Source organism: Achroia grisella, unplaced genomic scaffold, assembly GCF_030625045.1.
Source record: "Achroia grisella isolate CSIRO2021 unplaced genomic scaffold, CSIRO_AGI_Agris_v1 utg784, whole genome shotgun sequence".
NCBI classification, from domain to species: Eukaryota; Metazoa; Arthropoda; class Insecta; order Lepidoptera; family Pyralidae; genus Achroia; species Achroia grisella.
The window spans coordinates 2,955,343-3,015,459 of NW_026713024.1; the positions used below are offsets into that span (position 1 = coordinate 2,955,343).

At 33.4% G+C, this 60,117-nt stretch overlaps 4 protein-coding genes and 1 long non-coding RNA gene across 5 annotated transcripts; all 5 read left to right on the forward strand.

The window, feature by feature from the left end:
- Positions 1-3,025: 3,025 nt before the first annotated feature.
- LOC131851487 (beta-1,3-glucan-binding protein-like) lies at positions 3,026-13,131 on the forward strand. The gene is made up of 8 exons (XM_059201993.1): positions 3,026-3,197; positions 8,272-8,496; positions 9,001-9,260; positions 10,184-10,317; positions 10,727-10,893; positions 11,351-11,575; positions 12,078-12,220; positions 12,870-13,131. The coding sequence occupies exons 1-8, from the start codon at positions 3,065-3,067 to the stop codon at positions 13,050-13,052; spliced, it is 1,470 nt and encodes a 489-aa protein (XP_059057976.1). The 5' UTR covers positions 3,026-3,064; the 3' UTR covers positions 13,053-13,131.
- Positions 13,132-24,813: 11,682 nt separating this feature from the next.
- LOC131851486 (beta-1,3-glucan-binding protein 1) lies at positions 24,814-37,558 on the forward strand. The gene is made up of 9 exons (XM_059201991.1): positions 24,814-25,044; positions 27,432-27,656; positions 28,297-28,568; positions 29,467-29,597; positions 33,405-33,571; positions 33,920-34,064; positions 35,533-35,612; positions 36,683-36,828; positions 37,369-37,558. The coding sequence occupies exons 1-9, from the start codon at positions 24,912-24,914 to the stop codon at positions 37,555-37,557; spliced, it is 1,488 nt and encodes a 495-aa protein (XP_059057974.1). The 5' UTR covers positions 24,814-24,911; the 3' UTR covers position 37,558.
- LOC131851491 (uncharacterized) lies at positions 30,120-31,269 on the forward strand. The gene is made up of 3 exons (XR_009357890.1): positions 30,120-30,323; positions 30,777-30,903; positions 31,233-31,269. It is a non-coding gene; the product is annotated as an uncharacterized LOC131851491 (long non-coding RNA).
- Positions 37,559-39,639: 2,081 nt separating the features above from the next.
- LOC131851489 (beta-1,3-glucan-binding protein-like) lies at positions 39,640-47,759 on the forward strand. The gene is made up of 9 exons (XM_059201995.1): positions 39,640-39,790; positions 40,721-40,954; positions 41,805-41,959; positions 43,251-43,402; positions 43,973-44,124; positions 45,145-45,269; positions 45,780-45,903; positions 46,490-46,638; positions 47,553-47,759. The coding sequence occupies exons 1-9, from the start codon at positions 39,640-39,642 to the stop codon at positions 47,751-47,753; spliced, it is 1,443 nt and encodes a 480-aa protein (XP_059057978.1). The 3' UTR covers positions 47,754-47,759.
- Positions 47,760-50,848: 3,089 nt separating this feature from the next.
- LOC131851488 (beta-1,3-glucan-binding protein-like) lies at positions 50,849-59,754 on the forward strand. The gene is made up of 9 exons (XM_059201994.1): positions 50,849-50,990; positions 51,871-52,104; positions 54,468-54,655; positions 55,682-55,833; positions 56,410-56,564; positions 57,035-57,159; positions 57,998-58,121; positions 58,579-58,727; positions 59,324-59,754. The coding sequence occupies exons 1-9, from the start codon at positions 50,849-50,851 to the stop codon at positions 59,522-59,524; spliced, it is 1,470 nt and encodes a 489-aa protein (XP_059057977.1). The 3' UTR covers positions 59,525-59,754.
- Positions 59,755-60,117: the final 363 nt, after the last annotated feature.

Sequence of the window (60,117 nt, forward strand, 5' to 3'; positions counted from 1 at the left end):
GCAGATGAAAATTTTAAGCCATCCTCTCTGTTGAAATTGGGATGTTTTTTAATTTCAATCGCCTCCCGGACCATTCGTGGGTAATAGTGGCGATCAGTAGAGAGGACCTTAAGCACATGTAGTTCAATCCAGTGATTTGTTCCAGCGTTCAGTAGATGATCGCAGCGGTTAAATATCGACAATCGACATTAAAAACCACACAAATCAGCGATTGCCAACCTAGTCGAAACGTCGACAGAGATAAAAACCTTTATTTCCCATAAAATTATTCGTGTTAAGACCCGGTTAATAATTTAAATAATGTACATTAAACACGAAAGTTTAAAAGTACTAAGTACTACGTACTATACTATACTTAGAATATTGCGCCGCGTGCTTGCAATGGCGTCCCATTTGTTCGCCATCCCTGTTTTACAATGTTAATTTATGTTATTGGTTATTGTAATAAATTAATTTGCAACTGTATCTGATATGAAAATATCTGTATATTAATAATAAATTATATGGTAAGTTTCAAAAACGTGTTTTGTTTTTATTTATCCCAATCCTGCGTTTAAATACATCATATGTAAATGTTACCTATATTTATATGGGTAAAAAAAGGCCAAGGTATGTCTCTATTGACCCATTAAACTTAAAAACCCTAGGAAGGCAACATGCTGTCTTATCATATGAAAACATTAGCTTCACGACTTATCCTAAAAGGGATGACCTCGGTGGTCTAGTGGTTGTCACACCGCTTTACTTCCGATGGTCGCGGGTTCGATTCCTCGCACGGGACAAACATTTGTAACATGATATGATTGTTTTTTATCGGCCTGGGCGTTCTCAATGTATGTATTGAAAAAAAATATCTATGTATTTATATCAATTATACAGTACCCATAACACAATTTCTGTTTGGTTTGGGACTAGATGGCGCTGTGTGAATTGTACTGACATATCATTATTATTACTAGCTGACCCGCGCCACTTTGTCTGCATCACACTTATTATTATATATCGCCCAATTTACGTAATATCTTTTAAATGATAGACTATGTTATTCTGATATATAAGCTATATTACTGTACATAGTAAGTACAGGTTACATAAAAATTCGTTCAGTAGTTTCTGAAAGAGTAACAAACATCCATCCATACTCACAAAAAGATAAATTGACTTTTTTTATGTCGATCAGATTTCATATAATAATTTAATATAACACCATGTGTTAATCTTGTATTAAAAAAAAATAGTCTACGATCGGAATTAAGCCAAATAAATTGGTATACGGATTAAGGAATGAACCGATTAGCATATAGATTGGGATTGGGATTGCGAACTCATTGCTAAATCTACTGATCCCAGACTATCTCCAATAAAATTGCATTGTATTTTAATTACATAATAGCAATTTTCTTACAATCCTTATAAGGATAAGGATTGTAAGAAAGGTAAGGTTAGTAAGGACTAATATTATAAATGGGAAAGTAGTTACATGTACAGACATTTTAGCAAAGACTTCCTTATCCTTACTAAAATGTCTCTCTGTCAAAACTACTGAACCGATTTAAATGAAAGTTGGTACCCAGATAGTTTAGACCCTGAGAAAGGACATATCCTAATTTTTAATGCGAAAAGGACGGACAGAAGAGATGTAAGGTCTTATGGAAGTATAGTTATTTTTAGGTTGTTGATATTTAATCAATATGACATAAATAATAATAATAATCTCAGGACAATTCACACAGCGCCATCTAGTCCCAAGTTAAGCTAGCTAAAGCTTGTGTTATGGGTACTAGATAACTGATACAGATATATAGATAATTTTTTTTTTCGTAAATACATACATATTATACAAGAGAAAACACCCAGACTGATACAAACAATTATACTCATGAATACAAATGTTTGTGCCGTGCGAGGAATCGAACCCGCGACCATCGGACGTAAAGCGGTGTGCTAGACCGCTAGACCACCGAGGTCGTCAGTAAATATAACAATCAAAGTAATAAGACGAAAATATACGAATCTGGTGGGGTCGTATTGGTTTGTACCATGTGCCGTGGAGACGTTGGGCCCATGGAGCCTGGAAGCCAAATTGTTTTTAACATATATTTCAGCGTGGCTCATTGAGGTTACCTGTGATCAGAGAACTGGTAGCTACTTTGCTCAAAGGCTAAGTATGGCCATTCAAAGAGGCAACGCTGCTAGTATCTTGGGTACGCTGCCTCGATATGCCGCGTTGGATTACAATGATTGTTTTTTGTAATTGTTTGTATTGAATTATGATTATAGATAAATAAAGTAAATTAATTGAAAAAAAAAACAATTAAAATTTGTAAAAAAAAATATCCTAGGGATGAAATAAAATAAGTTGTGGGTGGTGCTAGTACAATATGTACAAATATGGTACTTCTTCTTCTTTTTCTCATTCGCTTCGTTCTTGTCAGAACGATCGTGGTCTTTATGTAGTGGGATGTGAGGCTGATGTCATCCGTCGCACGACAGCTCGCCATTTGTCTCTACTGTCTGCCATTCTGGTACACTCGTGGAGTGGACCGCCTATTGCTTCTTTAATGTGGTCGGTCCATCGCATGGGTGATCGTCCACGGGGTCTAGTCCGGTACTTACACAACTGTAATATTTCTGAATCAGTTTGTACCTGATTGTCATTTGCGTGTGTCTGATCAGTTTCTTGTTCATAGTAATAATCTTATTAAAATCATAAAGTTTGTTAGTATAGACGTATAGATGGATGCATGTTTGTTACTCTTTCACGCAAAAACTACTAAATGGATTTTAATGTTACTTTACAATAATATAGCTTATACATCAAAATAAAACATAGGCTATAAATTTCACACCTATTGCACAGCTAGTAAACTATAAATCTGTGATAATTGTGTCGCAGAAATTTTTATATATTATCAATGACAATTATATTGGTTGTCATTACGAAAACCCAAACAGAATTACATTACGGATTTCTTACTTCGATTTTCCTGCTTCTCAAAAGATGCGCAAACGCAATCTAATTGAGTCCGCAGTCGGCCGGCGAACGTTGTCGAGATAGAACGTGATGGCACATAAATTGCTTTATTTTGTTGTGTTAATGGCCTGGTGCCATGCACAACCGCGAGCAGCTCAATATGTGGTGCCAGCAGCTAAACTTGAAGCCATATACCCTAAAGGTCTGAGGGTCTCCGTTCCAGGTAAATAAATTTCGCATTTTTCTCTTAACAATAATAATAAGTGTGACCCGTAATTCTAAATTACGATATCGAATAATTTCGAGGATTAAAAGAAGTAAAAAAATAATAATAAATGTTAAAGAAGACCTTTACAAAGTTTCTTATATGAAGGTTATAAATGTTGATAGAGTATTAAGCAACTATACAATAATATAAATGATTTTCGATTTGATTTGATTTGATTAAAACATTGCCCTATTTCGTGTTGTTTACTATGAAATAAGTAATTAACTACGTAATTTTTTTTATAACTGGAATGTCAACATTCAAGTACCTTCCCAATAAATCAACTTTGACGGCCTCAGTGATTTAGGGATTTTGCACGCCGCTTTAATTCCGATTTCTCGTATGAAATTGTAAAGAGCGGTGTAGAATGATTAATGAATTTGTATCTAATAGAATTACAATTGTTTTAGAACAACTTCTACCGCCTACTTCTTAGTCATTCAATCAATTCAATCCGTGAATTTGCATTCTAAATATCGGGGTATATTCATAATATAAACTTTTATTAAAACTATTAAGACATTTTGTATTATATTCAATCAAAATATAATAATTATGTGATTAATTACCGTTCTGTTTGGACCGTGCAGATAGAGAGACCATAACTCACTTTGTAATAATATAGATAAAAGTAATAAATTATATATAATGAGTCGATTAACTAACGTAAATATCAAATATAAGGAAAAGTCACTCATAACTTAACTATACATGAACTCATAATAATATAAAACATCAAATAAAACATTTTTTTATGTTGGTAGTTTATATATACTACTTAACTATCAACACGCCCCATCTTCGCTTAGGTGTACATGTATTACATATATAAAATTTCCTCTTAAATCACTCTATCTATTACTAAAAACTGTAATCAAATCCGTTTCTTAGTTTATAAGATCTAAGCGAACAGACAGCGGAAGCGACTGTCATCTCATGCTATATATATAAATATTAGAAATGGCAAACCAGATGATGGCTACATTTAAAGTAATAACATATATGTATACGAAATTATTTTGTCCTTTTTCCGACTCGCTCTCCTGCGATAATAAACACAGTAAACAAAAAAATTAAGAAAATCTAAATAGATTTATATGTATATAAGTAAAAAATAGACTTCCCAAAATAACACTTAATTCGATAAAATATAATAAATAAACTTCATAAACGTAACTTAAAATTCTTACATAGGTAATATATATTTTTTTTTCCCTGAAAATGTTCACTAAAAGAACTGATTACAGGCAGGCAATAAAAATAAGCATCTGGACCGCATATATACCTTATCAGGGATTAGGGTCAGTTACTTTTTTATTATATAAAACCCCATTATATATGTGACAAGATAACCCGGTCGCCGTGGAATAAATTTCCTACGTCATATAAATCCTGTAAAATGACCACAAAAGGAGAGTACTTATACTTAACAGATTATTTAGTAAGTACATATTTTTTCTTTTGTGTATTTATTTTGTATCTTTTCCTGTGTAACTTCCATATCCTACTAATATTATAAAAGCGAAAGTGAGTATGGATGGATAGATGTTTGTTGCTCTTTTACACAAAAACTACTGAACGGATTTTGATGAAACTTTACAGTAATATAGTTTATACACCAGAATAACACTTATGCTATAATTTATAAAGATATTATGTAAATTGTGCGAAATATGATGATAAACGTCAAGTACAAGTAAGTGTAAGCGCAGATAAGGTTGCGTGTGTCAGCTAGTATGTCATAGATGTATGTATGACAGATTACATACATATAATGTAAAGTAATGTAATGTAATACGGATACAAATAAATAAATAAAAAGAGATGGATGGACTGTGTGAAAGATGATATGGTAAGAAAGGAAGTAAATAACGCGATGACTGCGAAGGGATGAATGGACGAGAAAAACATATTACGCCGACCCCAAATAAATGGGATAAGGAAGAAGCAGATGATGAATGTAATGTAATACGGACTCTATTCATTTAGCTTCTCATCTGAGGCGGTGTGTGTGCATATAGAGAAAGATTAGATACATATAAAATTACTTATCCCAACTTTGGCTCCACTTTCTCAGCAATGTCGTATGTAGATGGCCAAAAAAATACATAACGACTGTAATATATATATATATATATACTATACTATTATATATGTATGTATTATACTTACAAACATTGCTAAATAAAATAATAGTCAACACCATACAAAAATCGGTGCTTTCGAAGTATGCTAAGAAACATGCAAATGAAAACAGAAATTTTGCATTTTATATAAATATGCATTCTACTCTATGGATTTGGAAAATTAGATGCAGGAGACAATTTACGGTAACTGCTGATTTGTGAATTATAATACAATTTCATGCTTGGTTGCAATAATATAGTTATTTAGGGTTCAACACATTTACCAGACGTATATTAGTCAAATATATATGACAGCATCAGTGGTTTTGCGGTTTAACACATCGCCTTACTTTAGATGGTCGCGAGTTCCATTCCTCGCACGATAATATTTGTATTAATGGAAATGAATTTAATATTTCGTATCCTGAGATATTAAATATTATTATCATCCTACAAATAAAAGCAAATTGAAACTTTTCAAACCATCTGTTTTACAAAAAAGCAATCGCATTATCTATCATGACGATGACTTAATAATGGTTGATGATTTGATTTAATTTCACAAGAATTCATTGAATTTAAATAAAAGCAACATATTGATTTATTTATTTATTTCTCCTCACAAACATAATGACAACAATACATGTAGTATTTTTTATAGTAAAATACTTAAATTTATTATTTTAATCGATTTGCTGTGAGGAGCTGGTGTCTGAGATAGGCATAACCTGTAAAATATAATAGTAACAAAGAGAAAATGCTGTTGTATATAAAATTGCAAAAAAATTCATGCAAATGGAAAGCAAAAAAAGGTATTTTCTGTTAGCAAAGATGACATAACCGCGTTTGATATCCAGTTATGTATGTATCATCTAATTGCCAAGAGACAAAACAAATCGTTTCCTTAACTAATCAGTATTACTCAAGACTGGTTTCTCGATTACGGCTTCCTTAAGCAATGTAATTATTATATTTTACCTTGATGACTATTCACGTGACAGAGTCAGACTAGAATGTGTAACTACTCTTTTTCACCCCAAATCGTCATTGAAAGCGACTAAGACTAAGAAACAAATCGTCAAATAAGGTAAATAGATATTATTTAAAAGAGCAACACGCAAGTTTCTTGCTCATTCTTCTTGTGATGAGACAGGTTTCCGAATGAGCGGTAGATTGAAAAAAATGTGATGACTGTTCAAAAGTGCTTCATTTAGTATAGTGCTTGATTTTCTATTCTATTCTATAATCACAAAGTCATATATATAACAGAAAAAAGACTCAAAATAAACCCTACACTTTGGTAATAGACTTAATCCATCTCTTATGATAAAAAACTCCAATTTAGCAGAAAACTAGAATAACTAGTTCTGACGACGTCGTTGTATTGTCGTGGGAATCTAATAAAAACCGTCTAAAAAAATGGGAAATCAAATCAAAAAATTGCATGAGAATTTTAGTTTTAATTCCCCATTTTTAGACGGTTTTTATTAGATTCCCTTAATCCTAGGTGCAACCTTTGTATGGGTGTTTGGGTTAAAGGATGGATAAAAGTCAAGTATAAATATCCCTGTGATTGAATCGTATTTTAATCATAGAATCCATATCGAGTTATAGTTCATATATAATAGAACTTAGTCCTCAAGAATGGAAACGTGTGAATATTTATTTATTTATTTAATAAATAAAATAAAATATATACTTAGTAAATAAATTAACACTAAAATAATCTGTCACACAAATAAATATTTATACGTTCTTATTCATAAGGACTAAGTTCTGTGTAAAAATCATAATAGACTCTCTTATGTAAGATAATAAAACCGTATATTGTGTCATTTCAAGTCGTCTGCATAAAATAACATTCAAAATGCTTTGAATTTCATGGTTATTTTGTACAATATATATTTAAGTTACGTGCTCAGAATGACGACAAAATTCGTTGACAGAATTTGCAATAATAACAAATAAAGTAACCAGATATTTAGTCCCGAAATATCTTTGGTTCAATGACATAACATTAAGTTTTTCACCGGGCACTTCTTAAATTAGTTACAGTAACATCAGATTCTTAAGAGCCAATGAACCTAATGCCGCAGTAAAAATTTCACGGTCCGCTCTTCAAGTCAAAGACCAGTAAGTACTGTGGAACAGGTTCAAAAAACCTGTTCACGGTTCATCTAAATAATTATTTACATCTTCAAGATATTCGTTTTTTGTTTACAACTGACAACTGAAGCTAATAGCTTTGTGAAACTATGTAGCAATTGAATGATTGATAGATAATAAAGTATTACCGTTATTGAAACGCAAACACATTATTAAAAAACAATGCGAATGACACTGCTTTAAATAGTGCTATCAACAACTGAAGACTATTTGTTGCATCTGCTTGTGCTTCTAATGACTTTTATGATTCTATAGCATATTCTTCGTGTGAATAAGGCCTCGAGGCTGGACCATATTAGTAAAAAGAGGATTACTATACTGGGTAGGTCTTGTGGCTTGAACCTAGATATTCGTAATCTTGATGGTAATACTGGGAACCCTAATTAGATGTATTTTAATTCTAACTTAAATTTATTACTTTCTGGAACCATCTTGGAGAGTTTGACTTGATCAACTATATTGCATTGTTCTAAAAATATCAATTGTTAACAATCACTTGCAGAATTTAATACAAACATGCAGTGTTGTCTATAGTAAGGTAGAGAGCCTACCGCCATCTTTATGATTAATTTAATTTGTAAATATTTTTATAGGAGTCAGTCAGTCAAAAAAATAAGTTGAAAAACGAAGTTTTTCATTATCAACTATGTAGTCTTGCTCTCATTACCTATGGGGTCAATATTATTAATTTCAGTATTAAAAGAATGATATTAAGAATTAGTCTTCCTGTGTTTCAGATGACGGCTTCTCTCTTTTTGCTTTTCACGGCAAGCTCAATGAAGAAATGGAAGGTTTAGAAGCTGGGCACTGGGCAAGAGATATTACAAAAGCCAAGGAGGGCAGGTGGACCTTCAGAGATCGAAATGCCCAATTGAAATTGGGAGACAAGATTTACTTCTGGACTTACGTCATAAAGGATGGCTTAGGATACAGACAGGACAATGGTGAATGGACAGTCACAGGTAAATAACTTAAAATAAGATAAAAACATAATGTACAAGTCAGTAATTTGGTATTTATGAGTAGGTATCTATAATTAGCGTTTTCCTCTCAAAAACCAGATTTTTAGGAATATATAATATTTTTCCTTATATTACCATATTAATTTGAGAAGTTTTTTTTACATATCATATACTATTACGAAGGATTTACCTTATAATCTGCAATACTGGTATAAAAAAGCTGAAAATTATGTTTGTAGTCGTTAATCTCTAGAACAGTCAGATTTGAAAAAAAAATTCTACTACTGAACCGATCATTTATGTCATCCTGCGTGATCTTTGTAATTAGATGTTTCTTTTTAATAAAACAGCTGGTGTACCCTATGGCATGGTTAATTCCTTATTAAGATTTGTAATTCAAATTCAATTCTTTAAATTTTGGTACTAGTGAAGAATGTAAATGTTTCCATCATTAATAAAAAGATAAAACTTGCCATTATAACTCCGCTTCTAATGTTCTTCCAGAGTTTGTCGACGAGGAAGGTAAACCCGTGGATCCAAGTCTGGCACCTGAACCAGCACCAACTCCACAGAAACCCCAAGAACCAAATAGGCCATCGCCTCCTGCACCTAGACCTGATCCACCATGTCAAATATCTAAAACTACCGTTCAAGGCAGGAATGCGGTTTGCGCTGGAAGTTTGATCTTCAGTGAGGACTTTGACAAACAAGGATTACAAAACTTGGTTAACTGGGAGGCCGAAATCAAGTTTCCTGAAGAACCGGTTAGCAATTTCTATAGCTTTATTATTGTTGTTGACCTTTGTGTAGTAACTGACCAGTAGTTTGTTTTCACACTCAACTCAAGAGCTTCATTACCATTTTTCTCGCTTGAATCTACATGGTTTATGTTATATATCTGATTTTAGTTATTATTTAATAATAATATTACTACATATCATATAGTATTATTATTATTATCTACAAATATAAATGAAATTGGAGTGTCTGTTTGTAATATTGAAATAACCGATTTTTACTAAATGCATATGAATATAATACGGTTCATACAAAATAACATTTTTTACAATTTTTATCTGTCTGTCTGTTTGTTACGGCTAATCTCTGATATGGCTGGATCGATTTTGCCGGAATTTTTTTTTGGCAGGTAGCTGATGTAATAAGAAGTAGCTTAGACTACCTTTATTTTAGAAAAATAAAGTTAAATTCAAAAAATAAAGTTGAATATAATAATAACTTTAGTTAACTATGAAGTAAGATAGAGAAAATAATGATAATCCAGGACAATTAATACCTCGGTATCTATTCCTATTAATATTAATTAATCAAGCAATATGACAGCCTAGTAGACTCGTAGTCTAGCGGATTAGCACCTAGCATTATTGGTCTTTCTTTGTATATTATCCAAATGGTTCGTGTAATACTACACACGGTGCTGCTCGCCAGTTCTCTTACTTGAACTCGGCTTTGACAGGCTCCCGCGTGTCTAGGTCCATTCTATATCAGTTGTATAATCCAAACTATGCTTATCTTGTATCACAGCCATTCTGGTAGTCAGTACCGAGGACGGGCTATGCCAAGTCTCTCGTTACTTTATTTTGTACGTAGTTTTATTATGTTTATTTTGTTATGAGTAAAATCATAACAGTCGTCGTGAATTTGCTATTTATTTTATTTTATTTTCCAGGATTATCCGTTCAACGTGTACATGGCAGATGAAACGTTAGCCTTAAATGATGGAAACCTTGTCATCAGTCCCAAACTACTGGAATCACATTTCCACCAGGGTATCCTGTCCGAGAGTCTCGATCTGACTAATAGGTGAGGAAAGCACTACCAACAGTAATTTTTTGCATTATTTTATCCAACAACACTACATGTATTTGTTTCCATCTATATTAGTGAGTAGAAATAAATAAAACATCATTATTATTATTCAAAATAACAATATGTTATCAGACGTTGTTTTGCCATATATATTGAAGTTCTAATATCACTATTAAAAATAGGGGCTGATGGTAGAAGGTTGAAAATTTAGGTTTGTATGTATTTTTAATTCCGAAACATATACAAGCTCATTTGAAAAGAATAAGACCTGAGTTTCTTGTTAGTTCTTCTTAACTCGAAAGCTGAACTGACGGTGGATTTTACATATCATAGTCTGTAATAGACCTATATGAATATTCTGGTTTGATTTGATTTGAAATCATTGATGATTGTTATTGTTCAGGTGTACAGGACCTATCGACACATCACAATGTAAACGCCAATCGTTGGGTGCCCAAATTCTACCTCCGGTCATGACTGGAAAGATTACCACCAAGAATAAATTCAATTTTATATTTGGAAAAATTGAAGTGCGCGCCAAGTTACCTGCTGGAAATTGGTTGATACCTGGTAAGTTTTATTTAAAACTTGTGTAATTATTTAATTAATTTTTATTTTGTTCCATTCCGCTACCATTTACGCATTTCTGAGACTAAAAATATTAGAAGCATTACAACGATTTATATAATTTTGTTTAATTATACCATTTGCATGTGCGGAAATTCAATTCTTTGCTTAATAGCAATAAAACGGATTTCCACAAAATAACATCATATCTACCTTTCAACCGTTTTCTGTTTTTATGTTAACTGGCCATGCCATAATGCCATATCTTTTTTAAGCATTTTGGCCAATGTACACATATGTAAACCTACAGTCAAATTAAAAATGTAAATGAGCGTTGATAATACAGTATAATAAATAAGAAACAAATAATTTTAAACGTACAATGAATAATAATAACAAAATGATCTTTATAAATCATCAAATCACAAATCATTCAGAGTACTTGGATTACTGTTTTCAGAAATAAACCTCGAACCTCGCGAAGATGCTTACGGCTCCCGTCGCTATGAGTCTGGTCTGATGAGAGTAGCTTTCGCTAAAGGAAACGCGATCTTCGCCAAGAAACTGTATGGTGGACCAGTACTATCAGACTCTGAACCGTTTAGGACCCTGTTATTGAAGGAAAAGATCGGCATCGACAACTGGAACAGAGACTATCATAATTACACGTTAATTTGGAAGCCAGGTAAGGAGTTAATAAACATGTCATGTTTTTGTTTGATATTAAGATTTCTTTCAGCAATAAGGCCGCCTTATTATAATTATACACATGTTCTATAATATAGTAAATTTGCCAGAAAAAAAATTCAAATGTGTCATAAAATATTTTCTTTGTAAAAAAGCTTATTATAAAATTAAAGAATTTATAAGTGATAATAATGTTTTTGTAGAAAATATCTAACTTAAAATTCATAGCGCTGACAATGTTATCTGATTGAACAGAGATTAAGTGCGTAGCGATTTCTATGTTGATTGTCGCATACCTAATCCTTGTTGTTAATTAAATATAAATAAATCAATATTTATTTAAAAGAACAACACACAAGTTTCTTGCTTATTCTTCTTGTGATGAATCTACATTCCGAATAAGCGGTAGAATAAAAAAACTTGACTATTCAAAAGTGCTTATATTAAGTTTATTTGAATAAATGATTTTCTATTCTATTCTATTCTATTCTTGATTGCAGACGGCATCGAGGTTTTAGTAGACAATGAGAGGTATGGAACCATTAATGCTGGTGAGGGTTTCTACTCCAGTGCTCGGGAACACGCGGTGCCGCATGCTGCAACCTGGCTCAGAGGCACCGTGATGGCACCACTCGATAAACTGGTAATAATAAATACCTGTGTGAATTGTCCTAGGTTACAGGTCCTTACAAAGTAAGCGAGGCGGGACAAATAGAAAAGTTAGAGGTACTTGGACATTAAACATATCTTTTTAACTGGTAACCAGAGAGAATGTGAACTGTCGATGTTGTGGTAAACGCAATACTTGATATGTCCACATTTATAATAATAGAAATAATAATAACCGAGGGCAATTTACAGAGCGTCCCAAGCAAATCTGAGCTTGTATTGTGGGTACTAGACAACTGAAATACTTAGATATTTTTTGTAAATACATAATATACATAGAAAACACTCAGACCAATATAATAATCGTACTCATAAATGCAAAAGTTTTGCATCGTGAGAGGAATCGAGCCTGCGACCATTGGAAGTAACGCGGTGTGCTAAATCACTAGACCAATGAGGCTGAATTGAATTGAATTAGAATTTTTGACAGGACGACGCTACAGTTGTCCCACAGATTAGTATTGCTTGTTATCGGTGTTTCTATTACCGGAGATTTAGTCAGAATTAAGAAAATATACACAAAAGTTTTTGGGTTAGCCAGATTTGCACTTAGGTTTTGTTCTATATCGGTTTGTAAAACACTAAGCACTTTAATAAGTTTTAATTAATCTGTTTTTTTTTAGTTCTATGTTTCCCTGGGTCTTCGAGTTGGAGGTGTCAATGACTTCGCTGACGTCACAGACAAGCCGTGGAGGAACCGAGCGATCAAGGCTGTGCTGAACTTCTGGAATGACAAAGACAATTGGTACCCAACCTGGTACGACTCAAACCTGAAGGTGGACTACGTTAGGGTTTATGCTCTGTGATAATGGTACTGAAAATATACTTTATGACACATAGAATTAAGTTTATAATAAAACAATGCATTTTCTATATTATTGTAAATGCGTTTCGCGTTTTGCGTTCGAATTTCGAAAATAATAATGGCGGACTTATACGATGACTAAATTTCTTTTCGCGGCAATTTATCAACATGTGTGGGATTTTGTATGGCATTTGTATCTTTAACTCAATAAACACAAGGTCCAAATCTTCTAGTGCTCTGAGTTAAAACATTTTATTATAGTTTTAATTCGTGAAACTATTACGCATTTAGCATTTCTAAAAATGCTTCTTTACAAAGTATAGACAACATCTCTTCACTTAGATCATTTAAACTACGCAACGGATTTTAATGCATTTTTAGCAATAGATAGAGTGATTGAATAGAAAGGTTTACATGTAAAATACATGTACACCCGTGCGAAGCCGGGCTAGTAGCTAGTATATTATAAAATACACTAATATTATGAGTATTCTAGATATTTAAAACTGCACATTCTAACGTCTCTTGTTCAGAATTGAATTCAGGACTAGACCGGCTGTAATAGCGGCAAAACAGTACAGTTTATTGTCACCGTATAATCCCGCTATATTTTTCAAACAAGGTGATAAATACTCTTTGGACATAAACTATTTCATTGATTTTATAAGACTGTAATTATAAAGGTTCATTTGCAACGAATTTTATTTGTAGACCCTAAGTTTAATTGTAGGTCTAATAAAATAGAAAAAGAGAAAGGTAACAAAACTGATAACCAAATAATCAATGCCTGTAGTCTCTCCCACATCCGAAATGATTAGATAGACGGCCTCGGTGGTCTAGTGATTTAGTACATGGCCATACTTCCGATAGTCGCGGGTTCAATTAACATACAATACAAACATTGACTTGGGTGTTATCTTTGTATGTACTAAAATACATAATAATAAAATCTTTACATTATGTATTTCTACATACAATAAGAAAAACAGTAAATAGAAAATTAATAAGAAAAGTCGGTCTTATCGCTATAAGCAATTTCTTACATATGTTTAAGCTTTTGTATCAGTTGTTTCGTATCCACAGAAGAATGAAAGAAGTTCTTCTTCATTTAGTTCTAGATGGCTCTGCGCACTGCTCGGGTTATAATAAAAATAACTCTAACGAACTTTATGTGCCAATCAAAAGGCGGCCATATCGCTTAAAGCGATCTCTTACGGACTAACTTCTATTAACTTATCATGATTAAAAAGTTCATGCAGCCTTTGGGTGTGTAAATTGTAACTGTACATTCGATTCCGTGATGATTTAGTTATTAGTTTTGTTATATTTTGACAACATACAGAGTAACCACACGTTAGTGGTAAATAAATGACTGACAATAATAATAGTATACCAAATTAATTATAATGTAATAACATGTTTAAAGCACTTCAAATATCTCAAAACAAGCGTCTTAAATGTACATAAACTTGCGTACATTTTTGACTTCACGTATTAGTTGTTTAAAATAAATGTAAAACTTGTTACTTAATGTGCTCAAATTATGTATAGTAATTAATAATATTTCACTTTTAGTTAGTTAAATAAGTTCAGTTATGTCATCAGTTCTCGATGATCCGGCTCGAAGGACCATATGAATAACGGACACAAAAAATACCACTACCGATAATATCACTTTCTTGTTTACTAGTCTTATGATATGAGACTATATAATAGTATATACTACTATATATAAGTAATTTTACAAAATAAAAATCTATTCTTAACAATACATATTATGGCATCAAATTTATATAATTAACTAGCTGTACTCACGACTTCGTCCGCGTGGAATTTAACTTTCTTTTTCTAAAATAAAAGTAACCTAGTTACTACTTACTACTTATTACATCAGCTACCTGCCAAAAAAAGTCCCGTCAAAATCGGTCCAGCCATTTCAGACCGACAGACAGACAGACAAATATTGTAAAAAATGTTATTTTGGTGTACCGTATTTATATTCATATGTGTGTAATAGAAAACGATTTCAACGAATTCAATATTACAAACAGATACTCCAATTTTGTTTATATGTATAGATAAATTTTTAAATTTCTAATTTCGAATCTTTATATAAATAAAAAGTGAAATATTGTTAGAACACTCATTATGAAGGTTTTATATTCATATTGACTAGTTTATTTAAGTAACTAAAGTTCTAAGTTGTACTTGTACACATTTTTTGACCTCGATATTGCAAGTTGTACACTTATTTAAAGAATAATACTAAATTCCATACGAATATCAAATATTATTAATTTAACATGCTCAAAATAAATGTATAACTTGAATCTTAAATTATTCATGATATATGTAAGTACAACTTAATATTTTAGTTTTGTAAACAATTTGTCTACGACTTGTCTACGAAACTAAATTTTAATGAGATTCTTAAGAAGTGAACAATTAGTTATTTAAGTTACGTTCCTTAAAAACTTGTTTATGTAACTAAAATAACTGTAAGGAAACAACTTTGTATTCGAGATGTTTCCAAATGTAATAATTATGTAGTTATAATTAAACATGTTAGTTGCTCAACATTGTACTGCAGTAAAATTTTATAGGATCGATTTTTTTAATGTGATAATAATAAACTTTTTAAATCATAATATTTAATTTATTTATAATCATAAGATTTTGTTTAAGTTGTCCAATATCCTTAACTGAACCTTAAACTACTTGGAGATGATAACATAATTACAAAAACAATATTATATATATATATAAAATATATTTTTTGTGGTATTTGATTTCCCACCGCTGCCCATCAACCGCTTTCTGTTCTTACCTAATGGTTAGCTGGTAGAGATGGATGCCATATGGCATTAAGCTCACCAAATTGTACAATTTTTAAAAGTGCAATAAAGAATAAATAAAATAAATAAATAAATTTGAGGATGTTGTAGCTTGATGTAAAATAATCGTTTTGTACTACGTGCATATGAATATAAATACGGTACATACACTAAAATATCATTTTTTACAATTTTTGTCTGTCTGTCTGTCTGTCTGTTTGTTTGTTCCGGCTAATCTCTGAAATCGATGGACCGATTTTTATTGTACTTCTTTTGCAGGTAGCTGATGTAATAAGGAGTAACTTGTACTACGTTTATTTTAGAAAAATAAAGTTTGTTCCGACTATGTATATATATATACTCGTATTATACTGGCGACCCGTCCCGGTATTGGGCGGATGCATTACAGAACAACTTGTTATGCTATGTTTAGCATAACAAGTTGTTCTATACTATAACACGGATGTTATAAATCTTTCTCTTGAATCACTCTGTCTACTACTATGTAATATTATGTTATCTGTGCTATTACTGAACAGTGTATTAAAATCCGTTTTGTAATTTAAAAGTTAAGCCAACAGACAGCAGCGAAGACTTGTTTTATACTATGTAACTAACCACCCGCCCCGCTGTACCCGGACGTCGTCCAGGTGGAATTTACTTTATTTTTCTAAAATAAAAGTAGCTTAAGTTACTACTTATTACATCAGCTACCTGCCAATAAAAGTCCCGTTAAAATCGGTCCAGCCATTTCAGAGATTAGCCGAAACAAACAGCCAGACAGACAAAAATTGTAAACAATGTTATTTTAGTGTATGTACCGTATTTATAATCATATGCAGGTAGTAAAAAACGGTTATTTCAATATTACAAACATACACTCCAATTTTATTTATATGTATAGATATATATAATATTATACATATAAACCTTTTCCTCTTGAATCACCCGATCTATTACTGAAAACTGGATAAAATAAGTTTCGTAGTTTAAAAGATAGAAGCGACCAGACAGCGCCGACGATCGTTTTGTACTATGTACCTACGTACCTACTTATCTCATAAGTATAGATAATGGAAATGGTCTCTTAATGTAACATACTATAACACGACCTGAGAAACTCCTTCACTTCTCATTATAATCACGTCGTGTCTTTGTCTTTCTGGAATTGTCACATTAAATACCACATAAGTGGTTATCACACACATAATATACTCAACGTGAACCCGGTTTAGACCCATTCTGTGGTAATGAATAAATTGAGCTGGAGTATAGAGATGGAGCTAAATGGGGCTAATAACAAACAAAATGCAAGGGCATTTTTTTTTTTCGGAAAACGACTTTAAATCTAGCACATCTAAGTCGCTTTCCCAAAATGCTTTTTTTGTTAATGCAGTGTCTTCATCAGGCAGGAATTGGCATTCAGTCTCTTATTTTACTTACGGTCCTGCTATCTTTTTCAGAAAAGATACCTGCAAAGGTATTAGAAAAAAGTGCTGCCCATAAGCACCCGCAACACCAGAGAAATTGCAAGTTCGTTGCCGTCCTTATAAGAAGGCATAAGAATAATAATAATATGATTGTTTAAATATACATAATATATTTAAATACTCATATATAATACAATCATAATCATGAATAATCAAGGAATCAAACCCGTGACCACGAGAAGTATTTAATAATCACATCAATAGCTGGTACGTGATGATGCGGCTCGAATGATAGATGGTAGGTTTGATGGCTTCAGCAGATTACAGGGTTGTCGAAATGATAGAATTTGTAAGCAAATATATCTTAAATGTAATGGTTAAATACTGTGATAACTATAAATTTGGTGGAGTGTACAAAATGTACATTATATCGATCGGTTGATATTTTAAGTCTGTACGGTACGTTGCGTATTTAAATTGGATGGGTGTGCGCTCCAATCAGAACGCTCCCTTTGTGTTGCGTTTTGTTGCTGCTTGTACGCGACAATAGCCATATATAAAAACAAATTAACATAATAAGCCTCTGTAATATATAATCCCATCAAAAACATAAATGTGAAATGATAGCCGAGTTTAATATTATGATATATGCCTTGATTGTTGACTTCTACGACAAAAGAGATGAGATCTAAATGGGTGCCAAGTTCAATGGTCTGTCCTGAAATGTATTTATAACAATATAAAATATCATTTCTTCTTATAACTTAGGATAATATACTGTAGCCTAAGGTCTAACTTGGCCAGTTCTCATATACCAATTATTACTTTCGATTGCTAGTTACTATTAATATTAAAATAGGAACCGACAAGTAACATGTTTAGAACTTGCGAAGGCTACAGTATATTTCGTATATGAAAACTAGCCAAGTTAGACCATTGAACTTGGCACCCATTTAGATATCATCTCTTTTGTCGTAGAAGTCAACAATCAAGGCATATATCATAATATTAAACTCGGCTATCATTTCACATTTATGTTTTTGATGGGATATCATTACTTTTTGTACATAAATTATACTAGGTACATATTTATAACTAAATTAATACCAAATTATTTTTGATAAATTACTGTATTTTCGTATATTTACGGGGTATAATTGTCTTTTTTTTGTGTTATTTTCTATATTTTCTTGTAACTTTTAAATGTTGAAGTCCAAAGCCAATTCAGTATCAGGAATTTTTGGGCAAATCGGGGCGGTATAACGTCCACAGATGGTTGTACTCTACAATAGAGCTCTCGTGACTTGGATCTAAATTGTTAAGACGTACCCCATCTAAGGTTTTAACTCTGGAGAGTCCAATGTAAACCTGCCCTTTATTAAATATGGAGGAGCCTATGTTGAGAAGAGGACTGCCAAAACTAAGGCCTTGTGATTTGTGGATAGTAATAGCATATGTTAAGCAAATACGGAATTGTTCTCTTTCAACATATACATTATTTAATATCTGAAACTTCGTATTGACACGTTATAGTTCGTAAAGACGATTATGTAACAAATTGTTATCTATTGAATTCTCAAGAAAACAATTTGTTACCAATGAGTTCTCATTCTCGAGTTAACTATACATTCCTACTTATAACTATACTAAAATTGTTATTAATTTTTGGTTTAAACTATTGTCTATACCATACGTATTTACTAAAATAATGTAATAATAATATAACCACAAATATATAAGTATAATTTAAGAAAGCTATAAATTTCGTAGCATAAATCGCAACCTTATAGGTTAGATATCGAGAAACAAAACATTGAGACATATGAGGGCGGCTGCCATTCGCTCGGACAGGTTCGCGTCAACGTTTTATCGCACCGCTCCCACACGGCGCCGCCGCGGCGCCCTATACCGAAATGTCTATTATTTAATAATTATTTATAAAAATAATGATTTTACACTATCGATGTGCGCTAAATATTGAAATAATAATTAATACCAAATCTCAGTTAATAACATAATAAATACGAAATTCGACTATACTCCTAGTTATAAGTACGAGTATATTTTAGACAGAATCTAAATTATAGCAACTAGTGTTTATCGCTCAATGCAATATTTGAAGTTTGCTAGTTATCGACACTGATGTGAAGGGGTCAACGTAAATTGGTAATGATCGACGTTTTCATACAATATTACTTTCCGTCCAGTACAAGATGAAATTTTTCGCCAGGGATTAATGTCAATTGGTGGCTATCGACTTTTTCATAGAATTTTAGTATTCGTCCAGTATAAGTTGAAATATAATCAATTAAAGTGAAAAATTGTAGTAAAATGATAACAATTTACCAGTTTCAGATTTTTTCCTTTATATTCACCTAATTACCTATCTGCATGCCAAATTTGAACTTCCTAGGTCATCTGGAAGTGGGTTATAATTTTGATCTATAGTTGATCAGTGATAAAAATGACGATTTTTGGACATTAATATCTAAATAACCGTTTGAGATATGTTTATGAAATTTGGAACACATATTTATCTCGCAAGTCTCAATATATGAACCAAATTTGACAGGTTTGTGTGATAGAGTTTTTGAGTTATGAGGGGGTCAAAAGTGGCTCCAAATGGTTCGTGTAAATATACACACGGTGCTGCAAGCCAGTTTACTTGAAACTCGGCTTGACACGCTACCGCGTGTCTAGATATTATGTCAACTGTGCTCTGTAATCAACGGCAGATCCATGGGGAGGGGGAGGGGGGTCATGGGGGTCATGATACATGATGTCAACGTTACCCGGGACAGCTAACATATAAACGAATTGACAGTATTCGTAAAATCTTTTAAGAGATAGCTGGATAGAATATACTTTATTTGCAACATACAGTAAAGAAGAAGCACAAAAACCTTTGCAATAAGGTGGCCTTATTGTTAAAAGCAATATTTTCAAGGCAACCTTAGGGAAACGGATTGAAATATCGAACAGGTAGGTAAAATGACATGAACAGGAGAAAACTAAAAGGTAACAAATATATAATGATGATGAAATAAATATTATATGAATTAAAATTTATGTTCATAATAATAATCATATATCAAACTAGATACACTCACATAAACTACATACATATTATAAACACATACATAATTAATTACTTTTAATTACTTTAAATAAAAATAAACAATAAAAATTTTAAAGTACGATGACCTACAACCCAAACAAGATATCGGGGAATACCGTACCACTACATTACAATAATTATTTACAATTTATCCTTAACAGTAATACTACTCATGATAAGTTAAATAATTACTAAATATATCTAACTATCCAATCTGAGAAAACAGACGTGAAGGTATTGTACATATAGACAGATAAATATCAATCTAGTAACAAATAGTTTGAAGACGAAAAGTTACAGTGTTTGAAAATTTGTAGAATTCGAAAAGATATCGCTGAATCTAAATTACATATGGATGTGTTTATAAGGACAGAGGAAGGCCGAAAAAGAAATGGATGGCTGTGTGAACGATGATTTGGTTAGAAATGGAGTAAATAACAAGATGACTGCGAACAGTGATGAATGGAAGAGAAAAACATTACGCCGACGCCAAATAAATGGGGTAAGGTAGAAGCCGATGATTGTGATGATGAAGATCACTGAATCTAAGTAGGTATTTATATAGTTGAGTTATATTTATTTATTCTTATGAGTAACTTAAACAATGTAATATCTCGTTATGGAAGTAAACGTGTACAAAGTGAAATATATAAGATGTAATTTTTATAGCATAGGGCACATATGAGCTTGCAGCTCACCTGATGGTAAGTGATTACCGCCGCCCATGAGCACTCTCAATAACAGGGGAAATGCAAGTTGCTGGCCTTTTAACAAGGAGTAAGCTCTTTTCTTGAAGGTTTCTATATTGTATCGTTAGGAATTAACATTGCTAGAACGTACTCAAATTCAAAATATCTTTATTCATGTAGGTCTATTACAGACTTTTATGATATGTCAAATCTACCGTCAGTTCGGAATGATTTCGAGATGAGAAGAACTCAGCTCGTATTTTTTTTTTAAATGTTGTACATATTTACAATAATACAGATTCATTTAAATTCAAATTTGGGAGAATAGAGTGACTACCAGCATATGCTATTGAAAAAAAAAAGAAACAATAAATCTAATCAATGTTTGCAACCTGAACAGAACAAGCACCACCCCTTCACGAGTATGACGGATGAGCCACTTTAGCTAGCGATGAGCTACTTTTATTAATAGTAATGACTATAATGTACCATGTGAGAAGCCATAAATAAAAAGTTCTAAAAAAACTCACGGTGGAGGACTGTCATTCATCCAGATGATTAGGATGGTATTTTAGTTTGTGGTGAATAGTACGATATTGAAATTTAGCACTTGATATTAATCCGAACAGTTCCTCAGAACACTCTCTGTGATATATGCAGTGGAAAATGTGACGCAAAGTTTCGCTGTAAAGCCAATGAGTCGAGCTATAACAAAGACAATGGTCGCTGAAAAATGTTTTACTATCTATTAATAAAATCAAATCAAAATATCTTTATTCATATGTCTGCTATATACTGTTATGGTATGTTTATTAATTATATCGTTAGTAGATATGTTGATGACCTATGAGATTAGTGGTATAATTAGCCTTTTAACATATTGCCATATGGTATCGAATCCGTAACAATCGGAAGGCGATTGTCACGGATTCGATTCCGAACAAATAATTATATTTTTCACTATGACTGGTTGCAGTACTTTGAATGATTTTTTATTTCCTTTTATTATATTTAATTTACAGTCAGGAACTAGATGTCGAACATTTGTTGTATTAAAAGTTACTTATAATAATTATAATAATAACAATCTCAGGACAATTAACACAGCGTCATCTAGATCCAAGTTAACCTAGCTAAAGCTTATATTATGGGTACTAGATAACTGATACAAATACATAGATATATTTTTTTTCATAAATACATACATATTACACATAAAAAACACCGATACAAACAATCATACTCATGAATATAAATGTTTAAGCCGTGCGAGGAATCGAACCCGCGACCATCAGAACTAAGGCGATGTGCTAAACCGCTAGACCACCGAGGCAGTCGCTGCTATGAGTCTATATTGTTTTATGCCTTTTTTTAATTAAAAGAAATACATATGCTAAAGAGATATGTACATCAAACCATATTAAGATTTTATATCACTTCTTTCGTTTCAACGGCAACTAAATATAGTTTCCCCAGAACGTTGCGACCACTTTTGCGCATTCTGCACCTCTTAGATCTTCCTTTGTGCAGGATATTGGGCACAAAGGACCTGTCAATAGATCAATAGGTCAATTTCATATCATTGTATGACAATAACAAAGATAAACATATTATGTTGATAATCAAATGTGGCTGGTTGTAAGAGCATCGAATCTATAATTAGTCATGATTGTTGATGATATAATCTTAATATTGATATAATCATCACTATCTAACCGCAAACCACAGACTCCCATAACCATTACCTACATTGAGGAAATATCAATTATAAAAATAACAAATACTGACAGTAAATAATAATTTTACTTATTTAATGTCAGCATTTATTATATTTTCCATTCAAACAATAAAGTTAGATTATTAGAAATAGATAGAAATAGAAATAATCTTTATACAAACAACCTTAACACAAGCACTTTTTATTCGATTCTACCACTTTCGGAACGCAGACTCATCACAAGAAGAGTGAGTAAGAAACTTGAGTATTGCTTTTTGAAAAAAAATATTGTCTTAGCTAAATTTTATACATAATAACAAGGAGGAGGTATGCGACAATCAACAAAAATATTATTTGAACATATAATGCTTTATGCAATCCGATAATACTGTCAACACTATGAATTAGGTAATTTAAAATTAAGTAAGTAAAATTAAGTAATTTATTTTCTATAAAAATGTTATGATTTACAAATTCTTCAATTTTACCATAATTCTTACTAATATAATATTATATTATCTGTGCTAATATTATAAATACCAAAGTCACTGTCTGTCTATAGCGCTTTCACGCCAAAACTACTAAATCGATTTAAATGAAATTTGGTACACAGATAAGTTAGATCTGAAAAGATTGTAAGGAAATTTCGTAATTATAAAAGCTAGAACAGCTTAGAAAATAAGTTTCAAGTTAGAAGCTTAAAGCTTATTTTTTAAGCTGTGGCAAATATGACATTCAAAGTTAGATAAAATTTTACCCTTAGGGGGTAAATTCCAGCATACGTGATGAAAGTTGGTATAGAAATTCGTCATATCTAAATACTAACTAATGCATGTTTATTTGTAAAATGATTAGCCTAAACAATTAAACATGCTATCCAATGTTCACTATTCTACGTGGACGTAGTCGCTGGCACAGCTAGTATTTCATAAACTTACAAGGTATGCGACACACTAGGGAGTCCCACTGGCCAGCTGAGACAAGAACGTGGGGACAATTCGTGACGGAACTTGTGGAAGGCCCCTTATGGTTTTTACGTGCAGGTACTTTTTCCATACTACCTATTAGAATATGTTTGTGAAGTCATTATCCTATTATTACTTGAAGACGTCTTCTATTACCACACAATTATCAACTGTCTGAAGATGTTTTGATATTACCATACTATTACCAACTATTAAAAATTGGTTTTAGATAGTTTGAGTGTATGATATAATTATTCTTCTTACAATTTAATGGCAACTAAATGTTTTTACCCCACAAAGTTGCGAAGTTTTGCTATTACCAACTATTAAAAATAGGATCTCGATACTTTGAATGTATGATATGATTATTCTTTTTTGGATTCAATGGCAACTAAATCATTTTATCCCAAAGAATAGCAACGTCTTTAGCGCATTCGATTTTTTAAGTATATTTTTGTATAGGATGATGGGCACAAAAGTTAGGAGAATATATGGGCCGTAGTCTGGGATGGTGCTCCGCAGTTGTAGTTTAAAAGTGACACCTACTTCACCAAGTTGTACCTTCAGCAACCCACCTGGGATCACAGTCTATTAAAGAATTTCCAAGTGGACGCATCACCAGTCCATCATCAGGTACTATTATTATAAAGAGAAAATATTTCTTTTCTACCAATATGAAAATTTTGTTACCCATTCCAAATTAATTCTTGAAGAAAAGAAGCATAATATAAATTGATAAAGCAATTCCCCTGGTGTTGCAGGTGCTCATAGGTATAATCATTTACCACCAGGTGAACCGCAAACTCATTTTTCCCTATGCTATTAAAAAATTCACTTAAGTGATATTTCTAATTAAAATAGACTGAATCCACTCGGGCTATAACTGGCCATCTATAAAAAAACTGATTGTTATAGGATATTGGCTGTAATGCTTACGTCATGCTACAACTAAAAAATAAACATAATCAAGCAAAAAAACTGGTTAATTGCTAACATATACCAAGAACTCGTCAGTGTTGATTCGCAGTGGAGTGCAAAAGGTCGACTCGACGGTCTTCGCTTATCATCACCTGTTTCATTAATTCCTAATACGTTAGACAGTGATGAATGTATATTAGTAAAATGTATAGACAATTTGTGTTATTGTTTTTAATTTGTTTTACTTGTGGCCAGTGTTATGAAGTACCGCCAGCGAAGTTGGAAGCGATTTGGCCGAAAGGATTAAGGGTTTCAGTGCCAGGTACATTATAGTTTTTCTTTAGAAAATATATTAATTGTATTATATACTGACCCGCAACTTTGTCCGCTTTTTTCTAAATATATATGGCACAAAGATAACAAACTGACAGTCATACACAATGTTCAATTTAATTAATATAGACCAATGAACTTATTGCTAGTAATATACCATATCAAGTTGATCTTCACACGGTTTCCCTTGGAAACCATTATGAGTAAGTCCGGGTGAATTTGTCACGATGGGCTAACTAACCTAAACACACTCACCTTATCATCTTCCACTGATGCACCGACAACGTAAACCGTTAGCGCAAGCGCGCTCATCATACCATTGTCATGACACAAAAAAAATGTATAGACTTAATAACAAAACAAAATATTATTCACGCAGGCATATGTTACAAATACATATGATAAGTCAAACGTACCGTCAGATCAGAAAGGATATTCGATCTATTAAGAACTTAGAAGAAATTCTGCTCATACCCTTTCTAACCCTCGAATAGTTTAACGTATTTATGAGTCTGTGACAACGTTGCTCCTAAATGAATGGACAAATTGTCATTTCTTAAAATTTGAAGCAATAATTATTAAATGAAAAATCTATAAATATTCTATAATTCTAATTCTATCTGAAAAATATAGTTATTTTTTTTTTTACTTTTATTAATATTTAATACGATTTCCTTACAAAGTTGTAATATTCCAACGTAATATCTAAACTAATTATTCAATGGTTATTACAGGGCTATCTACGGTCATTAGATAAGTGCTCATAGGTATTATTAATAGATCCCAATGACTATACGTGTATGTATGGCTGACTCAATATAAAAATATATAAACATGATCACACTAATCAATTTGGGATTAGAACTGCTCAAGTTCTAGATTTCTGACACACTTGAAAATCTACTGGTAGCTAAGTAGAGTCTAAGCAACTCACTTTATTAGAAATTTTGTAATAAATGTCATGTAAGTGTAATCTAGACGAAGTTGCGCGGGCCAGCTAGTCTATACATATAAATAAAATTGGAGCGTCTGTTTGTAATATTGAAATAACCGTTTTTTACTACATGCATATATATATGCATGAATATAAATACGGTACATACACCAAACTAACATTTTTTTACAATTTTTGGCTGTCTGTCTGTCTGTTTATTCCGGCTAATCTCTGATTTTGACAGGACTTTTATTAGCAGGTAGCTGATGTAAGAGTAACTTAGGCTACTTTATTTTATAAAAATAAAGATAAATTCCATGCGGATGAAGTCTCGGGTACAGCTAGTACATAAATAATAATACAAAGAGTATGTACATAATAATCATTTTCACAGAAAAAAGGAATTAAATAAAGAACTAAAAGAAACGGTAAAGCTATACAATTAGATCTTATTTTGATGACTCAACAAGTAATTGTGTTTTCCTTTTAAAACTTTAGTTCTCGGTACTGGGTACTTTATTTAATGAAACTTGTGTTTACATAACATTGTACAGTAATGGATCTATATTTATTTGCTATTACTCTTCGTCTATTGATTATTGACCATTCGTACACAAAAAAAACTCTATACCGTCACGTACTAATGATACTATACCTTCACACCCGTAATCTGTTGGAGCATAGCTTAAAAGATAACTTCAGCAACAAAATATATTTCAGCCATTCATTTTTTGCCTATATGTTATTCTGATGTACAGGCTATATTCATCAAAATCCGTTCAATATTTTTTGCGTGAAAGAGTAATAAAACATCCATCCCTACTCACATATTTCGCGTTTATAATAGTAATAAAATATGTATATATACTAGGACCTTGAATAAGTTCTCTCTGTTTTTTACAATCTAAAGACAATGCAATAAAATTTCTATCAAAACTACTTTATTTGTCACAAAATTAGACATTTCAGAACCAATAAAAAATTACTGTGCTTCCATTATATTTAACTACCATACATTAAAATTAAAGGTTAGATACAGTACTTTCTAGCAAAAGTGTTACCATTCAAAATTTTATACATAGAGTACCATCTGTGAAAAAAAAGCGAGAACTTATTCAAGGCACTAATATACTAGCCGAGCCGCGGAACGTCATCTGCATCTCATCCCACTTACTTGATATTTATCATTATATTTCGCCCAATTTACATAATATCCATTTAAATTATAACCTATATGTTATTCTAATGTATAAGCTATATTACTGTCAAGTTTCATCAAAATCTGTTCAGTACTTTTTCGTGAAAAAGCAACAGACATCCATCCATACTCACAAACTTTCGCATTTATAATATTAATAAGATATGCACTATACCATTAAGCCACGACGTTTTATAGAAATTTCTAACATAAATTTTACAATTTTGAAATTATACCTCAACAGATGATGGCTATTCTCTCTTCGCGTTTCACGGGAAGCTCAATGAGGAAATGGAAGGTCTGGAAGCAGGACACTGGTCCAGAGATATCACCAAAGCGAAGGGAGGCAGGTGGACTTTCAACGACAAGCAGGCCAGGCTGAAAATTGGAGACAAAATATACTTTTGGACTTATGTATTAAAGAATGGTCTAGGCTACAGGCAGGATAATGGGGAATGGACGGTAACAGGTATGAATACTTTATTTTTAAAACGAATACATACATATAATTTTTTTTCGAAAATTAATTATTAATTAAAAATGTCATCAGATTTTGATAGGCTTGTTGGTAGAAGAAGTATTCTTCTGTTCATAAATATAATGTCTATTTTAGATTGACTACAGTTTGTAATTAGTACTATGTTTATTTAGTAGCACATATTGCACTAATTATTTAATTGAAAGAGATCTTCTAGGAATAATCTCAATTTAGACAGTTCAAACATTTGTATTCATGAATAAGAATATTTATGTTGGTGTTTGTATTTTCTATGTATATTATGTAAACACATTGACACAAAAAAATATTTAATTAAAATATTTTTTTCTGTCAGTTGTCTAGTACTTACAACACAATCTCTGCTTAGCTTAAGACAAGATGGCGCTGTGTTAATTGTCCAAGGTTATTTATATATTTTTATAAATACAAAAAAATATTTCATTTCTTCTGGCAGTTATCTAGTACCTACAATCTTTGCTTAGCTTGTGACTAGATGGCGCTGTGTGAATTTTCTTGGATTATTATTATTACTATTATTCTATCTTCTAAAATAACTAAATATTGACATTTCCCTATTCACACTCATGACAATAGTTATTTTCCATTCCAGGATATGTTGACGACGCTGGAAATCCTTACGATTCCACATCTCCAATCGATAGTGAATCGCCGAGACCGCCAGTTCCAATAGCGCCAACTTCCGCAGTAGTCACCAATCCTCCAATTTCTCAAAGCACCGATTATCCGTGTGAAATATCCGTATCCATGGTATCCGTGCCCGGATTTGTATGCAAAGGGCAGCTTCTGTTTGAGGATAACTTCAACAAGGCCATCGATAAAGGCAACATTTGGACGACAGAGTACATGTTTCCAAGTGAACCGGTGAGCCGAATTAGAAATTTGTTCTGTAGTCTCACTAATATATACCTTTTTTTTTAAAGGACGAATAGGAAATTATCCATCACTTGCGCTAAAGGTATACGCTGGCGGGGCACTGGAGGGTAATAGGATGAGCATGAGCATAGCATGAGGTCAAGTCAGTTAGCCCATCGTGGTAAATTCACCAGGAATTTAACATGATGGTTTCCAGGAGAAACCGCGTGGAGGTCAACCTGACCTGGTCCATTGCTAACAATGTGTTTAATAATACATATTCCTAACAATCCCCTTGCTAAATAATATAATTTCTGGATCGACAGATCGATTTTGAAGCCCGTTTATCGAGTAAGGTAATATGTGTATAACATCACGATCACGACACTATCACCAATAGAATCATGTCTGTGATATATTTTATTAATTTCTATATATGTTAGTCCTTAATGTATATATGATATGATATGGCAATACTGCTATATTATATTAAATTGTTTGAAGTAAATAAAATATAATAATAATAATGTCTCAGGACAATTGACACAGCGCCATCTAGTTCCAAGCTAAGCAGAGCTTGTGTTATGGGTACTAGACAACTGATATAAATACATGGATACATTTTTTTTTTGTAAATAAATACATATTATACATAGAAAACACCCAGACCGATACAAACAATCATACTCATGAATACAAATGTTTGCACCGTGCGAGGAATCGAACCCACGACCATCGGATAGTAAAGCGGTGTGCTAAACCACTAGACCACCGAGGCTGTCGCTACATGTATATACAACGAAACAAACAAACTCTTCATCTTCATATATTGGTATTGATTAACGATATATAACACTAAACTCAGGAAAAGCTTTGTAATGTAAATCTTCCTAATATTTATTTACAGGACTATCCATTCAATGTGTATTTGAATGATAACGTACATGTAAGAGACGGCAAATTGATAATAAAACCAAGTACACTCGAGTCTAAATACGGGGAAGATTATGTGAGACAACAACTGGATTTAACACAGAGGTACGTTTAGTCGGTTTAGTTAATGGTTAACTAAATAAGTAGTCCTCAATAATCCTAATGACATAATCGTTGTGACTAATTTATTATGTTATCTATCTACTTGTATAAATCCGAGGTTCTGGAGATCAGGGGCCGTATTATGAACTCTTATTCCCATTCAGTTTACGGCTTAAACTGAACTGCCTGGCGATTTCGTATTACGAACGCTATTAGCCAGCCAGTCAGCGGTCACGTGACAGCTGAACGTCTTCTGCCCGAAAACTGACCGGCTATTTCGTATTATGAGCGTTTCATTTGACAGATCTAAGCGGACGCAACTGTCAAAAAGACCGTTTAAAGACAATTCAGTTTACGGTGGCTTCATATTAGCTTTTATAGAATTGTTTTCTAATTTATAGCTTCATTATTGTAATTTGGTTATTATTTCTATTCCTATGTCAGTTTTTATTATGTTTAAAACATGTTTGTGCAGTTATTTCGATTGTTTTTGTTTCGTTTTAATTTTAATTATGTGTGATAAACTCGAAGTATTGGAGTTTTTGGAAATGTGTGCACCCTACGAAAAAGAAGTAAGGAAAGTGAAAAGACGGCGATTACGCGACCAATCCAATCAAAATGAACAATTTAGAAAACGTTATGATCTAAATAAAGATTTGGTGCGTAATATGCGTGCGAACTCATATGCCGGTATCATCGAAATTTACAGACCTACCAGTGGAAACTAAGGTATAATGTATTGTAATTATTTCACTAAATCACTAGCTGACTATGTCAGGTTTTAGTAGGATTATTATTTATGCTACAGGCATATTTATCAACGGCCTATTAGTGATATTGCTGTTCATTCTTTAGCACAGCCAACAAATAACCGATTTATTGCATTTACCCAACTTCCAAAAGTAAATACATATATAAAATTCCAAGGACATCTGAGTAAAGGATAGATAATAAATATTCAAAGGTATCTATTTCTATATAATTACAAGTAATTTTATACAATTAGCAACTGTTATTGTTGCAAATACATCTATGAGTACCATGTACCATACCATATGATATAGTGATAATATATATGGTAAAATGTATGCATACAAGTAAAGCCAACAGTCTGATGATGTGCAGTCTCTCCGGCACTTTCCTCCGAGGACAATTAATTAAATTAAATTAATTATATTTTAGGTTTTATAATTGGAATTTGGAATGCTGGGTGTATTGGGCTGTATTTGACTGTACACATGCCACCCCATTGTAAATTAAGAAGAGATATTACTGTAGAAAACAATACCATTCATTAAATATATAATTGGTAAGTGAAATATAAATTAAAAGACATGTTTAATAATATAAGCACTTTTAATATCTTTTTTTAATATAATTATATAAATTAACAATAAACAAGATTTTAGACATACAAAATATGTTAATGATTATACATCTCTAAAGCTACTTATATATCTACTAACAATAAATTGTTTACTTAAATATAAAATGACCATAACACTTAGACATATGTTTCAAATAATCTGTATCCATGTAATTAATGTCATATGTTTCAAATAATATTTATCCATGAATTATTCTCTTATGTTTCGAAATAATCTTCATCTATGTAATTAATCTGGAAAAAAAATTTAGGTTAGTAATGCTGACATGGACATTATGAGTGTGGATGCCAACTAGAACTAGAGCTACTCATGACATTTGGGCAAACCAGAGGCATTAAGCAACATCTAGAGGACTTAAGCTGGAATAAATCCTTATGATTACTTGGTAAGCACAAAATTTTATTATGAAACTACAAACATCATTACATCTAAGCTCTAAACTTCAGTAATTTAGAAACATAGTTATTTATCAACACCAACAATTATTGTGCTGTGTTTTTAATGAAATAATACTTTTTGTAAATAAATATTAATATTATAGTATATAATATGTTGTTTTTTTTTAGGAGATCCAGGATATGCTTTTGAGAAGTATACTCCCATCTCAAATGTTATATCAGGACCACAAGAAGCATATTACACTGTAAGAACATGGAATATCATTGAGAGCACAATTGGGCTTCTAGATTTATTTATTTTTTGATTTTGAGCTCTTATAGAGAACTAAATGAAGGTCTAGCTGCTAGACAAACCCATGTTGTTTAGTTGTGGAACTAAGAAATTGAAACATTTATAAATAATAATATTGTTAATAGGTCAATGTTTTAATTATTTGTTTTTATAATAAATGATATAGGTACATTATTTATGTCTTTTATTGGTAGTTATAATTAAAGGGATATGATAATTGTATTATATACTAGTTATTACCTATGACTTTGTCAATATGGCATACCTAATTTTTGTTAAAATAAATAAAATATCTCAAATAAAAGCAACTTAAGTTACTCCTTTACACAACTCATTACATATGACAGTGAAAGTATCCCTCAAATTTGGTCCAGCTGTTTCAAAGATTAGCAAGAACAAACAAACAGACAGACAACTATATTTTTTTAATGTCATTTATCTTACCTTTTATATGTATGCATTTACTGAAAAGCTGTTGTATGGTGAACTTCAAAATTACAAACAGATACTTCAATTTATTTGCATAGATACATGTATTTCAGATTTTACTGAGATTCCTATTAAATGAAATAAATTAAAATTCAGATGGTTACCTTATAACACTTAAACTTGACAATCCTTTCCAGTCTTTAAAATCCCCTTTTCCTAAGGAGTTTAATTGTTGAGCGACGTCCTCACACAAGCGATTGGTATGGTATTCTTGGGCGGACTTATTAAAGCCATTTGCCATTTCCCTACGGGATTTTAAAAATCCCATATAATTTTAAATTACCGGTACGATACACGACGTTGGCGAGGGGTTTCAGTCCGTGATCTACAATTTAGTTAGATAAATATACAAATATAAACAGTTAAATATTTGCATCATTTTAAAAAAACATTACTAAGAAAATGTTAGGAATACTTACGTTACATTAGGTATATTTTTCACAATAATTGAATTATTAAATTTAACTTGCGTATAAAGTCATGGAAAGGCTAAGTTTCAAATTGTACATTACTTTGCGCGGAATTTTAAGTAGATGCACAAAGTTCGTTTGGATATTACAATGAAAATATTTTTTACAAATAAATCGGAATTATTAAAAAAGACAATAAAACTGTCTGGAATATTTTTGTATATTACACAAATTCTACCATTGTATCTTAATTACTGTTTTCTATATTTAATTTACATTTATTTAATTAATTTTTTGTCCAAAAAGTGACACACAAAAACTCAACTTAACGTTGCAACGAATGTATGCGTATCCGAACGCAGCGCGAGAAAATCCACTAACCAGCCAGAGACAAACTATCCAGGCAGAATACGGTTTGAATTTGGACCCTCATAATACGAAAAAGAACAATTCAGTTTAAGGCCGTAAACTGAACTGCCTGGAAACTGACTGGATTTTAAAGAGTTCATAATACGCCCCCAGGAGCCTTTTTGTACTTATTGAATGAAGTACAGTTACGGGGTTACAACTGTATATTGATTTAAGCGGATAAATTAAAAAAAATCATATTGCTATAAGGTATAACAAAAAGATGTTATAGCGCGTTTTAGAAATTTGTATAAAAAAATACAGCGCCATCTAGTTGTAATAGTATAAAACAATATTAACTCGAACACTACTAAACTATTTTTTTTAACCCTGAACTGTTAATACAGCGCCATCTAGTCACACGCAGAGCTTGCGTTATCGGTCCTAAACTAGATAGATAAGATAAATAATTTATTATTATACAGATGTACAGGTACAGTCGGTACGTCAGACTGTTCGCGTATAGCATCTGGCCCTATAATATTGCCGCCCATCATCACTTCCAAGATCAACACCAAAAATAGGTTCAGCTTCAAATATGGCAGGGTCGAGGTCAGCGCCAGAATGCCCATTGGAGATTGGATCATACCAGGTAACATTGTTATATAGTATATTACGTAGCACATTTTAAAGTCTGTTTATTATAGATGTTCGTATTCTTATGTTTTAAAATATGTGTACACGTTTCTGTGTGTGCATGTGTGTGTGTGTGGGTGTGTGTGTATAAATTGAAAAATAAATATATCACAGATAATATTTCATTATATATGTATAACGTACATATAGCTGATACAACCACGCGATATTCTGGCTGAGTAGGTATGTTGACTTGACTTTGAAGAAGAATTACTTGAGTGAAATTAGTAGACGTAGAGCATCAAAACAAGCTATGAAGTTTAGTTTCTAGAATTTTCTGTAAATTTATTACATATTGTTCTAGAAATCTTGTTGGAGCCCCGTGACCGAGTCTACGGTATACATAGCTACGCATCTGGGCTGATGCGCATTGCATGCGTCAAGGGAAATGTAGAGTACTCCAAAATATTATACGGCGGTGCTATACTGTGCGACTCTGAACCATACAGGTATTAACATTAGGTTTATTTTTTGTTATACACTTGCTGAGCCAAGCCTATTAGTTACGAAACAATTAACTCAATATGGCATTGGTAGTTTATGTACGAAATTTTTAATATACTTATGTGAGAATGAATGAAACGATAAATAAATGTATGTAACAGAACGGCGATTAAAGGAGAGAAATGTGTGTAAGAGAGAGAAGATATAGGAAAACAAAAGGAAGAGATTAATGAATAGATATATTTAATAGTTATTAAAATACTAACTAACATACCTACGTAGTAGTAATTGAGTTTTCATTTTTTTTATTATCTGATATTTCTTTAATGTAGACTTGCTACAAAGTAAATGTAAGGATATATCTGTCCTATATCAGCCACCAAGTATTTTCTATCTGTACTAGCTATTCGCCCCGGCTTCGCCTGGGTGTACTGAATTATAATATTACCAGAATCACTCTATCTATTTAAAAAAAAATCGCTTCAAAATCCGTCGAGTAGTTTTAAAGATCTAAGCATACATAGGAACGGACAGACAGTAACCACGACTTTGTTTTATACTATGGAATGAAACTCAGTTGAAGAGAAGAATTTCTGGGTACAGAAACATGACATCTTAGTTCTCCAAAATGGCAATATATGAAGGATATGCTGATGATAACATATGTTGACATAATATCAGTGGTGCTATTCATATGTATAGGCAACAGATGTCACTTATCAAGTGAGCCGTAAACTTATAGGCCAATTCAAAATTCAACCTAGATTCGAACCCACAACCATGAAGGTGTAAGTTGGTAGTAGCATACCCGTTATTATTGCCTCCACATGAACCGCTTAAAAGTAAGAAATTTAACGATATACTGTATTAAATTTGTTATGAAAACATAACAAATGTAACACAATAGGTATGTCATCATACCTCATTTACATACATCATTATCAAGAAATAACGCATAGAAATAAATATCTTATTTTTAAAGTGTTATTTCTTATTTTCAATAATTGCATACCCCTTCAGAATGCTGCATGTCATGTACTATTATTATTTAGTAAGATCTAAAACTGCTACATAGTGTAGTAAGCAAATAATTAAACTAATGAATACATTAGAGGAAGTATGAAAGTGTCGCCGGTGTCAGAGAGGATGAAGAGTAATCGTCTATCATGATATGGACATGTAATGCGTAGCAATGAGGATAATATTTTAAGGAAGGTGTTACATATGAATGTGGATGGTTATAAGAGCAGAGGAAGGCCGCAAAAGAGATAGATGAACTGTGTGAAAGATGATATGGTAAGAAAGGAAGTAAATAACGCGATGACTGCGAACAGGGATGAATGGAAGAGAAAAACATATTACGCCGACCCCAAGTAAATGGGATAAGGAAGAAGCAGATGAAGAGTGTAGTAAGCAAATAAATAAATTGTTATTATTATTGCGATGAATATAATATGGCCATTCTATTTTCAGGAACGCAAACTTGAGACAAAAAATTGGATTTGACCATTGGAACAAAGATTTTCACAATTACACATTAGAATGGAGACCTGGCAAGTAATTATTTATTTATTAACCGTGGCTTTACCTGGGTGAATCATATACAATAATTAGGGACAAAGATCCATCTGTATAGATGCGAAATTGAATTCTATGCTTCGCCATATTCGGTTTTATTTTGCTTAAGTGCGACAATCAGCTTCGTGTAGAGTCCATAGGAAATTAATGGACCGCACAAACGTTGTATTACGGCAAACTGATGACTGATGCATGTATATTCTCGCCCTAAATCTGGGCTCACATTATCAGGTTTAACCCGTCCGGGCTTGTGCTGACGAACCGTTCGATTAGCAAGCATATTTCCAAATAGGATGAAGCGTAGTAACTAATGTGCCAATAGAACAGAGTCGACAGCACGTGCCATCCTATTCTTATTGTAAATGTATAGGACATACTATTATATATTATACTATAAAGCTATTAAAATGAACTTTATATAAAACATTGCTGTCATATCATTATTATTATCGATTCCTTCGATTTCTCGCACGGTACAAACATTATTATTTATGAGTATGATAGTTTATTTAGGTCTGGATATTTTCTATGTAAAGTCACTCAGAGGGCAATGGCTCGGTGTTTCGCTGCGTAATCGAATCAGAAATGAGGAGATCCGCAGAAGAACCAGAGTGACAGCGACATCGCCCAAAGAATTGCAAAACTGAAGTGGCAATGAGCACATATCTCGTAGGACAGATAGCCGTTGGGGCAGTAAAGTCCTTGAGTGACACCGAGGACCGGAAGACGCAGCGTGGAAAGGCCTCCAGCAATCTGGTCAAGATCGCTGGAAAGCATTGTATACGAGCAGCGCAGGACCGATCGTCATGACGATCTTTGGGAGTTCAGCAGTGAACATCCAGGCTGAGATGATAATGATTATGATTTCTATGTATATTATGTATGTATTTATAAATATACATATATAAGTATTTATATCAGTTCAATTAGTACCCATAACACATGCTCTGCTTACCTTGGGACTAGATGACGCTGTGTGAATTGTTCAAGTATATTATTGTTATTATTTAGGATTTAAAAGCAAATAATGTGTATTTATTTTCAGATGGCATATCTCTTTTTGTTGATGGAGAAAAGTACGGAGAAGTGACACCCTCAGCGGATGGTTTTTACGATGAAGCGAAGAATAATAACGTCCAAGCTGCATCACAATGGCTGAAGGGAACCTCCATGGCTCCCCTCGATGATTATGTAAGATTTTTTTTATTGCTGGACCCGCTTGATCTAAAAATTTGTGCTGGCAGGGCACCGATGGAATGTGATAGGATGAGCATGAGGTACGATCAGTTGATCCATCGTAATAGGGGATTGTTAGTAATGTGGACTGATGACCCCATTGCTAGCAATGTACTATGTCAGGTTGACCTCCACGTGGTTTCCCCTGGAAAGCATCGTGATAAATTCCTGGTGAATTTGTTACGATGGGCTAACTAACCTGACCTCATGTTCATCTTATCATCCCCCACTGGTGCCCCGCCAGCGAAATTCGCCATTCCATTATCATCCATAAAAAAAACCCATCGTGATAAATTCACCAGGAATTAATCTTTATAATTTCCAGGGGGAAGCACGTTGTGGCGATAACTTGGTAAATTGTTAGCGATGGAGTTAATTCATATTATTAACAATCCATGTAAGAATAATGTTTTTTGCTAATAGTTTGTCCAAAGTCTGGGAATTCTGTCGTAATTTATGAATGACCCCTAATTGTATTTTCTTTTCTCCATACAGTTCTACATCTCTATTGGACTGGACATAGGTGGCGTCCACGAGTTCGCAGACGGTCCAACAAAACCCTGGCAGAATGGAGCCACGAAAGCCATGCTAAACTTTTGGAACAACCGCGACCAGTGGTTCCCAACCTGGTATAAGGATACCAGCTCTTTACAAGTTGATTATATCAGAGTCTACGCTTTATAGTAGGTATGTAATTTGAAAAAAAATTAACATTCACCAAGAGGAAAGGCTACTAAACATCCTATATAATTGGAGCCCACTCATGCAGAAACGTAATATCTCCTTTGGAAAGTCTACACTCTATACTGAGGTGATAAAAACGATCGCTCCTAAGAATATCCTTCAATTCTTGTCCCTGACGGATCTAGGTAGCAAACTCTGAAAAAGGGCGTGCACAATAAATCTATGTAGGTCGCAGTGCTATAGATCTAAGCGCATGATAAATGAGTTGACTCTAAAAATTAACCTGCACATTATTTTTTTATTGGAGGTTTGGGCTAAAACCTCCAATAAAAAAAATAATGTGCAGGTTAATTTTTAGAGTCAACTCATTTTTAGGATTCAGAGAAAAGGTGTTATTGAATACTTTTAATCCTGCCATTATAAAGCTAAATACTCTGGAATGTAGTTACATTATTGATTGCAATTCGAAATCATCTAAAGCTCAACTGCAGTCAATAAGTTCAGATTTATTATAATAAATATTATTATTTTTATTTTAATATTTTCCTTTCTTTGTTTCAGATATGAGTTGATATGAATTTGCGCTTCTGTGACATTAAATAATAATACAATAGAAATATATTTTTACTTTTTACAATGAGATCGTTTTTTATTTTTTATTCATTAGATTTATTGTGTTTTATTGTTCCCCGATCTTGCAATGGTTCTTCCACATTGTGAATGGATACGTAATCATAATGAACAAATATGATTTATGTTACAAAGAAATGATGGACTATAGTAGTACTATACAATATTATATATATTATAGTAGCACTGTATATATTTTTTTTTTATAACACAGGGGACAAACGAGCATGCGGCTCACCTGATGGTAAGTGATTACCGCCGCCCATGAGCACCCGCAACACCAGGAGAATTGCAAGTACGTTGTCGGCCTTTTAAAAAGGAATAAGCTCTTTTCTTGAAGGTTTCAATATCGTTAACGGTTCGGAAATACCATTGCTGGAAGGTGATTCCACAATGTGGTTGTGCGAGGCAAACAGTTTCTAGAAAACCGTACTGTGGAAGACCGCCATTCATCCAGATGATCAGGATGGCATTTCAGAAATTATGCATACATATTAGAGTTTTTTTAAGGATGATAATGGAATGGTGGATCCGCATGCGTTAACAGTTTACACTGGCGGGGCACCAGTGGAGGATGATAAGATGAGCATGAGGTCAGGTCAGTTGTCAGTTATCGTAACAAATTCACCAAGAATTTAAAACGATGGTTTCCAGGGGAAACCGTAGTATTAAAAAAAGCAATGTTGGCGGTTGGAATAGAGGAAACTGAGGGGAAAGGGATTATCAGTAATGTGAACTTATTACTCTATCGCTAGCAATATTCCAAGCCAGGTTAACCTCCAGGCAGTTCTACTGGAAACCATCGTAATGAATTCACTAGGAATTAATGACGATTGTGTCCAGGTCAGTTTGGCCATCGTGATGAATTTCCTAGTGAATTCACTATGATGGACCAACTGATTGATCTCATGCTCATCCTATCATCCTTCACTGGCGCCCTGCCAGCGTAAACCGTTATATAATCAACTTTATACTAAGTCTACCCTGGAACAAAGTGTGCTGTAATACTACAGTGGTGACGACCTCGGTGGTCTAGCGGTCTAGCATACCGCTTTACGACCGATGGTCGCGGGTTCGATTCCTCGCACGGCACAAACATTTGTATTCATGAGTATGATTGTTTGTATCGGTCTGGGTGTTTTCTATGTATAATATGTGTGTATTTACAAAAAAAAAATATCTATGTATATGTATCAGTTATCTAGTACCCATAACACAAGCTTTAGCTATCTTAACTTGGGTCTAGATGGCGCTGTGTGAATTGTCCTGATATTATTATTATTATTATTATTATTACAGTCCTTTTGGTATATTTACTTTACTCTTTGCACTGTGATACCAGACTGTGATACCCACGCAAACGACTTCATACAAAGTCTCGGAACAAACTAAGCTGTAACACTACTGTCCTAAATAACCAGTATGATTATATACACTTCGTACAGTGACAAAATGGCGCGCATTGTGGCCGGTTGTGTCTCGAATTTAATCATATTAATCGTACTACGAGTCGATCACACATTTACATTAGAGCAAAGGGCACCAGATATAGACGTGAACTTCGAACTAATAAACCCTAAAGGAATACGAATATGGATTCCAGGTAACATCAAAAAGGTTTTTTAATAAAAAGAATTTGTTATAAACTTCGAACAAGAGTTAAACTAAGTTTCTATAAGGATAATCTTCAACATAACCAACCGGTTTTGATGCTTCTTAAGACGTATATGGAGATAAGTACGCGTGTAAAATCGTTGAACTTTATTGGTTTTGTTAAAATTCAATCCATTTACAATATAAATGTTAAATAACAATTAAAAAACTAAAACTCAAATATTTCTAAATGGATACTGAAAAAATTAATTTTGGCGCGCACTAGCCAATTCAAAATAGAAATAATCTTTATTGAAATAAACTCAATACAAGCACTTTTCAATAGTCATATATTTTACTCTACCATTAATTCAGAATAGATTCATCACAAGAAGAATGAGTAAAATACTTGTGTGTTGTTTTTTTAATGTAAGTATGTATATTCTTTAATATTTGCGTATTGCTACGATGTACTACATTTAACGTACCTTTAATTAACAATTGCTTTACCATGTGGTAAGCATTTAAATATATATATTTATCTAATATTAATTAAAGAAGTAATTATAGAGAATTATTTGAATATAATTGTCACTAATATTAACAGCACTGTGATGTAAAAACAACTAAATAGCTATAAAAAAAGAATCTTAATGATAGTACAATATTATAAAGTGATTATATTTAAAACGTGACAGCCTTGGTGATCCAGCGGTTTAATACACTGCTTTACTTCCGATGGCCGCGGGTTCGATTACTCGCACGGCAAAAACATTTGTATTCATGTGATTATTTGTATCGGTCAGTTTTCTATGTCTATTATGTATGTACAATAAAAATGTATTTATATTTATACCAATGTTCTAGTACTCATAACACGCTCTGCTTAGCTAGAGACTAGATGGCGCTTTGTGAATTGTCCTGAAATATTATATTTCAGATATGGGCACTTCAGAAATAACTCAATTCAAATTTAACGGCAATATTAATAGAACCATAAGCATTGTTAGCATTGGCAAAATTAGGGCTGATGTTACGAAACCAACAGATGGACGATGGATATTTGAGGACAATGATGTTGAGGTGAAGGCAGGTGATGTCATATTTTATAACTTCGTGGCAGCAGTGGATGGCATTGAATATGTATATGACGACTTGAACAAGACTTTGAATGGTAAGCTACTACCACAGATAACATAATATTACATACTACATACTACTATGTAATATTATGTTATCTGTGCTACTACTATTCAGCGAATTTTGTACTTTTAAATGTACTAGTCTCCCAATGGTTGAATTTCGTTTTAATTTTTTTTTCATGGATCATAATTCACCCCCCTTCGCTAACTGTTTACGCTGGCGAGGCACCAGTGGAGGATGATAAGATGAGCATGAGATCAGGTCAAATTGCCAATCGTGATTAAATAACCAGGAATTGACCACGATGGTTTTCAGGGGAACCGCGTGGAGGTCGACCTAACATGGTACATTGCTAGCAATGGTGACACTAGACCTCATTACTAACAATCCTCTTCTCAAAATCCTTCATTCAGATTTAATAACGACGACGATTGTTAGTTATAATTTAAACATCTCTTGATGGCCTCGCTGGACTAGCGGTTTAGGACATCTTACTCCCGATGATAGCAGGTTCGATCCCTTGCACAATGAAAACAATTATTTTCATGAGTATCATTGTTTGTATTAGTCTGGATATATTCTATGTACATATTTTTTGTTCATTTCCGGCTACTAATGACTTTATATACATACCTTATATACGAACATATGAAATAATAATATAAATAAAACATTGTATCTATGTACCTACTTCTGACTTCTTTAGTTATGTACCTACTTATACAAAAAATGTGTTTAAGTATTTCTATAACTTGTCTAACTGTTAGACAATTTATAGAAATACTTATAATGTTTAATGCTAAACTCTAACACAAGCTCTAATCAGCGGAGACTAGATGACGCAGTGTACATTTCCTGGGTTATCTTTCTGATTAGTCCAGGTTCGAATTTCGATCCCAGTTGTTCGCAATCAGCGACGGTGATCCGCGGCAGTACCGCTACAATTTGCTCAGGAGAGACAATTTTCGAGGAAAACTTTGACATTTTAAACCAAAGTGTGTGGCAGATTGAACAGTATATACCAGTTGATGATCCTGTTAGTGGTAATTATTATAAGATGACATAATTAGATAGTTAGACGAGGAAGATCTCTACTGACTTGGCAATCCGTCATCAATAATGACCTAAAGAACCCAAATTAATGATTTACAACCCAGGACAGGTATGCCTGAAGAAGAAGGACTAGGAGAGCCGACTCCAAATTAAATGGGAAAAGGCTAGGCAGATAGAGAGATACATAATTAGATAGGTAGACTGTAAAAAGTGACTAGCGACTATAACTAGTCGTTTATATGGGTGTCCTATTTGGACATCATCGTCAGCCCACTGCTAGACATGCCTCTCCCAAGGCACGCCACTGGGCACAATCTTCAGCCCTTCTCTTCCAGTTTTTACCCGCAAGTAAAAAGAAGGGCTGAAGATCGTGAGAACCCTACGTATGTCGTCGCTAAGTATGTTCCTCCCTATTTGGACACTGATGGATTTTCCATAGTAAATTTTACCGCTTACGAATACGATGATGTTGAAATGCTAGAAAACATATGTTACAGAAGGTTATGTATGTTTGTTATGTTTTATTATATATATTTATTGTGTTTTATATTTTGACGTTACGCTCCTATTCTTTATAGCGATTGTTTTTGTAATGCGATATTCATTGTACTATGTTTATTTTATTTTGAAGCTTATCCGAATATATACATTTACCTGAGGGAACGTGTCTCACTATAAACCAGCTAAATACAATCCTCTTTTGTGTGGGTACCTAAGAGTCATCTATTTCAGTTGCCAAGCAGCTTGCTTTGTAAGCTATTGCATCTATATTCATATCGGTCTAAATGTTTCGCTTGTAGTTAAACCTGTACCATGTAATGAACCTGTACTAATAACCAAATAAGGTTCTTATACATGTACTTATCTAGTTATTTTCACATATACTAGCTGTGCCTATGCTTTCATCCGCATGAAATTTATAACCTATGTATTATTAGTAAATAAACTGGCTTAAAAAAAGTAATTAAATTGAGTTTCTTTCCAGTTCTTCTAAATTGGATCTATATACCGAACTGGACGATAGGGAAAAAATTAAAATAATAATGTAAGAACTTGACGTTCATAAGCGGCTAAAATGTCCTACATTAATAAATGATTTTGAATTTATTATGATGTAGGTATAAGTTATATTATTGTAAAGTTTCGTCAAAATCCGTTCAATAGTTTTTGCGTGATAGATTAACAAAAATTCATCCATAATTCCTTCATACTCACAAAATTTCGCGTTTATAAAATTAGTAAGATAAGATGAAGATTATATATATGACTTTCAGGAATACCCCTTCGTGTCGTACCAGCGGTTCCCATCAAAACGGACGGTAACATTAATAAATGGCAACCTCCGAATTGCACCGAACCTGCAACAACATCAAGACGGTTTTACCAACAAGTCTCTTTTTACAACCAACTTGAATTTGATAGATCGGTAAGTTGTACATCCTTATTTTGGACTGCGTGTAAAATCATATAGTACGGTTCGTAACCGTAACTTAATTATGTTATATATTATTATACTTATTTACTTTTAATAAGTAAATATACATACTAACATAGTCCGTAGACTATGTTAGTACGGTACATACATACATATAGTAGTACATACTAGATACGGTTAATATATTTTAGAAAAATAATTGGTATTTAGTAACCCTGAACAATCCACAAAACGCCATCTAGTCCCACGGTAAGCAACACATGTGTTATGGGAACTAGAGAATTGATATACATACCTAGATTTTTGTTTTTTAAATAGTTACATAATATACATAGAACACCCTGACCGATACAAACATCATGCGAGGAATCGATACCGCGACTATCGGATGTAAAAAAATGTGGCATTAAAAAATATATCCACTCCTAAATTTTCACCCTTCTACCATCAACCCCTATTTTTATAGGCATATTAGTACTTCAATTTGTATGCTAAGATTTTTGCTAGGTATATATTAGATGTTTATTTTGATAATAAAATAATTGGATTATACATCATCAGGTGTACAGCACCAGTGTGCTCGAAAGAACCTTCTGGAGCTGACATCCTACCGCCGGTAGTGTCCGGTCGTATAACCAGCAAAGGTTTCGTGTTCAAGTACGGGACTGTTCATGTTAGGGCTAAACTACCACAAGGGGACTGGCTCTATCCAGGTACACGGCATATTTATAAATATTTTATACACCTGATGATGCCTCGTTCAGAGGCGAAACACGTGTTGCAATATGGGTGTAAATTCAATAATTACCCTTAAATAGATTCAAAACATCTGTTAAATCATACTTGAATGACTAGCGTGCATGGCTGGCTTCCGCACTGAATATTTGCAGGCACACGCATACTAATGATAGCAGAATTAAACAAAAGTAATATAAACCCATTAATTAAAGTAATAATTTTGTTGCATTGTACGTATAGTAAACTCGTAAATGAGTCGTATCTCGTATTAAACAAGAAGTTAAATATATATATAAGCTTTTATTTTCAATAAATGTATAGATGAAGGTAAATTTCCTAACATAATGAAAATTAGTAAAATCATACCGCTTTTTAAATCTGGAGATAGGAGTGACCCAATAAATTATAGACCTATATCTATACTCCCAGCACTCAGTAAAATTTTTGAAAAAATAATCCTTATGCAGCTTGTCAGTTATTTCAATTTAAATAATTTAATCCACAATAGTCAATTCGGTTTTTCCAAAGGTCGTTCAACTACAGACGCAGGTGCAGAGTTGCTTAGACACGTATTTGCTGCATGGGAAACTAAAATGGATGCGATAGGTGTTTTTTGTGACCTTTCTAAGGCTTTTGATGGCTAAAATGTCCTACATGAATAAATGATTTTTGAATTTGAATTTGAATTTGAATACAGCACAGCTACGAACTAATTTAATGGCGCCAAAAAAACATTACAGCATGTTAATCTTACAAAGGATCATTAAAGGATTTATATACAGTTTTCTCTGATATATTATGTCTGTACGTATGTAGTAAGTTTGCATTAATTAATATTTAGTGTTTATTTTATTCCAATTGTGCATTAAGTATCTGTTTAAGATCGAATAAAGAGACTTTAGCAAATGTTTTGTTTAAGGATAAAATTGTGACTACAATTTCAGTTTTATTCCTTTTCTATACATGGTTAGTAGTAACATTAAATTTATTTTCAGAAATCTTGCTAGAACCAGTTCTGAAGAAATACGGTAATTCAAACTTCGCGTCTGGTGTTCTAAAGATTGCTACCGCTCGTGGAAATAAAGAGCTTAATTCTGGACTTCTTGACTACGGAAATAAGGTTTTTTTTTATATAATACAGGGGACAAACGAGCATGCAGGTCACCTGGTGGTAAGCGTTTACCGCCGCCCATGAGCAAACGCAACACCAGGGGAATTGCAAGTACGTTGTCGGCCTTTTAAAAAGGAATAAGTTCTTACTTGAAGGTTTCAATGTCGTATCGGTTCGGATACACCATGACTGGAAGGTGATTCCACAATGTGGTTGTGCGTGGCAAAAAGTTTCTAGAAAACCGCAATTTGGAGGGACCGTCATTCATCCAGATGATCAGGATGATATTTTAGGTACTTGTATTTTAAAATAATTTGCACTAATTCCATATATTTGGAGTTGGCTTAAGATATTTTATACATATATTAAAATTTTACGGCCGGCCAACAGCCTAAGGTTATTCCTCAATCAATGAATGGATAAACATTGAGGCTAACAACAAATATCCGTTAAGATCGGACGAATCATGATGACAATGACTAATAGGATAGCCTATTATACACTTACTTTTTTTAACAGGTGCTATATGGAGGCCCTATAATGGACTTCGATTGCCGAAAGGAGCTGTTGAAGACGCATCAATTAAAAAACAGCCGGCAGTGGGGAGATGATTTTCACGAATATAGCCTTCGCTGGTCTCCAGGTATTTTAGATCATCGAATATTCTAGAATTTGCATTCACTATTTTTTTTAATAACAGAAGTACAAAAGTGTTACACTTCTCTAATATTCATACGCTTCTTACAGCACTATTCTATTCTCTAGAATTATAATTTATTTATTATTGATATGTTTTTGTAATTAAGGATTTCTAATTCCTGCGACACAAGCACCTTGAGCTTAGTGCAGGGATTGCTGTTAATTGTCTTGTCTACAACCATTGATGTAATGTGTACAAATAAATAAATAAATTAATTAATTAATTAATTGCACTAATTTTAGGAATGTGAGACTATGTCTGTCTGTCTGTTATCTTGTCATGTCTAAATGATTCCATGGATCTTAGGGAAATTTGACGAGAATATAGATTGTATCAAGAATACAAACATAGATTTGTCTGGGTTATAACTCAGACAAAGCCGTTGGTAAAAATTCTTAAAGTCTTGCCCATTTATCGAGAAAGACTGTAGGGTATATAACATTATTCTACGATCAATAGAAGTAGAGCTGCATTGAAAATGTGCAGAAAAGAGTCAGCTAGTTTATTAAATTTTTATTTGACTTCGTAGATGGTATAGTTTGGTCAGTGGATGGAGTAGAATGGGCGAGAATAGAACCAGGAACAAGAGGTCTAGTTAACAGTTTGCCGCGGTCATGCCAACACTTGCAGCGGTCGCAGTTGGAAGCAGGAACACTTATGGCTCCGTTTGATGATCTGGTAAGCAAAGAGTACAGTTATACTAATATAAGTTTCTTTTTAATAATAGACCCTGGAGATTTCACACAACACCTTTTAGTTTTTATACAGTAAAAGAATTTTTAAATTTTATGGTAAAATGAGTTAAGAATTGGATAATATTAATATAATAGTAATGACATAACAGTAATAATATTGACATATAATGACTAAATAATAATATAGATATAATAATTTCTTAAAATTGTATAATATAATAATGTAATATGCTATCTGAAAGACAGAATTGTGTAATTATTTACAGAAGCATAACTAATATAAAATTTTGCATGTCTTCATATAAGACGGATTGTATGGAACCATATGTACTTTATAACATCTGTGCACACCACATTTCTCGCAAAATAAAATCATTTCATTTCATTTCATTTCGGTGCGTCGGTGTTTAGCGGATATCATACCATATTATCATAGGCTTTACTTCTGATAGTCGTATCTATCAATAGGGAAGCAACCGCTCCCACAGCCACCACCCCTGGCCCTAGCAGTGAGAGGGGAACAACATCCCTCCTTCTACGTCTTCAGTCCTCAACGTATTGGGTCGGCAGAAGAAACAGTTTCGGGGTCTCTCTCACCTGGTCTCTTCTTGCCATTACCATTACCAAACCATTCGTAGTATACGACAACGACTAACCAAGACCTCCCGTTGCTCACTATATCATGTATATGTAAATTATGTAACTGCTGGCAATGGTCTCTTCATTTCCTATGATAGTTTTTTTAACTAGTTTAACCCTACAACCGAAACACAGCTTACGAAGCAGGGAGCTTGGCAGTTAAAATAGAGAAGAATTAATATACGATTTTGTACAAAAGTTAACTAGATGAAATTATGTAAATGTGTCTTTGATATTTTTTAAAATTTACCTTCTCAGTTCCACATAACCTTGGGTGTATCAGCTGGCGGTATATCGGAGTTCGACGATAACCTGACATCCAAGGGTGGCTGGCCAAAGCCCTGGAAGAACGGAGCAAGGAAGGCCATGTTGAACTTCTGGAAGGATCTAGACTCTTGGTACCCAACGTGGAACCAGTCAGGAATGTTGGTTGACTATGTGAAAGTGATAGCCTTATAAGATACATCTTTACTTATCTTAAATTAAGCAACGGATTTTAATGTAGTTTACAGCGATAGATAGAGTGATTCAAGAGGAAGGTTTATATGTATAATACATGCGTGTTACAGTATAGAACAAGCCGAGACGTTCAAAGATTTGTAATGCATTCATGCGAAGCCAGGATAGGTTGCTGGTATAATATAAATATTTAAACAATGTGTATAAGATATATAGATATTAAAAAAAGTGTTTTAGCATCACTTACATAAGAACTATTATATGTCATTATACAATCATAAATATATATCGTTTTGTACAATATAAATAAATAGGTTTTATAAGCTAGAAATACTTATGTGGTTTAATTAAATATCTAATTGATTTTCTCATTTGACATAAATAAAGTGAACAAGTTAACAGCTTACATTATTTCATTATAAGCCACGATGGCTTAGAACGTTTTCACAAATTATTTATTCTCTACTTATAACTTCCATATTTTTCTTAACTACTTAGTTTCCACTAGTATTATTACTACAATTTTAATTGTATTTCCAGAAAATCAATTAATAATTAATATACGTTATGAACGTATATATGAAACGAAATAATACCTGTTTTGCGAAGATGTTTCAACTGGAAGATGTCACGAATGACCCTGCGCATATGACCATGTACATTCGTAACTTCTTTACATATACTGATTATTAAGTATTATTAACTTTACATATACAGTATAAACTATACTGTATTTAAAAATAAAATAAATGAAATGTTTTTATGAAAAAATAATTATTTAAGAACATTACATTAATCAAATCATTTCTTACTATTATTATAAACGAGAAAGTTTGTGGGTATGTATAGATGGATGGATGTTTGTTGCTCTTTCAAGCAGAAACTACTGAACGGATTTTGATGAAACTTTACAGCAATATAGCTTATACCTCAAAATAACATAGGCTATAATTTAAAAAGATATTATGTTAATTGGGCGAAATATAAATATAAATGTTAAGTAAGTGTGATACAGACGATTTTGCGCGGGTCAGCTAGACAAAAATAATTAATTCATATAGGATATTATAGCAACTTATGAACGTAAAATTTATGTAATAATGTTTTTTTTCTACCGTCCAGTTCAGTAAACAAATTCAATTAAGAAGAACTGGTAAGAAACTCACAAAAAATAAATATTTTTAATTATGTCGTCATTTAATATTAAGTTATTTTCATTAAAAATACAAACAGCAACTTTTTAAAACACAATCTTATTTATTTATTTTTAATTATATCAATTTGTTATTTCATTAAAATACAGCAATATTTTAAATACAATCCTACCCCACATTTATTCATAAATATGTAAAAATAAGAATTATATAAAAAAATTTATCTCGCATCCGTCGCATTCAAATCATCTCAGACTATTAACAGACAACTTCGTGCTTAGTAAAGTACCTACACATAGTGACGTCTGACTCATTGATAACGGGTAAGTACAGAAACCAATCCAATATAGCAACCAAAATAAAAAAAAAACTCACGTTTACTTAGTATTATAGATGAAAGGTAAATAACCTGCATCTTATTACTTCCACGAAATATTGTTATTATAACATAAAAAAATATCTACTAAATAATCGATATTTTTTTTAATCATAAATTATAATGGAACGATGCATCCGTTTGTGCTAACGGTTTACGCTGGCGGGGCACCAGTGGAGTGGAGAATGAGACTAGCATGAAGTAAAATTTTTATAGTTTATCATTACTGATTCACCAGGAATTTAGGTTATGGTTCCAAGGGAATCGCGTGGAGTCACCCTGATATAGTACAGTGCTATCAACGAGATTATTAGTCCACATAGCTAATAATATCTCTCTGTATATAATCTATAACATATATTTTAGTATCTGTACTTACTATTAATAATCCTATAAACATGCATACATTTATACCTAAGATAAACGTGATGGCTGTATTTATACTCAGTTTGTTATACGTATAACAATTAGAATTTAGTAACAGAAATAAACAGGTATAACCAATAATATAAAACAAGAATTAGGAGCACAAGATAATAAGTATGTCGCCTGAAAAAGTCTTGGTAGTTCTTTTTATTTTCCCGCGCAAACGAAATGCGCCACAGATACACAATATTGCACGGCGTGCAGTCTACTGCGGCTGCGCGCCGTGACGAGCCCGTCATGGCTGAATGCACAATGTTAACACTAGTATGAGTATTAAGACTGGTCACGTTTATAACAGGAAACTGAAAGAATGAAACTCTTTATGTTCCTCTCACAGAAGAGTTGAACTTCTTAGCATTTCATGGATTCACCGCGCGGGTGCTTCGTCCGCCGTATGGCACGGAGGGAGCAATTCCCGGGACTTCCACAATTATGTATAAAATATTAAAAAAAACACAATAATAAACAAGACAAAGAGGTAACAATGGGCGGCCTTATTAGGCAGGCAATAAATTATTACTTATAATACTTATAATACTTCCGTCTGGTAAGAATTAAGAAACAAAAAAAAATATTTTACTGGAATAGTAATCAATGAATACCTGATGAAAAGTGGTAATATACTTGAACAGCATCATGAACATCACGAATTGAGTTTCTTACACTAAGAACTAAGGTCCTCAGCAGGAGGGAGGAGATTGTTAGTAATGTGGACTAATAACCCTATTCCTAGCAATGTACCATGACCGTTTCCCCTGAAAATCATCGTGATAAATCTATAGTGAATTTACCACGATGGGTTAACTGACCCTGATCTTATCCTCCACTGGTGCCTCACCTGCGTTAACTGTTAGCGCAGGCGGGTGCACCATTCCATCATCCATAAAACCTCAAATAGGGAAATAGGTAGAAGAATAAAAATGATGACAATGTATTCAAAAACAAGAAATTCGATATATCTATCGAATTTCTTTGCAAAAGCAGAATATGTTTGCTCTGGCTGAGGACAGCGGTGGACAGTCTGAAGCCAAGACTGTCCTGCACAAAGCGAGATGGATGGTCATGTTGATTATAATAATAATCTATGCATATGTAATTGTGACTTCGGGAACGGTCATGAACTTATTGTCAGTAACAAGATGGCGTTCATAGTGAGTAGTCGTGTCTCAAGTTTAACCATAATTTTAATCGTATTGCAAATCGTGTCATCGCAGAAACGTCCGGATATTAAAGTGAATTTTGAAGTGTTGAAGCCTAAAGGACTACGTGTATGGATATCGGGTAATTATAATAAGTGAATTAGTAATTAACACGAAGAAATTATTGATACGATCAAAGTATCGATATTTCTTATCATGCATTACAACTTGTAAATGTTTTTTACTTCGTTAATGTAATAGTGGGTGTTTATTTATACAAAAAGATGGCGAATTTGATTCTCAGCTAACCCATTTAGACTTAGAGAAATTAATATTAAAAGTGTTTGGCGATTATTATCATGCATTACAAATTGTAAATGTTTTTCACTTTCAGTTTGATTTTCAGATGAACCTTTTAGGGAAATAATATTTCTACAAATGACTTTGGGTGTTCTAGGTAGTGCTTATATTAGAACAGAATTTGTTCTACCCTAAAAGATTAAAATTTTGCCTGACATAATAATATAAACAAATATGTACTACTAATCACATCGATGGTCTAGCGGTTTAGCACGGCGCCGCTTTACTTCCGATGGTTGCGGGTTCGATCCTCAAACAGTACAAACATTTATATTCATGAGAATTATTGTCTATGAGTGTTTTATGTATATGAGATGTATGTTATTAAGAAATGTATCTAAGTACCTATATCTATCAGTTGTCTAGTACCCATAATACCAGCTCTCCTTAGCTTGGGACTAGATGGCACTTTGTGAATTTGTATCCTAGGGTATTAATTTATTATTATTATTATTATCATAGTTGACTACGGTACGATAATCTACCCCCTCGGCTTAATTATGTTTGTTAACAGGGTTTCCTTCATCAGAGAGTCAATCTGAAATATAAATGTACACAAAGTTTTTTGCTATCTGTTATATTCGAATATTATCTTTTGGGTCTATTAGTTTGTACAATGCTATAGACATTTTAAACTTTAAATGTATATCATTAAATTCCAGATTCGAGTACTTCAAAGATATCTCTTTTCGCTTTTAATGGTCACGTTAACAGAGCCATTGCTAATGAGGATGTTGGGTCTATAAGGGGTGAGGTGATGAAGGCGGAAGATGGAAAATGGGCGTTTGAGGACCATAATGTAGAGCTGAAGGAAGGCGACGTTATATACTACTATTTTGTGATGTCGGTTGACAGGAGTGGATATGTGGTTGACAATTTAAGCTATACTGTACGAAGTAAGTCTCTCCAGTTATATTATGTAATATATCTTATCTATGGTTATATTAAGAACAAGCTATTTTCCGCGACGTGTATCTCTGAGAATTAATAAGTGAAAAAAATCATAAAATCAATCAAGTTTTTTTTTAGTTAATTCATTAAAAATAAACAAACATAAAACGGTTGGTTTATATTACTTATTCATAATGCATCACTGTTAACTTATAGGTAAAAAATTCATGACATCCTTTGAGTCTTTTTAATTTAAAATTATAAATATACAAACGAATAAAAAAGGCATTTTTTCGGATTAGAATATTAGTAATCTTGGAATGGAATCGGCAGTTATTTTAAATTCAGAAAAATTTTTCAAATTTCCCTTCATAAGACTTTTTTTTTACGAAGGGAAAATGCCTGAACCCGTCCTTCTCAGGGGTTGGACGGACGGGTACTGTGAGACTCCTACTCACCAAAAACCCCACGGCATCCCTTCATAAGACCTACCACAACTAATAGCGAATATTTAAAAAAAATTCCGAAATGATTCGCATTGTGTTCTTGATATGTAAGTTAGTATTTCAATACAAACTTAACTCAAATTGTGTAGGTACTCGATCATCTCATTAAGATATTACGTACCTATCTTGTTTTGTTTGTAAATAACAAAGATTGTGGTTAACGAATAAGAAGAAATACTAAAAGTTTTGATGTAATAATGATTATCTGAATTCATTTGAATGGTTTGTTCTAAGTAATTGATGATTAATATTCAACATTTATTCTCAGATTGTTTTATCTTGTAATTTCTTTTTCTACTATTTATATTAAAAAGATACTCTACTTTTTGAATAAAAATTAAATTATCTTCAACATAAAAAGTAACAAATGACAGATATTTGTGAAAAGTATCTCACTAATATTATAAACACCTCTCGCGTTTGTGAATATGGATGGGCGGATGGATAGATGTTTGTTACTCTTTCACGCATAAACTACTAAACGGATTTTCATAAAACTTTACAGTAATATAGCTTATCAGAATAATATATAGGCTTTCATGCGAGTAAAACCCCGGGCACAGCTAATATTCAATGATTATAAGATTCCTTGCATAACTATCAAAAACTGAATTTCTTAAATTTCTTCGCGAGACATACCAGCGACTTTTCAATCGACTGCATTTCTGGGACTTTACCTGTACCCAGCGAAAAGGAAAAACATGCGTATTTTACAATGTTCGTTTTAGTACAATGACAGTGAAGCTAACCCACTCGGTGGAAAATAGCAATTATTGCTAATAGATTAGCCCACTTGGTGGAAAATAGCAATTGTTGCCTATAGATTAGTCTACTTGGGAGAAATAGCAATTGTTGCCTGTTTGATTGCTTGCACAGTACAAACATTTCTTCACGTCATATAACATGTACATATTCATGAGTATGATTGTTTATATTGGAATGTGTATTTTCTATGTAGGTATATTGCATAAAAATGTATTGGTGCATAGTTGTTCATGCACGGGATTTTCATTTAATGTTAGACATAGACACCTATATAAATACCTATATATTATAAATAAACTGGCTTATAAAAAAAAATTCAATTGAGTTTCTGGCCAGTTCTTCTCAATTGGATATTAGATAGAGAGATACTGAGCTGGACGGTAGGGAAAAAAAATATAATGTAAAAACTTGACGTTCATAAGCGGCTACATGAATAAATGTCCTATATGAATAAATGATTTTTGAATTTTTAATTTTATTTAAATATTTATATCAGTTGTCTAGTACCCATAACTTATATTTTAATTTAATTTAATATTACTTATTGGTATTATTTGTATTTTATTTTTGTGTATTTTGTGTCTGTACGTACTAACGTTAATTATAAGAAATCTGTAATATTAACGAAATGGGCAAGTAAGCCTGATAATAAATAAAATATTATTATTATTATTATAACACAAGCTCTGCTTAGCTTGGGACTAGATCGCGCTCTGTTAAGTATCCAGTATTATGATTATTAGAAATAGAAATAGAAATAATCTTTATTCAAATAAACTCATTACAAGCACTTTTGAATAGTCATATTTTGATTCTACCGCTCATTCGGAATGCAGATTCTCACAAGAAGAATGAGCAAGAAACTTGTGTGTTGCTCTTTTTAATAGATGTTTTTTTATATAAATAATTACAGTGTAACAAGAGGCATGCGACAATCAACATAGAAATCGTTATTATATATTAGTTGTTAATCTTCGTAAATACCATTTTAGTGGTCTGTAACCCGTAAAATTTGATATCTACCATAAGTGTAATGAATAGTCATTTTTGTAAATGTGGTTTTTGTTCTTGATGTTGTTTAATTATAAAATTTTCAGGTCCAGACTTGAACGGTCGTCCAGATGACCGTTCAGGTGATACCACACCCAATTGCCAGCAATCAGTGACAGTGGTCTTCGGCAGCTCTACACCATTGTGTTCCGGACAAACAATATTCGAGGACCACTTCGATACTCTAAAAGAGGATGTGTGGAGAATAGAACAGTTCATACCAAATGAGAATCCTGTTAGTCGTAACTACAATATTAAATTTCCCGCAATATAACTACTCATATACCTATCTCACCAAACGTTCAAATCTAACAGGTTACAGATATATAACTTTTTTATGAATGATAATGGAGTGGTGTACCCACTGTGTGTTTGGGCTATTCTCTGGTGGTAAGACCTGTAACACTGGGACTTGTAAGATCTATTGTGCTCGCCCTTATTTAAAGTTCGCGCCGGCCCGTGAGGGACAAGATATTCTTAGGACCGCTGATATTTATCTTCTCAGGATATAGTGTATACTTTCCAAAGCAGATATTTCGTTTAAGGATGAGAGGGCTACAACCACATAGGATGTATAATGGCGTTTCCTCTTCAGCTTGACAAAATCTGCAGATTGATGTTAAGCTAAGGCCACTTGCTTTAATGGCATACACTGGCAGAGCTCCAGTAAAGGATCATAGGATTAAAACGAAGTTAGGTCAGTTAGCCCATCGAGACGAATTCACCGGGAATTAATCACGATGGTTGGTGGACTGGACTAGGTCTTCCGCTGGCCCTTACGGACCGCCGGGTGCGGGCCTCGAGCATACGCTCTTTGCCCGGGCGTACTGTTGGGGTGTGCCTACCCTACGTCGTTCATTTACCGGCTGCTTCCCAGCAGCCGGCTGTGGGCGTCGTGTGGCTGGAGTCAATAAGTCGCTCGCCGCCGGCTTAACGCCGCCACGTCACGTAAATGACGTGATCACTCGGTGGAGGGTAGGTCGCGCGGGAGCGCGCTAGTGGCGTCCGGTGGGCGCGCGTGGAGGGGGGCGAGGTCGCGCAGGTGCGCGTCGCGCCCGCTGTCCACGTGCGTGAAAAAGATGGTTGGTGGTTTGTGGTTAATTTTCCCGTATCCCAGGGCATACCGGCACGAGGAAATAGACCTAATATGCAACGTCCGTCGGATTGCTATCACTCACAGATAAGAGACTATCAGTGAAAGAAAGACCTACAATTATACTAAAGTTAACATTATTTCTATTTATCCAATGATTCTTTTCAGGAATACCCCTTCGTATCATACCAACGCCTGCCGTCAGATCCAACGGTCACTGTAGTGGATGGCAAACTTCGTATAGTACCAAAACTGCAGCAAAATCAACCGGGCTTCACGAATGTGTCTATAATTGTGGACAAATTGAATTTATTTGAGGGGTAAGTACTAATCTGTATGTAATTTATAATTTGGTGAATGTAGAACTCGTGCTCTTATAACTAATGCTCATGTGACTTAATAACATGAAATCTAACTCCGTAACATGGGGGGGGGATTGTTAGTAATTTGGACTAATGATCCCCTTGCTAGCAATGCACCATGTCAGGTTGACCTCCACGCGGTTCCCCCTGGAAAACATTGTGACAAATTCTTAGTGAATTTATCACGATGGGCTAACAGACCTGACCTCATCTTAATCGTCCTCCACTGGTGCCCCGCCAGCGTAAACCGTTAGCGCAGCCGGGTGCTCCATTTCATTATTACCCATAAAAAAACTCCGAAACATGTAAGATCCACTGCATTTTACCGAACTAGACTTTATACAAAGTCATCTTTGTCACCTTTCTCTTGTCTATTTCTTTAGAGACAATTTCAAGCAGCTTGCTTTATAATTGCTGTGTTCCGGTTTAATTGAGATCATTTAGTACCTAATATCAAATTTATCTGATTCTTAAGTCTATTACTGTACAAATTATATAATTTATTAGTAAACTTACCTACTTATATTTCACTAGATGCACCGCGCCAACTTGCTCTAAACAACCTACTGGAGCGGATATCCTACCGCCGGTAGTATCCGGCCGTATTACTACTAGTTTGGGCTTCAAGTTCAAATACGGAACGGTTCATGTTAGAGCTAAATTACCACAAGGAGACTGGTTATACCCAGGTACGGTTTATACAGATTTTTGCTGTCTATCTATGTATGTTCAGATATTAGGGATATTGTAAAGATCTGTCGATTCCTAAGATATTACGAGTAACATATACCTTTGCAACCCTTTTTTCCGAGGAGAAATGTTCAGTATAGAATTTAAGAGGGTGCATAATATTGTGGCACTTTTATCCACTACTACACTCCGATGTTCCACCAAACCATGCTTAGTCTTGGGAGATTTTTAACATTCGTCCGTGACTCCTGGTGTGGATCTGAACTAAAAGAGGAGCCACAGAGTGTGGGCGCAGAAACACTTCTGTGCCCACCCTCTATGGACCACTTAAGTCCTGTAACCTTTAGAAGAGATTTACAAGCCCTGGTGGAAACCAACAGTATTATAATATGGGTGAAAACATATCAAACTACCTAAACAATTATGCCATCAGAGTCGAATATATTGATATAATTATTTTTGTTTCCAGAAATCATGTTAGAGCCACTTCTAAATAAGTATGGGAATTCCAAGTTTGCGTCTGGTGTTTTAAAGATAGCTACAGCTCGAGGCAATAAAGATCTTAGAGCTGGATCGAGAGAATATGGAAATAAGGTACCTATACCACTGTAAAGTCAGATGAGGTAGGATTACGTTATGTTCGTCTTATTTGTGCAAATTTACACAAATTACTTGTATTGGTTTTTTAGCGAAGATGGACCAAATTGTAGGATGTAAATGTTGAAATTCTACCGAAGTAGGACCAAAATGTAGGTGATAGAATGAGTGGACTGTGTGATGTAAATCAAACAATGAATAGAAAATGGTAAATACTTATAATGAAGATACGTGTACAAACGGTTGTAAGGCAAAAAGTGACAATAAAAATATATGACAATTCTAAAAGAAAATACAATTAAAATTGTAAGAAAAATAAACATATAAAAATGTGCAAAGAGTTTGCAACATTACATAAATCGAGATGTGGCTTATGAATATTAGAACTTGTGTTTCAATTTATACTTTTAAATCTTCGGCTATAGAAAATCCGATAACCATCTGAAAGACCGCGATAAGATGGCCTCCGAACACTTTAATTTCCAATATACCTAGCTAAATGTATGGCAACACATGAGTGGTATCACCTATTTCATATTATCAACATAATTAGGTCTACGTTATTTCTACTACTGCTAACAAAGAGTATAATACTATGAGAAAGCAGTTCATATAATTATAATGACGTTAATTTTGCCATCATTGCCATTATCACATCATCATTCCAATTACATCATTTGGCATTCCAATTACATAACGAAAAAAGAACACAAGTGACAATTATGTCTAAAATCGATGCCTCTGGCCATTATATTTGAGATAAAAGTTATGAACATATGTATGTGTACCATATACCTACCTAATGTAAAGGATATTAAAAGTAGATTTTGTTCAGGTTCTATACGGAGGTCCCATTATAGACTTCGACTGCCGCCACGAGCTGTTGAACAACAACGTACTTACAAATAGTCGGCTGTGGGGTGATGATTTTCACGAATACAGTCTTCGCTGGTCTCCAGGTAATTATTATATAATCTTTGTTTGGAACACAGTAACAATTTTAATTATAAACAATGTGAACAAAGGCAGATTTCTAAGAAACATTTCTACCAGTCAACCCAACACTGCGTGACATAGCTAATAGTAGGTACATGGGTAACACTAGCACAAACTACTATAAAGTTGCAATCTCCAAATTTAAATATAATTATTTAAAATTCAACAAATTAAACTAAAATAAATAATTATATATTTTATTTCGATTCAAACTCAATCTCATTGATTCATGTAGAACCTTTCGGTCTCTTATGTACGTCTTAATTTTTTTCATATTCCTACCTTCCAGTTCGGTTAGCTACTTCAGTTTTTGTTCCTTTCTTACCCCGTTGAAGTTCTGCTCTTCAGGACTTTTCGATAGTTGTACACTACCTAAGTAACTTCTAGGTACCTATTTTTTATTTTTCGTTCTGTTCACAGATCGTATAATTTTGTTGGTGGACGGAGTAGAGTGGGCGCGAGTAGAGCCGGCTGCGAGCGGGCTCGCCGGCCGCCTGCCGCGCTCGTGCCTCCATGTGCCTCGGACGCTGCTCGCCTTGGGGACACGGATGGCACCGTTCGACGAGCCGGTAAGCATTTTTTATAGCTAGGGAACAAACGAGCTTGCGGCTCACCTGATGGTAAGTGATTATCGCCGCCCATGAGCTTCCTCAACACCAAAGGTATTGCAACCGCGCTGCCGGCCTTTTAAAAGAAATAAGCTCTTTTCTTGAATTTCATTTTCTTCAATAAACACGCACAGTTGTGTGTTCTGAATTGAACAAGATTCTTCTGACTCCAAAGCGAAGCTTGTTCGTAGAAATCATACATAAAACAAAGATAATAAAAAGAAGTGTCATAATTTGGTACCGTGCAAAATATAGCAGATAGCAGCAATAAATTAAAGGCATTGTCAACTGTAATTGCAATACATGACATGCCCATATTTCGCTCGGTTATTTTGAATTCAACGTGGCATAGGGCGAGTTTACCTTCGGCTCTCGAATTAATTTTTGGTTTAATATCAGTTTAGTCAATTTCAATTGATGCAGTTTTTCTAAGTTTTGACTAGATTTAAACTCACTATCTCTTGGGCATAATTCTGGGTATTTTTCCACTTAACGAATAAGGAATACGAAATAATAAATTGCGGGGTCAGCTACTAAGACGATACTTCTGTTTCCAGTTCTACTTAACCTTGGGGGTATCAGCTGGAGGTATATCAGAGTTCGAGGATAATCTGACATCCAATGGAGGCTGGCCGAAGCCCTGGAGGAATGGAGCAAGGAAGGCCATGATGAACTTTTGGAATGACCTGAACGCTTGGTACCCAACATGGAGTCAATCAGAGCTCCTCGTTGATTATGTGAAAGTGGTTGCTTTATGATTTTATATATACCTACGTATAATTATTGAAAACTGCATTTTATTTTGCAGTAAAAATAAATAATTTTAAGCTAATAGTACTCATATTATAATAGAAATAAATCTGCTTAAATAAATAATACATTTAACGGAAAATATTATGACCTACATACTCCTAAAGTTGGGAAGGGGATTGTTAGTAAAGTAGACTGCTGACCCCATTGCTAGCAATGGGCCATGTCAGGTTGACCTGCGTGCGGTTCTACCTGGTAACCATCCTGATAAATTCCTGGTGAATTTATCACGATGGGCTAACTGACCTGACCATTCATCATCCTCCACTGGTGCTCTGACGGTAAAACGTCAGTGCAGGCGGATGCATTATCAACCATTAAAAAAATTACAAGTTACAACATACCTACAAACATTTGCACTTTGGTATAATAGCATTATGATTCTGTATAATTATAGAAGGAATTTTCTGCTTGATAAATCTAATTTCCAACTATTGTAATATTGTAAAAAGGAATATTAATATTATATAGACGAACTAGCTACTCGCCCCGGCTTCGCACGGGTATATATATATTATATATATAAACCTTGCTACTCTAT

Coding starts and splice junctions, on each gene's coding strand:
- LOC131851487 (XM_059201993.1), top strand. CDS start 3,065: ATGGCACATAAATTGCTTTATTTTGTTGTGTTAATGGCCTGGTGCCAT. Junction 10,894..11,350: donor TGGAAATTGGTTGATACCTG/GTAAGTTTTATT, acceptor TACTGTTTTCAG/AAATAAACCTCGAACCTCGC. Junction 11,576..12,077: donor CACGTTAATTTGGAAGCCAG/GTAAGGAGTTAA, acceptor TCTTGATTGCAG/ACGGCATCGAGGTTTTAGTA.
- LOC131851486 (XM_059201991.1), top strand. CDS start 24,912: ATGTATATTAGTAAAATGTATAGACAATTTGTGTTATTGTTTTTAATT. Junction 25,045..27,431: donor ATTAAGGGTTTCAGTGCCAG/GTACATTATAGT, acceptor ATACCTCAACAG/ATGATGGCTATTCTCTCTTC. Junction 34,065..35,532: donor TGCGACTCTGAACCATACAG/GTATTAACATTA, acceptor TTCTATTTTCAG/GAACGCAAACTTGAGACAAA.
- LOC131851489 (XM_059201995.1), top strand. CDS start 39,640: ATGGCGCGCATTGTGGCCGGTTGTGTCTCGAATTTAATCATATTAATC. Junction 39,791..40,720: donor AATACGAATATGGATTCCAG/GTAACATCAAAA, acceptor ATTATATTTCAG/ATATGGGCACTTCAGAAATA. Junction 41,960..43,250: donor ATATACCAGTTGATGATCCT/GTTAGTGGTAAT, acceptor TATGACTTTCAG/GAATACCCCTTCGTGTCGTA.
- LOC131851488 (XM_059201994.1), top strand. CDS start 50,849: ATGGCGTTCATAGTGAGTAGTCGTGTCTCAAGTTTAACCATAATTTTA. Junction 55,834..56,409: donor AAATTGAATTTATTTGAGGG/GTAAGTACTAAT, acceptor ATATTTCACTAG/ATGCACCGCGCCAACTTGCT. Junction 57,160..57,997: donor CGAGAGAATATGGAAATAAG/GTACCTATACCA, acceptor GATTTTGTTCAG/GTTCTATACGGAGGTCCCAT.